The 69,873-nt window shown below is 44.9% G+C and overlaps 7 protein-coding genes across 10 annotated transcripts in view; 2 read left to right on the forward strand and 5 right to left on the reverse strand.

The window, feature by feature from the left end:
* The first annotated feature begins 1,982 nt into the window (after positions 1-1,982).
* Positions 1,983-5,103, forward strand: LOC123482308. 2 transcript variants are annotated; one of them, XM_045209609.1, is made up of 7 exons: positions 1,985-2,071; positions 2,404-2,462; positions 2,550-2,662; positions 2,860-2,911; positions 3,109-3,312; positions 3,500-4,165; positions 4,362-5,103. In XM_045209609.1, exons 3-7 carry the CDS (start codon positions 2,553-2,555, stop codon positions 4,971-4,973), a joined length of 1,644 nt encoding a protein of 547 aa, XP_045065544.1. In that variant the 5' UTR covers positions 1,985-2,071; positions 2,404-2,462; positions 2,550-2,552; the 3' UTR covers positions 4,974-5,103. The 2 variants fall into 2 exon arrangements, with proteins under 2 accessions (XP_045065545.1, XP_045065544.1); XM_045209610.1 differs by lacking the exon at positions 2,404-2,462 and having other exon boundaries at positions 1,983-2,071.
* Positions 5,104-7,844: 2,741 nt separating this feature from the next.
* Positions 7,845-9,541, reverse strand: LOC121532584 (ribonuclease inhibitor-like; the record flags this gene model as incomplete). Its single annotated transcript, XM_045209287.1, has 4 exons — positions 9,135-9,541; positions 8,516-8,773; positions 8,016-8,189; positions 7,845-7,935 (listed from the first exon to the last, which is right to left on the reverse strand). Coding segments are annotated over exons 1-4 (930 nt in total), but the record flags the coding sequence as incomplete, so codon positions are not given.
* An 8,878-nt stretch (positions 9,542-18,419) lies between these two features.
* On the reverse strand, positions 18,420-19,873 carry LOC123482309 (stonustoxin subunit beta-like). Its single transcript, XM_045209611.1, has 4 exons — positions 19,841-19,873; positions 19,493-19,666; positions 19,290-19,336; positions 18,420-19,162 (listed from the first exon to the last, which is right to left on the reverse strand). The coding sequence occupies exon 4, from the start codon at positions 19,134-19,136 to the stop codon at positions 18,612-18,614; it is 525 nt and encodes a 174-aa protein (XP_045065546.1). The 5' UTR covers positions 19,137-19,162; positions 19,290-19,336; positions 19,493-19,666; positions 19,841-19,873; the 3' UTR covers positions 18,420-18,611.
* A 4,150-nt stretch (positions 19,874-24,023) lies between these two features.
* LOC121566607 (ribonuclease inhibitor-like) lies at positions 24,024-25,683 on the reverse strand. The gene is made up of 5 exons (XM_045209612.1): positions 25,631-25,683; positions 25,268-25,522; positions 24,914-25,087; positions 24,292-24,436; positions 24,024-24,149 (listed from the first exon to the last, which is right to left on the reverse strand). The coding sequence occupies exons 2-5, from the start codon at positions 25,336-25,338 to the stop codon at positions 24,135-24,137; spliced, it is 405 nt and encodes a 134-aa protein (XP_045065547.1). The 5' UTR covers positions 25,339-25,522; positions 25,631-25,683; the 3' UTR covers positions 24,024-24,134.
* Positions 25,684-30,210: 4,527 nt separating this feature from the next.
* On the reverse strand, positions 30,211-52,089 carry LOC121546622. Its single transcript, XM_045209288.1, has 7 exons — positions 51,817-52,089; positions 32,718-32,776; positions 32,518-32,630; positions 32,269-32,320; positions 31,679-31,876; positions 30,784-31,491; positions 30,211-30,586 (listed from the first exon to the last, which is right to left on the reverse strand). Exons 3-7 carry the CDS (start codon positions 32,625-32,627, stop codon positions 30,263-30,265), a joined length of 1,392 nt encoding a protein of 463 aa, XP_045065223.1. The 5' UTR covers positions 32,628-32,630; positions 32,718-32,776; positions 51,817-52,089; the 3' UTR covers positions 30,211-30,262.
* Positions 42,289-51,335, reverse strand: LOC121561987. The gene is made up of 8 exons (XM_045209289.1): positions 51,226-51,335; positions 50,977-51,028; positions 50,573-50,779; positions 44,553-44,864; positions 44,178-44,365; positions 43,587-44,085; positions 42,809-43,390; positions 42,289-42,612 (listed from the first exon to the last, which is right to left on the reverse strand). The coding sequence occupies exons 1-8, from the start codon at positions 51,333-51,335 to the stop codon at positions 42,289-42,291; spliced, it is 2,274 nt and encodes a 757-aa protein (XP_045065224.1).
* A 13,688-nt stretch (positions 52,090-65,777) lies between the features above and the next one.
* Positions 65,778-69,873, forward strand: part of LOC121546306 (NACHT, LRR and PYD domains-containing protein 3-like) — an 8,460-nt gene continuing 4,364 nt past the window's right edge. Inside the window, exons 1-4 of one of the 3 annotated variants that reach the window (XM_041857501.2) lie at positions 65,779-65,840; positions 67,211-67,439; positions 68,442-68,765; positions 69,219-69,873. The exon at positions 69,219-69,873 is cut by the window's right edge and continues 1,266 nt beyond it. In XM_041857501.2, coding sequence (XP_041713435.2) covers positions 68,468-68,765; positions 69,219-69,873 — 953 coding nt within the window. In that variant the 5' untranslated portion in view covers positions 65,779-65,840; positions 67,211-67,439; positions 68,442-68,467. Of the gene's footprint in view, positions 65,841-67,210; positions 67,440-68,441; positions 68,766-69,218 lie in introns of all 3 variants that reach the window. The other 2 variants (XM_041857503.2, XM_041857502.2) reach the window with 2 other exon arrangements.

Raw genomic sequence — 69,873 nt, forward strand, 5'->3', positions numbered from 1 at the left:
AAAAGTATTTTCTTCGGCTCTGGCTCCAGTTGGCGTTTCTTTGTAGGTGGCGAAACGCCAAAGAAGCTGCTTAATGTCTGTTGCTTTTTGGACATCCCTGACAGTAGTTGACAAGCAACATGTCATGTGTAAGGTTAGATGAGAAGATCGGTCAAGTACGCAAAGGCGCGTAGTAACACAAGTGGCATTACGCATTCCTGATTTTTGTCGCGCTTGCGTACCTGCGTACCAGTTATGTGCACCCCTGCATATGAAATCTGACGTGCTTAAATCCAATGGGTTATTTCCTAGCATCGATACAATCGATTTATTACATTTTAAAACGATGTTAGATCAATATATGTTGTCCAAAAGGCCAACTCGCCGAGCACAGATCGATGTAGTTGGATCATAGAAATATAAATCGATACATCGATGTAGTAGATGGATCGTTACAACCCTAGTAACAACACATCTGCCATGCTGATCCTCAACACGGGGGCCCCTCAGGGGTGCGTGCACAGTCCCCTCCTGTACTCCCTGTTCACCCATGACTGCATGGCCAGGCATGACTCCAACACCATCATTAAGTTTGCAGACAACACAACAGCGGTAGGCCTGATCACCAACAACGATGAGACAGCCTATTGGGAGGAGGTCAGAGACCTGGCCGTATGGTCAAGACAAAGTGGTCAAGACAAAGGAGATGATTGTGGACTACAGGAAAAAGAAGAGGACAGAGCACGCCCCCATTCTCATCGACGGGGCTGTAGTGGAGCAGGTTGAGAGCTTCAAGTTCCTTAGTGTCCACATCACCAAGAAACGATCATGGTCCAAACACACCAAGACAGTCGTGAAGAGGGCACAACAAAGCCTATTCCCCCTCAGGAGACTGAATAGATTTGTTCTACAGCTGCACCATCGAGAGCATCCTGACTGGTTGCATCACTGCCTGATATGGCAACTGCTCGGCCTCCGACCGCAAGGCACTACAGAGGGTAGTGCGTACGGCCCAGTACATCACTGGGGCCAAGCTTCCCTGCCATCCAGGACCTTTATACCAGGCGATGTCAGAGGAAGGCCCTAAAAATTGTCAAAGACTTCAGCCACCCTAGTCATAGACTGCTCTCTCTGCTACCGCATGGCAAGCGGTACCGGAGTGCCAAGTCTAGGTCCAAAAGGCTTCTTAATAGCTTCTACCCCTAGCCATAAGACTCCTGAACAGCTAATCAAATGGCTACCTGAACTATTTGCATTGTCCCCCTCTTTTACGCTGCTGCTACTCTCTGTTTATTATCTATGCATAGTCACTTTAATGTACATATTACCTCAATTACCTCGACTAACCTGTGCCAACACATTGACTCAGTACAGGTATCCCTTGTATTTAGCCTCGCTCCTGTTATTTTACTGCTGCTCTTTCATTCTTTTATTTATTGTTATTTTTTACTTAACACTTATTTTTTGTTAAAACTGCGTTGTTGGTTAAGGGCTTGTAAGTAAGCATTTCACTGTAATGTCTACACCTGTTGTATTCCGCGCATGTGACAAATACAATTTGATTTTATTTTATTTTGTTGATATCTAGGCATAGTGTAAATTGTATTGATTGATTCTGTAATTTCTTTCATATAGCCACCTTTAAATTGCCTATTGTCTTCAACTTTGAAGAGATGTATTAACCAACACATTTGAATACTGTATTGCATGTTTTATGTATTTTTCTTTCAATGCCAATAAACCATCATAAAATACGTTTTTTTTCCCGTGACATCGCGTAAAAATGTTATAGGATGTGTATTCATTAGGGAGAAATAGGATTTGCCCGGGGCAAATGATACAACAGGACAAATAAATGTGCTCAGAAATTACGCACTCTGTCCGCAGTAAGGAACTCGTCACCATAGAAATCGAATCTAGATTATAATTCTATACGCGTCACAATGCCCAATAACATACATTCTAATTCCTAATTCTGTGTGTATCACTCAGAGGTTAAGTTATTCACAATCACAACCAACCTACAGTATATCTATAGCAAACGCGCATTCTTCATTCAAGTCAATCAATATTTTTTATTGTTCTCAGTAAGGTAAGTAGGTCTTCCCATAATGAGAATAACCGATATTGCACGCTTTCGACATTTGAGAAAAATAACGTTACTTGGATCATATCGAATCTATTAGATATACAACCAATTTATCGACAATCTAAGATGACTTGCTTCCTCATCATAATTAAGATCTCATTAATCTCATCTGCATTTTCATTGTTTATATTGCATGGTCTTGTTCTATGTAAGGTATAATGTATATTCTTCCCATTTAGATAACTTTTTCCAGCATGAATTAATAAAAGATATATGTACTGCTGTAGACATCTGGTGTTGGGTACTGTGCTCAGTAACCCTCGCTCTTTCTGCAGGGTTTTGGCCAACAACAATTAATAATCAATAAGGCCTCATCACTCTCCATGTAGGAGCAGTAAGTTTTTGCCATGAACCAATTCATATCACTCTCTGATTGCCACATTCTAACTGGTTTAGTCACTAATTGAAGACTCTATTGCAGAAAATGCTCAAGAGGCAATTCTGTATGCTGAAAGCCCAGGGAAGGCTCCCACTGGACCTACCTCTGAGACCAATGAAGGACTGGCTCCTGGCAGGGAAAAGAGTCTTCCTGGAGTAAGTGCAGTGTTCTCAGACTATTTTTAAATACGAAGTACGAAACTTTATACTTCATTTAGGTAACTTGAGTTTATCACATCAGTACACAAGGCCAAATAATAACCTGAATGTATCAAAATATATTAGATGATAGCAATAGTTTGATAGATAGTGTAGACAGACACAGTCTGATACATTTCCATATTCACATGAAGGCGTGAGGCAGAGACATGGAAGAGATGGAGGAAGGTCTCTGTAGCTGAATTGGTGAGGACTATGTAGAGCAAACAGTACACCCACTGTAAAGCACTTCAAATATCAGCAAGCTCATTTTTGTACCCAGAGAAAAACAATAGCTATCAGTTCAAATTCATAATTTTCCCCATCATTTCAATGATGGACCAGTGTCCAGTCTCACCTGGTACATCAACAGTCTTTTAATGACATATTATGTTGTTACATAGACTTGGGATGCAAAGAGGGGCCTGGAATTACAGGAAACAGAGACAGAGAGAGTTATCCTGCTCAGTGGCCAGAGAGTTCAGGATGAATTAAGGATACCAAATGTCATCGTGGACACTGCTACCGACGGAGACATCCAGCTTCTGAAAGAGGAGCGTTTGAAGTTAATCCGAAAATTCTATGATATGATTGCAGAACTACCAAAGGTAAGGAACAAGAAGCCTGTTTCGTAAGTGTCTTTCCAAGTTGGGTGTATCAGAGTTGTCTCAAACTGGACAATATTACAAATGAGCTTCTATACATTTTGACTTTAGATGTCTGTGGTATGTTTTGTGAAAAAGGACAGATATTGTTTTGTTCTTACTCTTTCATTGCTCTGCATTGTCTATTTAGTCCTATTTCGGATCCACTGAGAGCCTTCCTGAGATGTGTGGCAGAGGTCCTGAGGTGTGTAGTAGAGTGCCTGAGGTGTGCAGCAGAGGTCCTGAGGTGAGAAGCGGAGGTCCTGAGGTGAGGTGCAGAGGTCCTGAGGTGTGCAGCATACGTTCACAGGTGTGCAGCACAGGTCCTGAGGTGTGCAGTGGAGTGCCTGAGGTGTCAAATGCAGTGGGAGAGGTGTCAAGTGACACAAAGAAGACAGAGGCTACTGGAGCCCTTCGGAACACTGGAAATGGCCTGAGAAAGGTGGTGCAGCTATCCACTGAGAGCCGTCCTGAGGTGTGCAGCAGTCCTGAGGTGTGCATCGGAGTGCCTGAGGTGTTCAGTGGAGGTCCCGAGGTATGCAGTGGAGTGCCTGACATGTGCAGTGGAGTGCCTGAAGTGTTCAATGGAGGTCCTGAGGTGTGCAGGGGAAGTCCTGAGGTGTTCAGTGAGGTGCCTGAGGCACCAAACGCAGTGGAAGAGGTGTCCAGTGACAAAAAGAAGACAGCGGCTGCTGAAAACCTTCTGGACACTGAAAATGTCCTTAGCAATGTTGTGAACCCCAAAGGGTGGCTGAAGGAGGGCTGGGAAGATCAGCTGCACCAAGACTTCACTAATATGATTGCAAAACTCCCAAAGGTAATGAACAAGAAGCCTGTTTTGTAAATGAAAGGTCTAGCATCTTTGAAAGTTGGGTGTATCAGGGTTGTCTCAATCTGGACAATATTATAAATTAGCTACTATAATCTTAGACTTTGGATGTCTGTGGTATGTTTTTTGAAAAACGACAGATGTGTTGTTCTTGCTCTTTCATTACGCTGCATTGTCTGTTTAGTCCTATTTCGGATCCACCGAGAGCCTTCCTGAGGTGTGCAGCAGAGGTCCTGAGGCCTCAAATGCAGTGGAAGAGGTGTGCAGTGACACAAAGAAGACAGAGTCTACTGGAAACCATCTGAAAACGGGAAATGGCCTAAGCAAGGTGTTGAAGCTATCCACTGAGAACCGTCCTGAGGTGTACAGCAGTCCTGAGGTGTGCATCGGAGTGCCTGAGGTGTTCAGTGGCGGTCCCGAGGTATGCAGTGGAGTGCCTGACATGTGCAGTGGAGTGCCTGAAGTGTTCAATGGAGGTCCTGTGGTGTGCAGGGGAAGTCCTGAGGTGTTCAGTGAGGTGCCTGAGGCACCAAACGCAGTGGAAGAAGTGTCCAGTGACAAAAAGAAGACAGCGGCTGCTGAAAACCTTCTGAACACTGGAAATGGCCTCAGCAAGGTGATGCAGCTATCTACTGAGAGCTGTCCTGAGGTGAGCAGCGGAGTGACCGAGGCGTTGAACTCAGTGGCAAAGGTGTCCAGCGAAACAAAGAAGCGGAAGAAAAATGGCGTTCTGCGATTCTTCCGACGTGTGTTGACGTTCTTCACATGCACCATCAGCCTCCCCAAAGAGGAGTGACTCAAGCACAAACACACACACACACAACTCTGGGCCACACTCTGCATCTGAATTTCTCCACCATCTCCACCTTTCCTTTGAACTGCCTAGTTTTAATAATAAAAATAAAGGGGATCTGAACCCCAACAAAAAAACTGGTTTCATTAGTGTTTTTCATATAACTTGAAATTCATAATGCTTGAAATAACATTTTTATTAATTAATTATCCAGACTATTAAGCTGTTTGAGAAGTACTTATCAAGTACTTATTAATCACAGTATTACTGCATTACACACTAGTAAATATGTACGAAATCATTTGAGACACTTTGCATATTAATGTAAGTTTGTGGTTGAATGGCTCTACTGTGGGATATGTTCCTGATCAAAACCAAATCAAACTTTATTTTCAGAGCACATTTCTTACAGATTATGCATTTCAAAGTGCTTAGCAAATAAAATAAAAGGTTAGAAAGACACAAATAGGTTTTATAAATGAGACAAATTAAAATAGTAAAACAATAACAGTGGACATGAGAGACTAATGCATTAAAATAAATGAAAATAAATAAGATATATACAATAGATAGTATGACTAAGCAGAAGCATGGCTAAAAAGGTATGTCTTAAGCTCTTCAAACTGTCTACAGTTTCTGAGGCCCTCAGATCCTCCGGCAGGCTGTTCCAAAGGCCAGGACCATAGTGGCTGAAGGCAGCCTCACCAAACATTTTGGTTCTCACCTTTGGAACAACTAAAAGAGGATCTGAGTGACCGACCGGGCACATACAGTATCTTAAAAGCATGTCAGACATGTATTCAGGTGCAGGGCCACGTAGTACTTTAAAAATCCCATACAGCTATTTTAAAATAAATTATAAAACTACAGGCAACATTTACATTTACATCTACGTCATTTAGCAGACACTCTTATCCAGAGCGATTTACAAATTGGTGCATTCAACTTGGGATAGCAAGTGGGACAACCACTTTTTATTTTTATTTTTATGGGGTGGGTGGGGGGGGTAGAATGATTACTTTTATACTATTCCAGGTTGTTATGATGAGTTTCTCAGGTATCAAAGAATCAAGGATGCAAGGATATTCTTAGACATTCTGTGGAGATTTCATACCAAGCATTTATAGAATCACGAGCTTGTGGGTTCATCTAACAAACGGACATGGCTTTGCCCTTCGTCAGTTGAACTAACTAGACAAAGAAGACCCTATATCTTATATAGCCTTTTGGTTCTCATTCCTTTCACATACATTTGGCAAGTCTCCATGGGCACTCCCTGTCTTTGATGTTCATCACTTTTTACCCCAAGTCAGTATACTAAACATCACTCATGCTATCCTAAACATCACTAATCTACCTTGACATAATGGAATGAAGACTTTATGGCCCCAAACCTCTCATTTCTTAACTCTTCCTCTGTCCTCACAACACTATGGCATGACATCATTATACCATAAAGGTCATACATATTACCACGAGGTCATACATATTGTAGATACTATTGTTTTCGTTGATAATAACCCCAATATCAAACCATCCTGTGGCCTCCACCTGCCAGTAGAAACGTCCAGTAGATAAACCCTTGGTACAATGCACAGACAGGGATCTTGTACAAATTGATGGATCAATCCATTTATTTGATTCTTCCCCTCTGGTAGCTTCGTTTCCTATGCTAACACCGTCCCCACTGTTAGCATTGTTAGCTTCGTTTCCTATGCTAGCACCATCCCCACTGTTAGCATTGTTAGCTTCGTTTCCTATGCTAGCACTACTTTGACTGTTAGCATTGTCCTCTCTCCACAACACTGTCCTCCTATCCTCAGACAGCCTCAGGTCAATGTGTGCAGAATCTGGGTCCAGGGTGAGCTCACTGGAATCTGTAGAAAACACACATGCACAATGAGGAGCCAGGGAAATAAGAAAGTTAAATGTTTTTCTGTTTAGCTGACGGTACTTTCTCATTGTTTTAAAGGAAATGTCAAACTGAAGAAACCCTGTATATCATATTACACATCAGTCAGACTCACATTTCCTCAGGCCTGGTTTGATCCTGCACTCTCCACACAAGTCCACACTGTATTGTTTTAATAGAAATAGTTCATGTCAAGAAATAATCATAATATGCAGAGGAATATTAAAGGAATATTAAAGTAACTAAATAGTGTACACATAACATATTACACTAACTTGAGTTTATCCAGTCTACAGTGTGGATCCTCCAGTCTAGCAGAGAGCAGCTTCACTCCAGAGTCTCCTGGGTGATTGTAGCTCAGGTCCAGTTCTCTCAGGTGGGAGGGGTTTGACCTCAGAGCTGAATCCAGAGAAGCACAGCCTTCCTCTGTGACCAGACAACCAGACAGCCTGCAGAGAACAGTTGGAATGAGTTAGGGTGCCATACTCAATTCAAAAGGGTTTGATTACATCAATATGTGAGCCTCTCACCCCAAAACCTGCAAGGCACAGCGAGGGTCCCCCAGTGCAGCAGAGAGTCGCTCCTCTCCTGAATCCCCCAAGTCGTTGTCTCTCAGGTCCAGCTCTATCAGGGTTGAGTTTGAACACAGGACAGAGGACAGGGACTCACAGGATAACTCTGATAGATTACACTGCCTCAGTCTAAGAGATGAATGAGAGAGATAGCAGGAGAAACAGAGAGAGAGAGAGAGAGAGAGAGAGATTGAAATTTGAATTTGGTTTTATCCAAATACCTGTGCACAGAAATATAGAATGTTAAATAAAACTGTATGTATGTATACCACACTTTACATTTTTTTTTTTTTTTTTTTACAGCATCATCATTTCTCACCCCTGTTTCTGTATCTGACAGTGTGGATCCTCCAGTCCAGCAGAGAGCAGCTTCAGTCCCATGTTGCCCAGGGTGTTGCAGCTCAGATGCAGTTCCTCCAACTGGGAGGCTGCTAGAGCAGGGGACAAACTTCCACAGGAAGTTACCTCACAACGGACAAGTCTGGCGTGAGAGAATATGGAATTAAAAGGGGCTGTATGGATTGACACGATTCGAAACACTTGTTGTCGTAAATATCGCACCTCAGTATCTTCAGTTCACAGTGTGGACTCATAAGCCCAGTGGAGATCCCCTCCACCCCGGTGTCTGTCAGTTTGTTGTCGCTGAGGTCCAGCTCTCTCAGATGGCTGTTCTCTGACGCCAGAGCTGAAGCCACAATTTCACCGCAGCTCTCGTCGAGCCAACACCCAGGAAACCTATGGATTACAACAAAGTGGATCATCCTTCTACACTTTGTGGACTTACATGCTTTAGTCTCTTACGGAGTGTAATCGTAGTAAACAAGTTTACAGAAGAGTCTTTTAAATTGACTTCAAACAGCTAAACACTTGGCTGACTTCCCCTGTTCCGTCCCCTAACATCCCTTAGGTGCCGTTGTTGCATTGCTAGTTGCCAGCAGAAGAAGAAGCTGTAGATCCATTCATGTCACAAACGGCTTCCGTTTCTATTTTTCTTCCACTTTACTAAGAAGCTTTTTCTTGGTTTGCTCTTTTTTTTGTTTTGTTTACTAATAATTGCTCACCTTAGTGTGTGCAGCTGACTGTAAGATTGATTCAGTGCAGCAGTTAGCACCTCCAGCTCAGTTGTTGAAAACCCTTGGATATGACTGATGTCTAGTGACTCTAGTCTGTTGTTGGGACTTGCCAGCGCGTCTAAGAAGGGCTTCTGGTTCTCCAGCTGGCTGTAGATTATGCTGAGTTCTCTCAGGTGTGAGCCAGGCATTTGGATAGCTGATGCCAAAATTTCAGCGCAGTCGTCTGTGAAATAGCAGGCTACTAGCCTTAAGAGGGGAAAACAAAGGGCTTATAAAGGACATAAAAAATAGTGTAAATTATACTAATAGTCGTAAGTGACTACGGGAATCTACCAATCTTAGGAAAGTAAATGGAGGCAGGTAGCTTAGTGGGTAAGAGCGTTGTGCCAGTAACCGAAAGGTCGCTGGTTCTATTCCCCGAGCCGACTAGGTAAAAAATCTATCTGTACCCTTAAGCAAGGCACTTAACCCTAATTGCTCCTGTAAGTCGCTCTGGATAAGAGCATCTGCTAAATGACGTAAATGTAAATTCACTATCATCTGAACTTACATAGCCTTCCTGCAGTATCTAACTATTGGGAGGAGTCTGCTACGGCCCTGACTTGACGTGTTGTATTTTCTCGTGTCAAATTCATCCAGCACCTCCTCTGACATCAACAGCATGTACACCAGCGCCGAGCACTGAGCAGGTGTCAGCTCAATCTTGCAGAGACTTTGGGAGGTCAGGAACTTTAGAATTTCATTCACCAGGGAGTTGTCCTTCAGCTCAATCAAACAGTAGAGGAGATTGATACACCTCTCTGAGGAAACAAACCATTCAGTCGATAACTTGACCTTGATGTATTGGATGGTATTCTGGATACTCTCTTTGTCTCCCTCTGTCTGGAGCTGTAGGCATTTCAAGAGGATCTGATTGGACTCCAGTGAGATGCCCAGAAGGAAGCGGAGGAAGAGGTCCAGGTGGCCGTTCTTGTTGTGGGAACGCTTTATCCACTGCACACCTGTGTAAGTCATGCAATGTATCCAGCTTTCCGAAATATAGTGAAACCCATGGTGAAATCCATGGCAAACCATTGGCATGACAATGGGAAACATAGAGTGCTGCGAAGAACTCCTGAATGCTGAGATGCACAAAGCTATACAACTTCACTCTAAACATTGGGTCCTCCTCTCTGAAGATCTCTGTGCACATCCCTGAGCCCAAAAAGGCTTCATTGATATCAATATCACACTCTCTCAAATCTTCTTCAGAAAACACCAGATTGCTCTTCAACAGGTTATGGGAGGCTAGTTTTCCAAGTTTCAAAATGATCTGTACGTCAGACTCTGACAGTTTCCGAAGGTCTGTTTCATTTTTCCCATGCTTCTTGTTCTCCAGGTTTGTCAGAGTGAGTAGGAAACAAATGTACATCTCAGTCAGAGTTTTAGGGACTTCTTCAGAACAGGATCCTCTCAACATGTTCCCAAGAACCATGGCAGTAATCCAACAGAAGACCGGAATGTGGCACATGATGAAGAGACTCTCGATGTCTTTATGTGTGAGATGATTTTGCTGGACAGGTTCTCATCATCACTGAATCTCTTCTTGAAGTATTCTTCTTTCAGTGGGTCGTTGAATCCCCGAACTTCTGTTACACGGTCAAAACAGTCGGAGGGTATCTTATCAACTGCTGCTGGTCGGGAGGTTGTCCAGAGGAGAGCAGAAGGAAGCAGATTCCCCTTGATGAGGTTTGTCAGCAGCACATCCACTGATGTTGTCTTGGTTACATTAGACAACCTCTTGTTGTTATGGAAATCCAGTGGAAGTTGGCTTTCATCCAGACCATCCAAGATGAGCACGACTTTGCAGTCGACCACCTTCTTTGTGTCTTCCATATCTGAAAGTTCAGGGTGGAAGTCACTCAGCAGCTCCAACAGACTGTACTGGTCGTCTTTGTTTCGATTCAAATCCCTGAATGGAAGGGTGAAGACGAAATCTACATCCTAATTGGCTCGTCCTTCTGCCCAGTCAAGGATGAACTTCTGCACCGAGACTGATTTTCCGATGCCAGCGATACCCTTCGTCAGCAGAGTTCTGACGGATGCCTCTTGTTGGAATATGGATTTGAAGACGTCATTGCAGTTGATTGCATGGTCTTGAAATGCTTTGGTCCGAGCCGTATCGTCCATCTTCCAAACCTCGTGCTCTTTGTTCTCCCCTTCACTCTCTGTGATGTAGAGCTCTGGGTAGATCTTGTTGAGCAACGTTGGATCTCCACGTTTTGCAATGCCCTCAAAGATGTTCCCAGACTTCTTCCTCATTGAGGTTGTTTTTCACTCCTCACAGGCCTACTTGTAATTACTTCTAATCAGGAGAACAGTAGAGATATTGAGTAGTTTGTTAGTCCGAGTTTGCCGTTCTAGTGTCTGTAATATGTTACTTTTCACACAAAGTTAGTTTGCTATAGTTCTAATCAGAGTTTGATTATTTGTTACATTGTATTTTTTTCTCCATTTGGTCTGGTCGTGTTCACATTGCCAAATGTCAAACGAATGAAATTGCCTAAACGAAACCATGTGTTCTTCATGCAGGTTGACTCATCATGGGTTGTTTGGTACAGTACTTAACCTACACCCAATGTAGACGGTGCTAAATAGCCTAATAATGAGAAGATTTGCAAGGTCAATTCATGATGTTTGCATATTCACTTTAAATAGGATAAAGTTTACGTCACTGCTGTGTTTTAAATGGCGCAAAACGCAGACGAAAATTCAACTATAATGGGGATTCACATTCTGTCTTATTTTAGTAGAGCTGTATCTGTTCATCTCAAATAAGTACAGAGGTTTGGTTCACTGAAAATCATTTTTGAGAATGTGCACATTTCTGTGTGACTCACCAGTAGCTGGATGACTTGTCTCTGGAGAGAGACAGGAAACAGTCAAGCTCTTAATAAAAAATTAAAAAATACCCTCTATTATCTTCGTAAATATCTTTATGATCTTCGGTCGTAAAATAATAAACGGAGAAATAAAGTTTCTCACCAGCGCCATGTGAACTCATAGTGATATTAATGTTAACTGGATCCCTCACCATTGCAGCCAACAAGCTGGGGTGCATCGACATTAGAACATGAAGAGTTGGGTTGACAACATTAATGGAGGCTCAAATAATTGAAAGTTTTCCTTGTCTGATGAAAGTGTTCTTTGTCTCTGATTAAATGTTCACTTCCCTCATGACCTCATTTGTAGGCAGGTTTTAATGTCTATGCTTTCTTGCAACACCTGCCAATGCCAACTCATAAATTGTAGTGTCGCAATATCAAAGGTAAAATGCGATAATATAGCCTTGGCACCCCCTTTTAAGTTTAATAATTAATTTTGAGTTACTAAAGGCTTAGCAACACCAGTCAATATACAAGCCATAGACTGTTCACTCTGCTACCGTCCGGCAAACTGTAGCGGAGCATCGGCTCTATGAGCCTGTCCGACAGCTTCTACCCCCAAGCCAGAAGACTGCTAAATAGCCAGAAGACTGCTAAATAGTTAATTAAATGGTTACCCACTGACCCTATCTTGCATTGACTCTATGCACACTCACTATATACAGTGGGGAGAACAAGTATTTGATACACTGCCGATTTTGCAGGTTTTCCTACTTACAAAGCATGTAGAGGTCTGTAATGTTTATCATAGGTACACTTCAACTGTGAGAGACGGAATCTAAAACAAAAATCTTAGAAAATCACATTGTATGATTTTTAAGTAATTAATTTGCATTTTATTGCATGACATAAGTATTTGATCACCTACCAACCAGTAAGAATTCCGGCTCTCACAGACCTGTTAGTTTTTCTTTAAGAAGCCCTCCTGTTCTCCACTCATTACCTGTATTAACTGCACCTGTTTGAACTCAATACCTGTATAAAAGACACCTGTCCACACACTCAATCAAACAGACTCCAACCACTCCACAATGGCCAAGACCAGAGAGCTGTGTAAGGACATCAGGGATAAAATTGTAGACCTGAACAAGGCTGGGATGGGCTACAGGACAATAGGCAAGCAGCTTGGTGAGAAGGCAACAACTGTTGGCACAATTATTAGAAAATGGAAGAAGTTCAAAATGACGGTCAATCTCCCTCGGTCTGGGGCTCCATGCAAGATCTCACCTCGTGGGGCATCAATGATCATGAGGAAGGTGAGGGATCAGCCCAGAACTACACGGCAGGACCTGGTCAATGACCTGAAGAGAGCTGGGACCATAGTCTCAAAGAAAACCATTAGTAACACACTACGCCGTCATGGATTAATATCCTGCAGCGCACGCAAGGTTCCCCTGCTCAAGCCAGCGCATGTCCAGGCCCGTCTGAAGTTTGCCAATGACCATCTGGATGATCAAGAGGAGGAATGGGATAAGGTCATGTGGTCTGATGAGACAAAAATAGAGCTTTTTGGTCTAAACTCCACTCGCCGTGTTTGGAGGAAGAAGAAGGATGAGTACAACCCCAAGAACACCATCCCAACCGTGAAGCATGGAGGTGGAAACATCATTCTTTGGGGATGCTTTTCTGCAAAGGGGACAGGACAACTGCACCGTATTGAGGGGAGGATGGATGGGGCCATGTATCGCGAGATCTTGGCCAACAACCTCCTTCCCTCAGTAAGAGCATTGAAGATGGATCGTGGCTGGGTCTTCCAGCATGACAACGACCCGAAACACACAGCCAGGGCAACTAAGGAGTGGCTCCGTAAGAAGCATCTAAAGGTCCTGGAGTGGCCTAGCCAGTCTCCAGACCTGAACCCAATAGAAAATCTTTGGAGGGAGCTGAAAGTCCGTATTGCCCAGCGACAGCCCCGAAACCTGAAGGATCTGGAGAAGGTCTGTATGGAGGAGTGGGCCAAAATCCCTGCTGCAGTGTGTGCAAACCTGGTCAAGACCTACAGGAAACGTATGATCTCTGTAATTGCAAACAAAGGTTTCTGTACCAAATATTAAGTTCTGCTTTTCTGATGTATCAAATACTTATGTCATGCAATAAAATGCAAATGAATTACTTAAAAATCATACAATGTGATTTTCTGGATTTTTGTTTTAGATTCCGTCTCTCACAGTTGAAGTGTACCTATGATAAAAATTACAGACCTCTACATGCTTTGTAAGTAGGAAAACCTGCAAAATCGGCAGTGTATCAAATACTTGTTCTCCCCACTGTATACACACTATATACACACTCACTAGACTATATATACACACACTTGACTATATATACACACACTTGACTATATATACATACTATATATACACACTATATACACATATATACACACTCACTAGACTATATATACACACTATATACAGTGGGGGAAAAAGTATTTAGTCAGCCACCAATTGTGCAAGTTCTCCCACTTAAAAAGATGAGAGGGGCCTGTAATTTTCATCATAGGTACACGTCAACTATGACAGACAAATGGAGAATTTTTTTCTCCAGAAAATCACATTGTAGGATTTTTAATGAATTTATTTGCAAATTATGGTGGAAAATAAGTATTTGGTCAATAACAAACGTTTCTCAATACTTTGTTATATACATACTCACTAGACTATATACACACTGACTAGACTATATACACACTATATACACACTCACTTGACTATATGCACACTATATACACACACACTTGACTATATATACACACTATATACACACTATATACACACTCACTAGACTATATATACATACTATATATACACACTATATACACACTGACTGGACTATACTGTGTATGCAGACTATATACACACTCACTCACACACTACACTGACACTCACACAAAACCCACACACATTCACATAAACCAGAGGAGGATAGGGGAGGAGGAGGAGGAGGAGGAGGGAAGGGGAGGAGGAAAGAGGAGGAGGAGGATAGGGGAATAGGAGGAGGATAGGGGAATAGGAGGAGGAGGATAGGGGAGGAGGATAGGGGGAGGAGGAGGAGGAGGAGGAGGGAAGGGGAGGAGGAAAGAGGAGGAGGAGGATAGGGGAATAGGAGGAGGAGGATAGGGGAGGAAGAGGAGGATAGGGTAGGAGGAGGAGGAGGAAAACACTCCAGGCCATTCTTGAACGTCATCAACTAGATGCTAGATAGAAAGTATAATGGAGCTTTATATTTTATATATATATTATATAGATTTTATATTTTCAAATAAATGCCCTTTTTTCCGTCCCTCAACTTGATTTTGATGAGACAAATCGAACAACTTTTATTTTTATCTGAGACAAAGTTTGCCCACCCCTGCTCTAAAGTATCATCCACCCCTCCTCCCTCGCTCTTCCCTCTATCACTCTCCCTTTCTCCCCCTCCTCCCTCCCACACTCTTCCCTCTATCACTCTCCCTTTCTCCCCCTCCTCCCTCCCACACTCTTCCCTCTATCACTCTCCCTTTCTCCCCCTCCCCCTCCCTCGCTCTTCCCTCTATCACTCTCCCTTTCTCCCCCTCCTCCCTCCCACGCTCTTCCCTCTATCACTCTCCCTTTCTCCCCCTCCTCCCTCCCACGCTCTTTCCTCTATCACTCTCCCTTTCTCCCCCTCCCCCCTCTATCTCTCTCCCTTTCTCCCCCCTCCTCCCTCCCACGCTCTTTCCTCTATCACTCTCCCTTTCTCCCCCTCCTCCCACGCTCTTCCCTCTATCACTCTCCCTTTCTCCCCCTCCTCCCTCCCACGCTCTTTCCTCTATCACTCTCCCTTTCTCCCCCTCCTCCCTCGCTCTTCCCTCTATCACTCTCCCTTTCTCCCCCTCCTCCCTCCCACGCTCTTTCCTCTATCACTCTCCCTTTCTCCCCCTCCTCCCTCCCACGCTCTTTCCTCTATCACTCTCCCTTTCTCCCCCTCCTCCCACACTCTTTCCTCTATCACTCTCCCTTTCTCCCCCTCCTCCCTCCCACGCTCTTCCCTCTATCACTCTCCCTTTCTCCCCCTCCTCCCTCCCACGCTCTTTCCTCTATCACTCTCCCTTTCTCCCCCCTCCCCCCTCTATCTCTCTCCCTTTCTCCCCCTCCTCCCTCCCACGCTCTTTCCTCTATCACTCTCCCTTTCTCCCCCTCCTCCCACGCTCTTCCCTCTATCAATCTCCCTTTCTCCCCCTCCTCCCTCCCACGCTCTTTCCTCTATCACTCTCCCTTTCTCCCCCTCCTCCCTCGCTCTTCCCTCTATCACTCTCCCTTTCTCCCCCTCCCCCCTCCCACGCTCTTCCCTCTATCACTCTCCCTTTCTCCCCCTCCTCCCTCGCTCTTCCCTCTATCACGCTCCCTTTCTCCCCCTCCTCCCTCCCACGCTCTTCCCTCTATCACTCTCCCTTTCTCCCCCTCCTCCCTCCCACGCTCTTCCCTCTATCAATCTCCCTTTCTCCCCCTCCTCCCTCCCTCGCGCTACCCTCTATCACTCTCCCTTTCTCCCCCTCCTCCCTCCCTCGCTCTTTCCTCTATCACTCTCCCTTTCTCCCCCTCCTCCCTCGCTCTCTCTCTTTCCTCTATCACTCTGTAGTATCACCCCCCCCCCTTTTACACAAATTAATCATTAAAAACATATTAATAATCAAACATGATAACTATAACAACAACAATAATACAATAATAAAAATATAAACAAACAACTTCCAAAGACAATTTCCACCCAAAGCTGAATGATGTGTGAATGGTAAATATTTATTACGTTTATTACATAACATTTTCTAATCAAAACATCATTGTCCTCTCTCTAAGTGAAGGTGTATTTGTGATGAGACAGGTGGATGTCATCTCTCTGAGTGAAGGTGTATTTGTGATGAGACAGGTGGATGCCACCTCCCGAGTGGCGCAGTGGTCTAAGGCACTGCATCGCAGTGCTAGCTGTGCCACTAGAGATCCTGGTTCAAATCCAGGCTCTGTCGTAGCAGGCCGCAACCGGGAGACCCATGGGGCGGCGCACAATTGGCCCAGCGTCGTCCAGGGTAGGGGAGGGAATGGCCGGCAGGGGATGTACAGTGGGGAAAAAAAGTATTTAGTCAGCCACCAATTGTGCAAGTTCTCCCACTTAAAAAGATGAGAGAGGCCTGTAATTTTCATCATAGGTACACGTCAACTATGGCAGACAAATTGAGGAAAAAAAATCCAGAAAATTACATTGTAGGATTTTTAATTAATTTATTTGCAAATTATGGTGGAAAATAAGTATTTGGTCACCTACAAACAAGCAAGATTTCTGGCTCTCACAGACCTGTAACTTCTTCTTTAAGAGGCTCCTCTGTCCTCCACTCGTTACCTGTATTAATGGCACCTGTTTGAACTTGTTATCAGTATAAAAGACACCTGTCCACAACCTCAAACAGTCACACTCCAAACTCCACTATGGCCAAGACCAAAGAGCTGTCAAAGGACACCAGAAACAAAATTGTAGACCTGCACCAGGCTGGGAAGACTGAATCTGCAATAGGTAAGCAGCTTGGTTTGAAGAAATCAACTGTGGGAGCAATTATTAGGAAATGGAAGACATACAAGACCACTGATAATCTCCCTCGATCTGGGGCACCACGCAAGATCTCACCCCGTGGGGTCAAAATGATCACAACAACGGTGAGCAAAAATCCCAGAACCACACGGGGGGACCTAGTGAATGACCTGCAGAGAGCTGGGACCAAAGTAACAAAGCCTACCATCAGTAACACACTACGCCACCAGGGACCCAAATCCTGCAGTGCCAGACGTGTCCCCCCTGCTTAAGCCAGTACATGTCCAGGCCCATCTGAAGTTTGCTAGAGTGCATTTGGATGATCCAGAAGAGGATTGGGAGAATGTCATATGGTCAGATGAAACTTTTTGGTAAAAACTCAACTCGTCGTGTTTGGAGGACAAAGAATGCTGAGTTGCATCCAAAGAACACCATACCTACTGTGAAGCATGGGGGGTGGAAACATAATGCTTTGGGGCTGTTTTTTCTGCAAAGGGATCAGGACGACTGATCCGTGTAAAGGAAAGAATGAATGGGGCCATGTATCGTGAGATTTTGAGTGAAAACCTCCTTCCATCAGCAAGGGCATTGAAGATTAAATGTGGCTGGGTCTTTCAGCATGACAAGGATCCCAAACACACAGCCCGGGCAACGAAGGAGTGGCTTCGTAAGAACCATTTCAAGGTCCTGGAGTGGCCTAGCCAGTCTCCAGATCTCAACCCCATATAAAATCTTTGGAGGGAGTTGAAAGTCCGTGTTGCCCAGCGACAGCCCCAAAACATCACTGCTCTAGAGGAGATCTGCATGGAGGAATGGGCCAAAATACCAGCAACAGTGTGTGAAAACCCTGTGAAGACTTACAGAAAACGTTTGACCTGTGTCATTGCCAACAAAGGGTATATAACAAAGTATTGAGAAACTTTTGTTATTGACCAAATACTTATTTTCTACCATAATTTGCAAATAAATTCATTAAAAATCCTACAATGTGATTTTCTGGAATTTTTTTCTCAATATGTCTGTCATAGTTGACGTGTACCTATGATGAAAATTACAGGCCTCTCTCGTCTTTTTAAGTGGGAGAACTTGCACAATTGGTGGCTGACTAAATACTTTTTTTCCCCACTGTAGCTCAGTTGGTAGAGCATGGCGTTTGCAACGCCAGGGTTGTGGGTTCGATAAAATAATGTATGTGCTAACTGTAAGTCGCTCTGGATAAGAGCGTCTGCTAAATGACTAAAATGTAAATGTCATCTCTCTGAGTGAAGGTGTATTTGTGATGAGACAGGTGGATGTCATCTCTCTGAGTGAAGGTGTATTTGTGATGAGACAGGTTGATGTCATCACTCTGAGTGATGATGTGTTTGATGAGACAGGTGGATGTCATCTTCATCACTTGATATAAGACAGAGACACAACAACATGACTCTCAGTTCCATACAAAACTTTATTTACATCATCAATGTATGTAATGTGTGACTATACCATTTCGATTTCCCACCTGGGTATCAATAAAGTTCAATTAAAATCTCCCCCCAAAAAACAGACTAAATCTATTTACAGAAATAAAATTAATTAAAAATGTGTCTGTCAGTTACTCTGGTGATGGCTGCTTTCATTCACAGAGTTTGGATTTTAACTGAGCCAAATATCTCCATCTCATCACACATGATTTTGAACTGAGGGTAAAGGGGCTCAGTGAACGTGGTGTGGAATGTGTACAGGTGGGTCAGTGTACCAGAGGAGACGCTGTAAAAGGACAGAGTGCCAGCCGGAAAGTCCAGATACACTCCTATACACTTTGGGTCCGGCCTGGGTACTGGCACAACTGAGATCCTGATATTATGAATAAATGTGTACTGTTCATTGCAGCAGAAAAGCCTCAAAGACCTCTTGTTCTCAGTAACCGATCTGGATGTATATGTCACCCCAATGTCAACCCAGCCAGTCCATTCAACCTGCCAGTAGAAACGACCATCAGACAGGGGCTCCCTGCAGCGTACTTTGGCCCACTTATCCAACTTTTCTGTCCGATCTGAGTCATCTGAATCCGAGAAATCAAAATAAGGATATCGGTTAACCTGTGTTCTCCTCACCACCCTCGTGTTGTCCTCGGACAGAGTCAGGTCAAAATCTGCTGACATACAGTTCAGCTTGAGCTGGCAGGCATCTGTAGCAAGACAAGGCAGAAATAAACAGAAACACATGTGTTTTATGTTATTTTCACAATTTGCTTATAAAAGTTTAGGTGCTTAAAAAGCCAGCTTTCTTTTCATAAATGTAGTTTGATGACTCACATTTCCTCAGGCCTGGTTTGATTCTGGACTCTCCACCATGGTCCAAACTGTGGGACAAAGAAAGAGTCATGTAGGGCCTATTGAACCTGATTACAGTGGAGATTGCCTTGATGATTTCACTATATAAACTAGAGTCTTGAAAGCCCATTGAGCAATGAGGTGTTAACAGAAGCAAAAGTCAAATCAACTACATTTCCTTTTACCTGAGTTTCTCCAGTCTACAGTGTGGATCCTCCAGTCTAGCAGAGAGCAGCTTCACTCCGGAGTCTCCTGGGTGATTGAAGCTCAGGTCCAGTTCGTTCAGGTGGGAGGGATTTGACTCCAGAGCAGAGGCAAGAAACGTACAGCCTTTCTCTGTGACTAGACAACCAGAAAGCCTACAGAGAGAAGAGACAGCATAAAACAATGAACAACTGCTAGAGTATATATTTTTTAAGTTAAAACGTTTAAATTCCATTTAAGTGCAGTGCAGTTCACTAGTTCAATCATTCCTATTTGACTGTTTTCTGAAGTTTACAGTATGCTTTCACAATATCAAATGTGTAATCTACCTAAGAGTCTGTAAGGCACAGTTGGGGTTCCTCAGTCCAATCAATCAATCAATTTTATTTTATATAGCCCTTCTTACATCAGCTAATATCTCGAAGTGCTGTACAGAAACCCAGCCTAAAACCCCAAACAGCTAGTAATGCAGGTGTAGAAGCACGGTGGCTAGGAAAAACTCCCTAGAAAGGCGAAAACCTAGGAAGAAACCTAGAGAGGAACCAGGCTATGAGGGGTGGCCAGTCCTCTTCTGGCTGTGCCGGGTGGAGATTATAACAGAACCATGCCAAGATGTTCAAAAATGTTCATAAGTGACAAGCATGGTCAAATAATAATCAGGAATAAATCTCAGTTGGCGTTTCATAGTCCCGACGTATGGTCCTAGGGCTCAGGTCTCTCAGTTGGCTTTTCATAGCCGATCATTAAGAGTTGAAAACAGCAGGTCTGGGACAGGTAGGGGTTTCGTAACCGCAGGCAGAACAGTTGAAACTGGAATAGCAGCAAGGCCAGGCGGACTGGGGACAGCAAGGTGTCATCATGCCCGGTAGTCCTGACGTATGGTCCTAGGGCTCAGGTTCTCAGAGAGAAAGAGAGAACGAGAGAATTAGAGAGAGCATACTTAAATTCACACAGGACACTGGATAAGACAGGAGAAGTACTCCAGGTATAACCAACTAACCCCAGCCCCCCGACACATAAACTACTGCAGCATAAATACTGGAGGCTGAGACAGGAGCGGTCCGGAGACACTGTGGCCCCATCCGAAGAAACCCCGGACAGGGCCAAACAGGAAGGATATAACCCCACCCACTCTGCCAAAGCACAGCCCCCGCACCACTAGAGGGATATCCTCAACCACCAACTTACAATCCTGAGACAAGGCCGAGTATAGCCCACAGAGGTCTCCACCACAGCACAAACCAAGGGGGGGCGCCAACCCAGACAGGAAGATCACGTCAGTAACTCAACCCACTCAAGTGACGCACCCCTCCCAGGGACGGCATGAAAGATCACCAGCAAGCCAGTGACTCAGCCCCTGCAACAGGGTTAGAGGCAGAGAACCCCAGTGGAGAGGGGAACCGGCCTGGCAGAGACAGCAAGGGCTGTTCGTTGCTCCAAAGCCTTTCCGTTCACCTTCACACTCCTGGGCCAGACTACACTCAATCATATGACCTACTGAAGAGATAAGTCTTCAGTAAAGACTTAAAGGTTGAGACCGAGTCTGCGTCTCTCACATGGGTAGGCAGACTGTTCCATAAAAATGGAGATCTATAGGAGAAAGCCCTGCCTCCCGCTGTTTGCTTAGAAATTCTAGGGACAATTAGGAGGCCTGCGTCTTGTGACCGTAGCGTACGTATTGGTATGTACGGCAGGACCAACTCGGAAAGATAGGTAGGAGCAAGCCCATGTAACGCTTTATAGGTTAACAGTAAAACCTTGAAATCAGCCCTTGCCTTAACAGGAAGCCAGTGTAGGGAAGCTAGCACTGGAGTAATATGATCAAATTTCTTGGTTCTAGTCAGGATTCTAGCAGCCGTATTTAGCACTAACTGAAGTTTATTTAGTGCTTTATCCGGGTAGCCGGAAAATAGAGCATTGCAGTAGTCTAACCTAGAAGTAACAAATGCATGGATTAATTTTTCTGCATCATTTTTGGACAGAAAATTTCTGATTTTTGCAATGTTACGTAGATGGAAAAAAGCTATCCTTGAAACAGTCTTGATATGTTCGTCAAAAGAGAGATCAGGGTCAAGAGTAACGCCGAGGTCCTTCACAGTTTTATTTGAGACGACTTTACAACCATCAAGATGAATTGTCAGATTTAACAGAAGATCTCTTTGTTTCTTGGGACCTAGAACAAGCATCTCTGTTTTGTCAGAGTTTAAAAGTAAAAAGTTTTCAGCCATCCACTTCCTTATGTCTGAAACACAGGCTTCTAGCGAGGGCAATTTTGGGGCTTCACCATGTTTCATTGAAATGTACAGCTGTGTGTCATCCGCATAGCAGTGAAAGTTAACATTATGTTTTCGAATAACATCCCCAAGAGGTAAAATATATAGTGAAAACAATAGTGGTCCTAAAACGGAACCTTGAGGAACACCGAAATGTACAGTTGATTTGTCGGAGGACAGACCATTCACAGAGACAAACTGATATCTTTCCGACAGGTAAGATCTAAACCAGGCCAGAACTTGTCCGTGTAGACCAATTTGGGTTTCCAGTCTCTCCAAAAGAATGTGGTGATCGATGGTGTCAAAGGCAGCACTAAGGTCTAGTAGCACGAGGACAGATGCAGAGCCTCGGTCTGACGCCATTAAAAGGTCATTTACCACCTTCACAAGTGCAGTCTCAGTGCTATGATGGGGTCTAAAACCAGACTGAAGCATTTCGTATACATTGTTTGTCTTCAGGAAGGCAGTGAGTTGCTGCGCAACAGCTTTTTCTAAAATTTTTGAGAGGAATGGAAGATTCGATATAGGCCGATAGTTTTTTATATTTTCCGGGTCAAGGTTTGGCTTTTTCAGGAGAGGCTTTATCACTGCCACTTTTAGTGAGTTTGGTACACATCCGGTGGATAGAGAGCTGTTTATTATGTTCAACATAGGAGGGCCAAGCACAGGAAGCAGCTCCTTCAGCAGTTTAGTAGGAATAGGATCCAGTATGCAGCTTGAAGGTTTAGAGGCCATGATTATTTTCATCATTGTGTCAAGAGATATAGTACTAAAACACTTAAGTGTCTCTCCCGATCCCAGGCCCTCGCAGAGCTGTGCAGATCCAGGACAGCTAAGCCCTGGAGGAATACACAGATTCAAAGAGGAGTCCGTAATTTGCTTTCTAATGGTCATGATCTTTTCCTCAAAGAAGTTCATGAATTTATTACTGCTGAAGTGAAAGCCATCCTCTCTTGGGGAATGCTGCTTTTTAGTTAGCTTTGCAACAGTATCAAAAAGAAATTTTGGATTATTCTTATTTTCCTCGATTAAGTTGGAAAAGTAGGATGATCGAGCAGCAGTGAGGGCTCTTCGGTACTGCACGGTACTGTCTTTCCAAGCTAGTCGGAAGACTTCCAGTTTGGTGTGGCGCCATTTCCGTTCCAATTTCCTGGAAGCTTGCTTCAAAGCTCGGGTATTTTCTGTATACCAGGGAGCTAGTTTCTTATGACAAATGTTTTTCGTTTTTAGGGGTGCAACTGCATCTAGGGTATTGCGCAAGGTTAAATTGAGTTCCTCAGTTAAGTGGTTAACTGATTTTTGTCCTCTGACGTCCTTGGGTAGGCAGAAGGAGTCTGGAAGGGCATCAAGGAATTTTTGTGTTGTCTGAGAATTTATAGCACGACTTTTGATGCTCCTTGGTTGGGGTCTGAGCAGATTATTTGTTGCGATTGCAAACGTAATAAAATGGTGGTCCGATAGTCCAGGATTTTGTGGAAAAACATTAAGATCTACAACATTTATTCCATGGGACAAAACTAGGTCCAGAGTATGACTGTGGCAGTGAGTAGGTCCAGAGACATGTTGGACAAAACCCACTGAGTCGATGATGGCTCCGAAAGACTTTTGGAGTGGGTCTGTGGACTTCTCCATGTGAATATTAAAATCACCAAAAATTAGAATATGATCTGCTATGACTACAAGGTCTGATAGGAATTCAGGAAACTCAGAGAGGAACGCTGTATATGGCCCAGGAGGCCTGTAAACAGTAGCTATAAAAAGTGATTGAGTAGGCTGCATAGATTTCATGACTAGAAGCTCAAAAGATGAAAACGCCATATTTTTTTTTTTTTATTGAAATTTGCTATCGTAAATGTTAGCAACACCTCCGCCTTTGCGGGATGCACGGGGAATATGGTCACTAGTGTAACCAGGAGGTGAGGCCTCATTTAACACAGCAAATTCATCAGGCTTAAGCCATGTTTCAGTCAGGCCAATCACATCAAGATTATGATCAGTGATTAGTTCATTGACTATGACTGCCTTTGAAGTGAGGGATCTAACATTAAGTAACCCTATTTTGAGATGTGAGGTATCACGATCTCTTTCAATAATGGCAGGAATGGAGGAGGTCTTTATCCTAATAAGATTGCTAGGGTGAACACCGCCATGTTTAGTTTTGCCCAACCTAGGTCGAGGCACAGACACAGTCTCAATGGGTTTGGCTGAGCTGACTACACTGACTATGCTATTGGCAGAGAGGAGCCTCATTCCAGAGTACCACAGGCTGTTGTCTCTCAGGTCCAGCTCTCTCAGTACTGAGTATGACCACAGGACAGGAGCCAGGGAGACACAGGAACGTCTGGAGAGATTACACTCCCTTAGCCTTGGGAGGGAAAAAGGGAGAGAATTTAACGTTATGTTCTCTTGGTGTTTCCATTGTTACGGTATAGTTTTAACAATGCGGTAATAAAAGGTTTCTTCTACTGTAACATGTGGAAGATTAAACATAACGGTTTATTTCTCACCCCAGAGTCTGTATCTGACAGTGTGGATCCATCAGTCCAGCAGACAGCAGCTTTACTCCAGAGTCGCCCAGTTTGTTGCAGCCCAGACGTAGCTCCTCGAGCTGACAGACTGCTATAGCAGAGGACAAACTTCCACAGGACTCCTCTGTAACCCCACAACCAGTCAGTCTGTCCAACATGAAAAAACATGTATTAAAAAAATGTAAAGGGGAGCTGTCATTAATCAAGAATAAATTAACCTATAGGGCCAGTTTCAAGATACATTAAGCCAAATCCTGGACTAATATAATATGCCATTTAGCAGACGCTTTTATCCAAAGCGACTTAGTCACGCATGCATACATTTTATTTTTTGTGTATGGGTGGTCCCGGGGATCGAACCCACTACCTTAGCGTTACAAGCGCCATGCTCTACCAGCTGAGCTACAGAGGACCACAGAGACTAAGAAGCTAGCTAACAATCAATGGTAAGTGATAGGGGCATGTGTGCAATGTTTTTACATAAATTAACAAATCACCTAATGTCAAACCACATATGGAGTTGATTTGACAATTTTGAAAAGTGCAGGCATTTCCCTTCTATTGATCCTGACCTTCCCCTTTAAACATGTTCATTACTCACCTCAGTATCTTCAGGTTACAGTGTGGACTCATAAGACCACTGGAGATCTGCTTCACCCCTGTGTCTGTCAGTTTGTTGTAGCTGAGATCCAGCTCTGTCAGACATGAGACAGCTGAATGGAGAGCCGAGGCAACGGTTTCACAAATGTCATCTTTGAGATCACAACTGGTGAGTCTGTGTGAAACAACCCAATTTTTTTTTTGAATTGTTCAAACTTGCCAACATGCATACCACCATCATTTAAAGTTGTTTATCATTATATGTATTGCTTGTTTTCTTTGCCAGAGTAGATTTTGAAGGTTACTGACTGTTGAAAAGTGTTCTGCTGTGTGTTGTTCCAGGCATAGCACTCACCTCAACACAAGTGGCTGGCTGTGAGCACCCATCAGCACAGCCTTTAGAAGCTCTGGTCCCGATCTTCCCATGTTGATATGGCTAAGGTTAAGTGAATCCAGTCGGCAGTTGGGACTCCTCAGTCCAACAGAGAGGGACTTCAGGTCCAACAGGGCGTTGCCGCTGAGGTCCAGCTCTCTCAGCTGGGAGTCGGGCAGCTGTAGTGCAGATGCCACCGTTTCACAGCAACTCGTTGTAAGGCGGCAGTCCGCTAGTCTACAGAGGAGAGACGTTTATTATGGGAGATGTGGATGTAGTATAGGACTAATTAAATGGCTGTAAGACATACAGTGACATACTGTACACATCAACACTTCAACTCACATAGCCTTTCGGCAGCATCGAACAGCAGGGACCAGCCTCTTACGCCCCTCATCTGACGTTGTACTCTCTCACGTCCAGTTTGTCCAACACTTCCAATGCAAGGGCCGCGACGGGTAACGGTGCTTCGAGGGTGACTGTTGTCGATGTGTGCAGAGGGTCCCTGATTCGAATCCAGTAAGGGATTGAAAGCAAATCTTTTACATTGATGCTATTGACGTGAATTACTGGTTTCATTGATAACATTATAGGAAAGATGTTGTCCTACCAATCCATGTCAGATAGGATAACATAGTAATTAAAATTGCATATCGGTGAATGGATGTTTTATTGGTTTTGACTATAACTTTAAATTAATTTCTCATCTGTTGAGGTACTGTTATGAGGAAAATTAGCGGTAGAGTATGATAGATATTGTAGAGGGTTTAAAAAGTAAGTAATTTAATTGGTTGATGAGACAGGTTGACTTGATGTTGAATGGGATTGTTTAATAGAAGTAATTATTTCTATTTAGGAGAATGAGAATATGTTATTAAGTAGTATTGCTTTGTGGAGACGATTTACTAATGAAGAACATGTCTAGATAGTTGAATAAGGAACGATATTTCATAATTGATCATTTTTTTATGACATTATATAGTTTGTTTAAACAGCCGTGTGTTATGCAAATGGTTCATTACTTCAGATAACGATAATCTGTTTATGGTACGTTGAATGATGGGAGATAGTTGTTGTTGTTGGCATGATGGATTAAGTAGACATCTTTTTATGGGTTTTGGATTATGAAACAATAGGTTTATATTTTAATAACATCAATGCAACAGTTTGCAATGATTAAATTACTAAAAAGGGGTTATAGGTTTATAGTGGAAGGTGTACTTAACTTAATAAAACGTGTTATTATCTAGTGTCTTCTAAGTGGTAGTTTTTTTTCCTGGATTGATGGAAGTCTCCTATAATATTATGTTAGGGGTAAAGTCGGACACAACGTATCAATTTTTTTTTATCGATGCTGGGGATAAGATATCTAGTCTTACTTAAGAGGAGTACTGCTAAATGGCATATTATATATTATTATATTATTATATATATTATATATTATATTATATATAATATTATATTATTATATTATATACATAATGTATTGGATAATGAAATTTGACATTTAGAGGGAAGTTAGGAACATTAAAAGGGGTAGCTGATATTTCCTATGTTGTTGATACAGTAAATGATAACGGTTTGTTTGATGTGGGATCACAAGGAGCAGATGTAGGGGTTCAATAATCATGCTGAGATTTAAAGAGGATATGATCTGAAGGGTGATCAATTCAACAGAATCATTGTAAACTCAGAGTAATTTTGAGTGGTTTTAATTTTGTGAAAGGTTTTATATAATATTTTTATTTGAGTAGTTATGAGGAGTGAGATTGATACAAATGATTATTGATGAGATAGGACTGTGGATGTATGTATCATGTTTTGTGTGTAATTACTATCTTTGGATTGTTGATTATATGTTAACAACATGTATACTTTCTATTCCAGGAGAAAGGGCATTTCTTTATCTCATTGGAATATTGCCCAGAGCTAGGGTGGAACTAGTTAGTAAAATTAAGTAGTCTTGTTTTTAGGTTGTAATAGGGAGCTACCAAATTAAATAAAGCCTGGCCATGTTTGTTTTATTTGTTTTCCAAATGGGTTTTTCAAATAAACACACAACTCACCTAGGATGATGTTATAAAAGGTTGTTATTTTTATTTAAGGGGATTTCAACAGGTCAAAGGTGATACGTCTTAAAGGAGCACACACAATGACTTTTTATTTTTATTTTTGACTGAGTTTTGGGTATACATGATTTCTTATGAGAATAAATGTCATGAGGATTTTATGTAAACTTGGGGTACATAACATTTATTAGATGTTTTGAATGTTGGTAATGATTAGTATACTATCAATTCGTTGAATGATTTCAATGACCTCTGAACTCTGTTCTGACGTGCTGGTGTGATCTGATCATCCACACTAGTAATCCGAGAAACAAGGGCTGAGAAATGTAAGATAGTTCATTTTACTGAGTTGAGGGTAATTTATTATAACTGATTGTGGTTTATAATTTGATTTTAATATATATGATTTGGGCTAGATAATAACAAGGGAGAGAGAGAGCTATCCTGAATGAGGGATAACTGTTGATAGTTATGTATACTAATCTTGGATTACTTTACGGGATAGAAGTAAATGGAGGTATTATCAAAGGTTGTCTTTTTAATTTCATTTTTTTAGGGTTTAATTAACAATGTTGGTGTTTTGTTTTCGAAAGCATGAATCACGTTGTGACTCATGTGTTCAAAAAAGGGGGTAGTATTGATGGTATGAGGATTTCTTGGTATATTTGCATATTGTATTAAGAATTTGAGCAGTAGAAAGTCATGTGTTATGGGTTAGATTAAATGTTTTAGAGGAAAATGTATTTGTGGTATAAGGCAGAATTTAGAGGAGGCCTTTCTATGACATTAGTGACTATAACAAGATGCAAGAATGTGCACTTCCTAATCTAAAAGGCTTATCAGGAAGGATAAGAAGAAAGGTTGAAGTAGCATGCTGTGTCTCAACTAACAATGTTATCCAGACTTTCTTTAGAAAAGGTGATGGCTTCTCTGACAGACCTACCGGGAGAATCTGGACATTTTCTGCAACTTGGAGACTATGTGGTGGTAAAGGATTAATGAAGTCATTGATGGACAACACCCAAGTGGGAAGTTTAGTAATAGGTGTTAATGGCTACCTTGATGGAGGGGCAAGTAAGAAAGAGAGATTCCTAGATCTATATGTAACATTGTAGGACTTTTCTAACACAAAGGAGGTATGGATAGAGGGGAGATTGAACAGGTATCATGTCAACCAATGATACAGAAGGCTACGATGAAATTGACGATTAGAGATGAGGATACTGTTGATGACAATTATCAGGTGATAGAGGACGACGTTTGAGGAATGACAATGATGAGATGTGGGTTATGGCTGAGTACCTGAGTGGAGGAACAGAGTTATATACCTCCAATAATTTCAAGATTTTTCAGATTTTTCAGGAATCAACTGACTGTCATTCCATTCGGTTATATGTATTTAAAGGGTTTATATAATGGAAATTGGGATGTATATTAGGAATTGGTATTAGGAATAATTGTTAAAACATAATAATTTGTCATATGGTGAATGTTTATAGGGATTTATTGGTTTAGAAATGAAATTAATTAAACTGTTGTGTTTTTGTCTTCTAGTGAGGTAAATACAGATGGTATCTTAATGCATAATAAGGGATAATTTGGCATAGAATGGTGTGAACCTATAAATAAGTAAAAGTAAGAAGACTGAAGTTATTTCTATTTTTGATATATTCATTTGCATATATTGTAATATCCATGTAATTTACAAAGTGTCACGGATCTTTGTATTTGTGGGGATGATGTCATGATGGTCACAATTTATTTCTATGTATGTTTTTTTTGATTGCATGTCTCAGAAATAGGGGTTATATCGCATAATGACTGAGAATTTATCCTTGATTCTTTGATACCTGAGAAACTCATCATAACAACCTGGAATAGTATAAAAGTAATCCTTCTACCCCCCCCCCCCACCCACCCCATAAAAATAAAAATAAAACGTGGTTGTCCCACTTGCTATCCTAAGTTGAATGCACCAATTTGTAAATCGCTCTGGATAAGAGTGTCTGCTAAATGACGTAAATTTAAATGTAAATGTTGCCTGTAGTTTTATAATTTATTTTAAAATAGCTGTATGGGATTTTTAAAGTACTACGTGGCCCTGCACCTGAATACATGTCTGACATGCTTTTAATATACTGTATGTGCCCGGTCGGTCCCTCAGATCCTCTTTTAGTTGTTCCAAAGGTGAGAACCAAAACGTTTGGTGAGGCTGCCTTCAGCCACTATGGTCCTGGCCTTTGGAACAGCCTGCCGGAGGATCTGAGGGCCTCAGAAACTGTAGACAGTTTGAAGAGCTTAAGACATACCTTTTTAGCCATGCTTCTGCTTAGTCATACTATCTATTGTATATATCTTATTTCTTTTCATTTCTTTTAATGCATTAGTCTCTCATGTCCACTGTTATTGTTTAACTATTTTAATTTGTCTAATTTATAAAACCTATTTGTGTCTTTCTAACCTTTTATTTTATTTGCTAAGCACTTTGAAATGCATAGTCTGTAAGAAATGTGCTCTGAAAATAAAGTTTGATTTGGTGTTGATCAGGAACATATCCCACAGTAGAGCCATTCAACCACAAACTTACATTAATATGCAAAGTGTCTCAAATGATTTCGTACATATTTACTAGTGTGTAATGCAGTAATACTGTGATTAATAAGTACTTAATAAGTACTTCTCAAACAGCTTAATAGTCTGGATAATTAATTAATAAAAATGTTATTTCAAGCATTATGAATTTCAAGTTATATGAAAAACACTAATGAAACCAGTTTTTTTGTTGGGGTTCAGATCCCCTTTATTTTTATTATTAAAAATAGGCAGTTCAAAGGAAAGGTGGCGATGGTGGAGAAATTCAGATGCAGAGTGTGGCCCAGAGTTGTGTGTGTGTGTGTTTGTGCTTGAGTCACTCCTCTTTGGGGAGGCTCATGGTGCATGTGAAGAACTTCCACACACGTCGGAAGAATCGCAGAACGCCATTTTTCTTCCGCTTCTTTGTTTCGCTGGACACCTTTGCCACTGAGTTTAACGCCTCGGTCACTCCGCTGCTCACCTCAGGACAGCTCTCAGTAGATAGCTGCATCACCTTGCTGAGGCCATTTCCAGTGTTCAGAAGGTTTTCAGCAGCCGCTGTCTTCTTTTTGTCACTGGACACCTCTTCCACTGCGTTTGGTGCCTCAGGCACCTCACTGAACACCTCAGGAAGGCTCTCGGTGGATCTGAAATAGGACTAAACAGACAATGCAGCGTAATGAAAGAGCAAGAACAACACATCTGTCATTTTTTCAAAAAACATACCACAGACCTCCAAAGTCTAAGATTATAGTAGCTAATTTATAATATTGTCCAGATTGAGACAACCCTGATACACCCAACTTTCAAAGATGCTTGACCTTTCATTTACAAAACAGGCTTCTTGTTCATTACCTTTGGGAGTTTTGCAATCATATTAGTGAAGTCTCGGTGCAGCTGATCTTCCCAGCCCTCCTTCAGCCACCCTTTGGGGTTCACCACCTTGCTAAGGACATTTTCAGTTTCCAGAAGGTTTTCAGCAGCCGCTGTCTTCTTTTTGTCACTGGACACTTCTTCCACTGCGTTTGGTGCCTCAGGCACCTCACTGAACACCTCAGGACCTCCATTGAACACTTCAGGCACTCCACTGCACATGTCAGGCACTCCACTGCATACCTCGGGACCTCCACTGAACACCTCAGGCACTCTGATGCACACCTCAGGACTGCTGCACACCTCAGGACGGCTCTCATTGGATAGCTGCACCACCTTTCTCAGGCCATTTCCAGAGTTCCGAAGGGCTCCAGTAGCCTCTGTCTTCTTTGTGTCACTTGACACCTCTCCCACTGCATTTGACACCCCAGGCACTCCACTGCACACCTCAGGACCTGTGCTGCACACCTGTGAACTTATGCTGCACACCTCAGGACCTCTGCTGCTCACCTCAGGACCTCTGCACCTCACCTCAGGACCTCCGCTTCTCACCTCAGGCACGCTTCTGCACACTTCAGGACCTCTTCTGCACACCTCAGGACCTCTGCTGCACACCTCAGGCACTCTGCTACACACCTCAGGACCTCTGCCACACATCTCAGGAAGGCTCTCAGTGGATTCGAAATAGGACTAAATAGACAATGCAGAGCAATGAAAGAGTAAGAACAAAACAATATCTGTCCTTTTTCACAAAACATACCACAGACATCTAAAGTCAAAATGTATAGAAGCTCATTTGTAATATTGTCCAGTTTGAGACAACTCTGATACACCCAACTTGGAAAGACACTTACGAAACAGGCTTCTTGTTCCTTACCTTTGGTAGTTCCGCAATCATATCATAGAATTTTCGGGTTAACTTCCAACGCTCCTCTTTCAGAAGCTGGATGTCTCCGTCGGTAGCAGTGTCCACGATGACATTTGGTATCCTTAATTCATCCTGAACTCTCTGGCCACTGAGCAGGATAACTCTCTCTGTTTCCTGTAATTCCAGGCCCCTCTTTGCATCCCAAGTCTATGTAACAACATTTACATTTACATTTTACATTTATGTCATTTAGCAGACGCTCTTATCCAGAGCGACTTACAGGAGCAATTAGGGTTAAGTGCCTTGCTTAAGGGCACATCGACAGATTTTTCACCTAGTCGGCTCGGGGATTAGAACCAGCGACCTTTCGGTTACTGGCACAACGCTCTTACCCACTAAGCTACCTGCCGCCCCATAATATGTCATTAAAAGACTGTTGATGTACCAGGTGAGACTGGACACTGGTCCATCATTGAAATGATGGGGAAAATTATGAATTTGAACTGATAGCTATTGTTTTTCTCTGGGTACAAAAATGAGCTTGTTGATATTTGAAGTGCTTTACAGTGGGTGTACTGTTTGCTCTACATAGTCCTCACCAATTCAGCTACAGAGACCTTCCTCCATCTCTTCCATGTCTCTGCCTCACGCCTTCATGTGAATATGGAAATGTATCAGACTGTGTCTGTCTACACTATCTATCAAACTATTGCTATCATCTAATATATTTTGATACATTCAGGTTATTATTTGGCCTTGTGTACTGATGTGATAAACTCAAGTTACCTAAATGAAATATAAAGTTTCGTACTTCGTATTTGAAAATAGTCTGAGAACACTGCACTTACTCCAGGAAGACTCTTTTCCCTGCCAGGAGCCAGTCCTTCATTGGTCTCAGAGGGAGGTCCAGTGGGAGCCTTCCCTGGGCTTTCAGCATACAGAATTGCCTCTTGAGCATTTTCTGCAATAGAGTCTTCAATTAGTGACTTAACCAGTTAGAATGTGGCAATCAGAGAGTGATATGAATTGGTTCATGGCAAAAACTAACTGCTCCTCCATGGAGAGTGATGAGGCCTTATTGATTATTAATTGTTGTTGGCCAAAACCCTGCAGAAAGAGCGAGGGTTACTGAGCACAGTACCCAACACCAGATGTCTACAGCAGTACATCTATCTTTTATTAATTCATGCTGGAAAAAGTTATCTAAATGGGAAGAATATACATTATACCTTACATAGAACAAGACCATGCAATATAAACAATGAAAATGCAGATGAGATTAATGAGATCTTAATTATGATGAGGAAGCAAGTCATCTTAGATTGTCGATAAATTGGTTGTATATCTAATAGATTCGATATGATCCAAGTAACGTTATTTTTCTCAAATGTCGAAAGCGTGCAATATCGGTCATTCTCATTATGGGAAGACCTACTTACCTTACTGAGAACAATAAACAATATTGATTGACTTGAATGAAGAATGCGCGTTTGCTATAGATATACTGTAGGTTGGTTGTGATTGTGAATAACTTAACCTCTGAGTGATACACACAGAATTAGGAATTAGAATGTATGTTATTGGGCATTGTGACGCGTATAGAATTATAATCTAGATTCGATTTCTATGGTGACGAGTTCCTTACTGCGGACAGAGTGCGTAATTTCTGAGCACATTTATTTGTCCTGTTGTATCATTTGCCCCGGGCAAATCCTATTTCTCCCTAATGAATACACATCCTATAACATTTTTACGCGATGTCACGGGGAAAAAACTTATTTTATGATGGTTTATTGGCATTGAAAGAAAAATACATAAAACATGCAATACAGTATTCAAATGTGTTGGTTAATACATCTCTTCAAAGTTGAAGACAATAGGCAATTTAAAGGTGGCTATATGAAAGAAATTACAGAATCAATCAATACAATTTACACTATGCCTAGATACAGGGGCGGCCTGTTCAATAGGGCGATATGGGCGACGCACTGCCAAACGGGAAAAGGAAGGGATTTTTTTTCTAATCAATTATATCACGGCAACAGTAGTTATCAGTGTTGTAATCTATACGTCTGATCTGCCACAGTGCCACACTGCCACTAAATGTCGAATCAGGCTAAAGTCGTGCTTCAAATGGCCCCCCCTTTTGGGGGCGATTTCAGTCAGGTTGAAAATCGCCCAGAAGTCTGTCATAGACTCCCATGTAAAATCTATTTTTTTCAAATTTCAGAGCCTTCAATACAATCTCAATGGGTGTCTGTGGGCTTGCACTTACGCTTTCGTCATACGTTACGTAACCATGAACGTAACTGAGAAAAGAGTGGATTGTTTGAAAGAAGTTCCCTTTTTGTCGGCGAACAAATGAAGATAAATTGGCAACGAAACAATTAGGACCTCCCAGACCAAATTTAATAATTCAACAGGTTTCTACTAAAGGCGGAAAGTCCTACACCCGAGGATTTTCCAAAAAATTGGTACGAACGAAAAAAGACATTGCCACTCACTCAACTGGATGACGAGGGATACAGGCTAGCTGTCCGCCGCCACAACGATGAGGTTAGTGTTGATAATCACAAGTTTACTGGAGAACTAACTGAGACCAAGTAGAGACTTTGGACAGGGTGGATATGGTGTAATAAAGGCAGTTTATTCAGAGGTAAATATATCTGGAATCGCGTTCACGGACCCGTTCGTCAAACTCTTAGGGAGCTATAAATTAAGCCCCATTACTTACCATATCAGATAAGAGAAATTGCTGCAGCTACATATATTTTACATCCTGGCCCTACATAGTTCACTATTTGCATCACTTACCAAAATATTACATGTGGTCATATATGCTTGGAAAGTGGAGATGCCATAGAACGTCAAAAAAGTAAACATTGCTGGAGACACATTGCCGTTTTGGAGAAGACATCGCGTTTGCTAGCGAAGAGATTTGTTGTGGCAAATGAACTTAGGCTGGGAATTGCCAGGAACCTCACGATAAGATATATGCATCAGCATTGCGAGTCTCATGATTCTATACGTATTGCGATTCGATACTGTGATTTTATTGCGCACCATATGTCTGTTGCAGAGGGATCAGAAAGCCATGAGAACGAGTTTTGATCAGTCATGGAAATAAAAGTGCTGAAAACAAATTGGCTCCCAATGTGAAAAGATTGAGCACAAGCTATGAAGGAACAATAATGGTGTTTTGGTGCAGGTACAGCCAACTAGCGCTAAAATATTGCGATATTGTCAATACAGTATATCGTAAAGTATCACTATGTAACTCGATTTCTTTCACCCCAATCCCTCAAATTAACGGTAAATAACTGAATTGTTTGCCCCACATTTAGCTAAGATGATTAGCTAGCCAGCTAAAATGTTTTATTTAGTTAGCAGTCGCATCTACAATAGTTTACTGTCAATAACATGTCTCCAAAAATGATGTGGTGTCTCCAATTGTGTTGACATTTTACAATTGCAATGCGCATCCATGAATATCCACTTTCTGTAGCTCAGCTGGTAGAGCATGGTGCTTGTAACGCCAAGGTAGTGGGTTCGATCCCCGGGACCACCCATACACAAAAATGTATGCACGCATGACTGTAAGTCGCTTTGGATAAAAGCGTCTGCTAAATGGCATATTATTATTATTATTATTATTATTATCTGAAGAGAGCCCCGAAACATTGTGTGCAGACATTTTATGCAATAAATGAAGTAGGTTCAATCTAGTAGTTCTGATCTTCTGATTGGTCCTGATGAGTTGGGCGAGGTCACCTCCAGGCTACTGTCACTGTTGCATTGGCTCTGAGTCGGGTTCTCTGTCTTCAAATGTTCAGCCTAAGAGAGGGGATTTGTGTGTGTGTGTGTGTGTGTGTGTGTGTTTAACAGTGATGATGTGTGTGTGTGTGTGTGTTTAACAGTGATGATGTGTGTGTGTGTGTTTGTGTGTGTGTGTGTCCTCAGAGCAAGAACTCGTGAGTTGGAAGAACTGAGAAGCCTATGGCGTGGGTGTTGTCCTTGGCCACCTGCTGACAAGGCTGACAAGATAGGACCCTTTTGTCCATTGTTATTGGATAGGAACAGAACTTATAACCAGCTCCTGACCTAAATAGATCTTAGCACAACATTTTACTCAACATATCATATTCCATATTCACTATAACAAATATATTTACTACGACATTAGCAAGAACCGCCACATCCTCAGCCGGCTAATCCAGTGTGTGAAGTTTTGCGGAGTGTTTGAGTTAGCTTTGCGAGGCAAAGATGAAACTGAGGGCTCCACCAACCCTGGTAAGCCAACACTTTTGAGATCAGTCAATAAATGCTTCTGGTATTGACTTATATGCTGCCCCTGTCTTCATGTTGTTGCTGGACATATCTTTTTTTAAATGTGTGTAGGTCACCTAAATCATCAGAAAAATTGCCCCTCCTGAGAATTTTTTCAGGAGCCGCCACTGCCTAGATATCAACAAAATAAAATAAAATCAAATTGTATTTGTCACATGCGCGGAATACAACAGGTGTAGACATTACAGTGAAATGCTTACTTACAAGCCCTTAACCAACAACGCAGTTTTAACAAAAAATAAGTGTTAAGTAAAAAATAATAATAAATAAAATAATGAAAGAGCAGCAGTAAAATAACAGGAGCGAGGCTAAATACAGGGGATACCTGTACTGAGTCAATGTGTTGGCACAGGTTAGTCGAGGTAATTGAGGTAATATGTACATTAAAGTGACTATGCATAGATAATAAACAGAGAGTAGCAGCAGCGTAAAAGAGGGGGACAATGCAAATAGTTCAGGTAGCCATTTGATTAGCTGTTCAGGAGTCTTATGGCTAGGGGTAGAAGCTATTAAGAAGCCTTTTGGACCTAGACTTGGCACTCCGGTACCGCATGCCATGCGGTAGCAGAGAGAGCAGTCTATGACTAGGGTGGCTGAAGTCTTTGACAATTTTTAGGGCCTTCCTCTGACATCGCCTGGTATAAAGGTCCTGGATGGCAGGAAGCTTGGCCCCAGTGATGTACTGGGCCGTACGCACTACCCTCTGTAGTGCCTTGCGGTCGGAGGCCGAGCAGTTGCCATATCAGGCAGTGATGCAACCAGTCAGGATGCTCTCGATGGTGCAGCTGTAGAACAAATCTATGTTGTGCCCTCTTCACGACTGTCTTGGTGTGTTTGGACCATGATCGTTTCTTGGTGATGTGGACACTAAGGAACTTGAAGCTCTCAACCTGCTCCACTACAGCCCCGTCGATGAGAATGGGGGCGTGCTCTGTCCTCTTCTTTTTCCTGTAGTCCACAATCATCTCCTTTGTCTTGACCACTTTGTCTTGACCATACGGCCAGGTCTCTGACCTCCTCCCAATATGCTGTCTCATCGTTGTCAGTGATCAGGCCTACCGCTGTTGTGTCGTCTGCAAACTTAATGATGGTGTTGGAGTCATGCCTGGCCATGCAGTCATGGGTGAACAGGGAGTACAGGAGGAGACTGTGCACGCACCCCTGAGGGGCCCCCGTGTTGAGGATCAGCATGGAAGATGTGTTATTACTAGGGGTGTAACGATCCATCTACTACATTGATGTATCGATTTATATTTCTATGATCCAACTACATCGATCTGTGCTCGGCGAGTTGGCCTTTTGGACAACATATATCGATCTAACATAGTTTTAAAATGTAATAAATAGATTGTATCGATACTAGGAAATAACCCATTGGATTTAAGCACGTCAGATGTTATATGCAGGGGTGCACATAACTGGTACGCAGGTACGCAAGCGCGACAAAAATCAGGAATGCGTAATGCCACTTGTGTTACTACGCGCCTTTGCGTACTTGACCGATCTTCTCATCTAACCTTACACATGACATGTTGCTTGTCAACTACTGTCAGGGATGTCCAAAAAGCAACAGACATTAAGCAGCTTCGTTGGCGTTTCGCCACCTACAAAGAAACGCCAACTGGAGCCAGAGCCGAAGAAAATACTTTTTTCGGAAAAGTGGCTCCAAGATGTGCAGTGGCTTGAAGCTAACGATGAGCGCACTGAAATGTGGTGCAAGATTTGCCACTCAAATCCACATCTAGCAGACAAAACAGGTGCATTTTATAAAGGCTCAAAGAATTTCAACCATCCTTTATTTGACAAACATGAAAAGAGCAAGGAGCACACGAATGTAGCGCAAGCCATTGCTAAACAAGCTAGCCGAGAATAAATGTCCAGTCGCCCACTTGCCAGATGGCGAGACAAGCTGAATGAAGAACAGCGGCAAGCTCTGTTTAATATTTTTCTCCTCGCCTTCCATAAAGCTAAACACGCACGTCCCATGTCTTCCTATTCTGAGGATGTTCCTTTACTGAAGCGGCTAGAAGTAAATGTCGGAGGTGCATATCATTCACGTGAAGAGGGCACACGGATCATGCAGAGCATCGCTCACACCATCAGCGGGGAGTTACGAGCCAAGTTGCAGTCTGCTGAATTTTTGTGGGCTGCTTTTTGATGGATCTGAGGACATCACAAAAACTGAGCAGGAAATCGTTTACAGTGTGTCTGTGTCCAGCAACGGAGAGTTTACTTCGGACTTTATTGGACTGATTGAATTGGGTGCTGACCGAACCGCACAGGCCATAACAGACGGACTTGTGAGACTTTTCCAGGACACAGGCTTGGATGACTGGACAACAAAGTTGGTCGCTGTGTGCACAGACTGCTGCTGTCAACGTGGGTATCTACAACGGCGTTGTGCCAAAACTCCGGCAACTTGCTGCGGTTGGAGACTCCCTTTTGCACATTCTGTGCACCGCACACACACTGGAGAATTGCGCGAAATCAGCTGATCGCATCATACCTTACTGTGAGACATTTAATCGCTCTGTGGTCAAGCTGCTGCAGTTTTATTTACAAAAAGGTGGAGCAAAAAAAACTGCTGCACTGAATAAGCTATGTGAAGAAAATGGGATCTCCTTTGTGAAACTGGGTAAGTTTCATAATATCAGACGGTCTGCATGGAGGCATGAAACACTGTTAAAAATATCAAGACTATTGCCAGCCATTAAAATGCAACTGGTTACGAGTGATAACAGTGACTTGCAGCATATCTGCACAGAGCGTTTTCAGTGCTTTCTGTCAAACATGCTTGACATTTGCAACATTTTGAACACCACATCCATTAGGTTTCAGAAGGAAAAGCTGACCATTGGAGAATGTAAGGATGAACTCATGGTGGCCATTGGACAGTTCACACTTCTGCTTGATGGTGAAAGCCATAGGGCACACACTGTTTCCAATGCTGATGCTGACAGAGACAATACTCAGGGGGTTAATTGAAGAGTTTGAAATCAGATATGACTCCCTCAAGTCATGTGATCATTTCTTAGTATTTGATCCTTCAACATGGCCTCAGGAAATGCAAGACCTCCACAGTTTTGGAAACACAACAGTTTGCAGCATTCTCAAGAAATATGAGGCCACCTTGCAACTTGACAAAGATACCACTGTGACAGAATGGATGCGCTTAAAGCAGGCAGGAAAACGCCTGGGAGCCTCTTCTGTGTATGACTTGGTCCAAATAGTAAGTACAAGTAACCCAGATGCTTATTCCAACATCAACAAGGTGGTTAAGCTGTCTCTTACACTGCCTTTAAGCAGTGCAGCTTGTGAGAGGGGATTCTCACATCTCAACATTATAAAAACCAAGTACAGATCTTGTCTGTCACATGCTCGTCTCTCAGCACTGATGCACATTCACCTGTCAAAGCAGACCACAGAGACATTTGACCCAAAGCCTGCTGTTGACCTGTGGATGGAGACAGCTAATCGGAGGCTCAACCAAGGACAGGGAGGTGCATCTGCAGCATCTTCATCATCTACCATGCAGGAAGCTGAAGCAGAGGACAGTGGTGGTGGCACTGAGGAGGACAGTGGTGGCAGCACTGAGGAGGACAGTGATGGCAGCACTGAGGAGGACAGTGGTGGTGGCACTGAGGAGGACAGTGGTGGCAGCACTGAGGAGGACAGTGATGGCAGCACTGAGGAGGACAGTGGTGGCGGCACTGAGGAGGACAGTGAAGAAGACTGCACTTATTAAGACCACGCTACATATATGGTGAGTACCAAACACCATCTGCTGGTACTCACCTGAGTAACTCACTGAAAAAGTTATGTGCACCCCTGTTTATATGGATGTTTTTTCTTAGCACTTTTAATGATAAAGGCTTTAAACATTACTCGATTCAGTCTGCCTGTCCGTGACGTCATCGCGCCAGCAGCAGCGCAAAGGCGCCAAGAAAACAAAACATAGCATGGCGGACGACAGAGGAGAAGCCGACGAGCGAGAAATTATCAAGCCACCATTGCGGTCCTTACAAGAAACAGGAATCTAGGAAACTTCACCTGCACTGTCCAATATCCAGGTATTTATTTCAGTCACACTGGTTGAATTTTTGGCTAAAAGGTTACTGAATCGATTTCAAGTCACTGAATCGTTTCGGATTGTATCGTTCTAAATGAACCAATATCGTCCTTGAATCGTATCGACAACCACGAATCGTGATACAAATCGAATCGTTGTTAAAACAAATCGTTACACCCCTAGTTGTTACCTAACCTTACCACCTGGTGGTGGCCCGTCAGGAAGTCCAGGATCCAGTTGTAGAGAGGTAAGGACCCTGGGAGGTGTTTAGTCCCAGGGTCCTTAGCTTAGTGATGAGCTTTGAGGGCACTATGGTGTTGAACGCTGAGCTGTAGTCAATGAATAGCATTCTCACGTAGGTGTTCCTTTTGTCCAGGTGGGAAAGGGCAGTGTGGAGTGCAATAGAGATTGCAACATCTGTGGATCTCTTGGGGTGGTATGCAAATTAGAGTAGGTCTAGGGTTTCTGGGATAATGGTGTTGATGTGAGCCATGACCAGCCATGACCTTCAGGCTCTGATCAGACCCTACACCCAAACGAGGGCACTACATTCATCCACCTCTGGCCTGCTAGCCCCCCTACCTCTACGGAAGCACAGTTCCCGCTCAGCCCAGTCAAAGCTATTCGCTGCTCTGGCACCCCAATGGTGGAAGAAGCTCCCCCACGACGCCAGGACAGCGGAGTCACTGACCACCTTCCGGGGACACTTGAAACCCTACCTCTTTAAGGAATACCTGTGATATGATGTTTTTATGGTATAATGATGTCATGCCATAGTGTTGTGAGGACAGAGGAAGAGTTAAGAGATGAGTGGTTTGGGGCCATGAAGTCTACATTCCATTATGTCAAGGTAGATTAGTGATGTTTAGGATAGCATGAGTGATGTTTAGTATACTGACTTGGGGTAAAAAGTGATGAACATCAAAGACAGGGAGTGCCCATGGAGACTTGCCAAATGTATGTGAAAGGAATGAGAACCAAAAGGCTATATAAGATAGAGGGTCTTCTTTGTCTAGTTAGTTCAACTGACGAAGGGCAAAGCCATGTCCGTTTGTTAGATGAACCCACGAGCTCGTGATTCAATAAATACTTGGTATGAAATCTCCACAGAATGTCTAAGAATATCCTTGCATCCTTGATTCTTTGATACCTGAGAAACTCATCATAACAACCTGGAATAGTATAAAAGTAATCCTTCTACCCCCACCCCACCCCATAAAAATAAAAATAAAAAGTGGTTGTCCCACTCGCTATCCTAAGTTGAATGCACCAATTTGTAAATCGCTCTGGATAAGAGCGTCTGCTAAATGACGTAAATGTAAATGTAAATGTTGCCTGTAGTTTTATAATTTATTTTAAAATAGCTGTATTGATTTTTAAAGTGCTACGTGGCCCTGCACCTGAATACATGTCTGACATGCTTTTAACATACTGTATGTGCCCGGTCGGTCCCTCAGATCCTCTTTTAGTTGTTCCAAAGGTGAGAACCAAAACGTTTGGTGAGGCTGCCTTCAGCCACTATGGTCCTGGCCTTTGGAACAGCCTGCCGGAGGATCTGAGGGCCTCAGAAACTGTAGACAGTTTGAAGAGCTTAAGACATACCTTTTTAGCCATGCTTCTGCTTAGTCATACTATCTATTGTATATATCTTATTTATTTTCATTTATTTTAATGCATTAGTCTCTCATGTCCACTGTTATTGTTTTACTATTTTAATTTGTCTCATTTATAAAACCTATTTGTGTCTTTCTAACCTTTTATTTTATTTGCCAAGCACTTTGAAATGCATAATCTGTAAGAAATGTGCTCTGAAAATAAAGTTTGATTTGGTGTTGATCAGGAAAATGTCCCACAGTAGAGCCATTCAACCACAAACTTACATTAATATGCAAAGTGTCTCAAATGATTTCGTACATATTTACTAGTGTGTAATGCAGTAATACTGTGATTAATAAGTACTTAATAAGTACTTCTCAAACAGCTTAATAGTCTGGATAATTAATTAGTAAAAATGTTATTTGAAGCATTATGAATTTCAAGTTATATGAAAAACACTAATGAAAACAGTTTTTTTGTTGGGGTTCAGATCCCCTTTATTTTTATTATTAAAAATAGGCAGTTCAAAGGAAAGGTGGAGATGGTGGAGAAATTCAGATGCAGAGTGTGGCCCAGAGTTGTGTGTGTGTGTGTGTTTGTGCTTGAGTCACTCCTCTTTGGGGAGGCTGATGGTGCATGTGAAGAACTTCCACACACGTCGGAAGAATCGCAGAACGCCATTTTTCTTCCGCTTCTTTATTTCGCTGGACACCTTTGCCACTGAGTTCAACGCCTCGGTCACTCCGCTGCTCACCTCAGGACAGCTCTCAGTAGATAGCTGCATCACCTTGCTGAGGCCATTTCCAGTGTTCAGAAGGTCTCCAGTTGTCTCCGTCTTCTTTGTGTCAATGCACACCTCTTCCACTGCGTTCAACACCTCAGGCACTCCTATGCTCACCTCAGGAAGCCTCTCGGTGGATCCGAAATAGGGCTAAACAGACAATGCAGCGTAAGGAAAGAGCAAAAACAACACATCTGTCGTTTTTCAAAAAACATACCACAGACATCCAAAGTCAAAGATTATAGTAGCTAATTTATAATATTGTCCAGTTTGAGACAACCCTGACACACCCAATTTACAAAGATGCTTGACCTTTCATTTACAAAAAAGGCTTCTTGTTCATTACCTTTGGGAGTTTTACAATCGTATTATTGAAGTCTCTGGACAGCTGATCTTCCCAGTCCTCCTTCAGCCACCCTTTGGGGTTCACCACCTTGCTAAGGACATTTTCAGTGTCCAGAAGGTTTTCAGCAGCCGCTGTCTTCTTTTTGTCACTGGACACCTCTTCCACTGCGTTTGGTGCCTCAGACACCTCACTGAACACCTCAGGACTTCCCCTGCACACCTCAGGACCTCCATTGAACACTTCAGGCACTCCACTGCACATGTTAGGCACTCCACTGCATACCTCGGGACCTCCACTGAACACTTCAGGCACTCCACTGCACATGTCAGGCACTCCACTGCATACCTCGGGACCTCCACTGAACACCTCAGTCACTCTGATGCACACCTCAGGACTGCTGCACACCTCAGGACGGTTCTCAGTGGATAGCTGCACAACCTTGCATAGGCCATTTCCCGTTTTCAGAAGGTTTACAGTAGCCTCTGTCTTCTTTGTGTCACTGCACACCTCTTCCACTGCGTTTGAGGCCTCAGGACCTCTGCTGCACACCTCAGGAAGGCTCTCGGTGGATCCGAAATAGGACTAAACAGACAATGCAGCGTAATGAAAGAGCAAGAACAACACATCTGTCGCTTTTCAAAAAACATACGACAGACATCCAAAGTCAAAGATTATAGTAGCTAATTTAAAATATTGTCCAGATTGAGACAACCCTGATACACCCAATTTACAAAGATGCTTGACCTTTCATTTACAAAACAGGCTTCTTGTTCATTACCTTTGGGAGTTTTGTAATCATATTATTGAAGTCTCGGTGCAGCTGATCTTCCCAGCCCTCCTTCAGCCACCCTTTGGGGTTCACCACCTTGCTAAGGACATTTTCAGTGTCCAGAAGGTTTTCAGCAGCCGCTGTCTTATTTTTGTCGCTGGACACCTCTTCCACTGCGTTTGGTGCCTCAGGCACCTCACTGAACACCTCAGGACTTCCCCTGCACACCTCAGGACCTCCATTGAACACTTCAGGCACTCCACTGCACATGTCAGGCACTCCACTGCATACCTCGGGACCTCCACTGAACACTTCAGGCACTCTGATGCACACCCCAGGACTGCTGCACACCTCAGGACGGCTCTCATTGGATAGCTGCACCACCTTTCTCAGGCCATTTCCAGTGTTCAGAAGGGCTCCAGTAGCCTCTGTCTTCTTTGTGTCACTTGACACCTCTCCCACTGCATTTGACAGCTCAGACACTCCACTGCACACCTCAGGACCTGTGCTGCACACATGTGAACTTATGCTGCACACCTCAGGACCTCTGCTGCTCACCTCAGGACCTCTGCTGCTCACCTCAGGACCTCTGCTTCTCACCTCAGGACCTCTGCACCTCTGCACCTCACCTCAGGACCTCTGCACCTCACCTCAGGAACTCTTCTGCACACTTCAGGACCTCTTCTGCACACCTCAGGACCTCTGCTGCACACCTCAGGCACTCTGCTACACACCTCAGGAACGCTGCCACACATCTCAGGAAGGCTCTCAGTGGATCCGAAATAGGACTAAATAGACAATGCAGAGCAATGAAAGAGTAAGAACAAAACAATATCTGTCCTTTTTCACAAAACATACCACAGACATCTAAAGTCAAAATGTATAGAAGCTAATTTGTAATATTGTCCAGTTTGAGACAACTCTGATACACCCAACTTGGAAAGACACTTACGAAACAGGCTTCTTGTTCCTTACCTTTGGTAGTTCCGCAATCATATCATAGAATTTTCGGGTTAGCTGATCTTTACAACCCTCCTTCAGCCACACTTTGGGCTTCACCACCTTGCTGAGGACCTTTCCATCTCCAGCAGCCTCTTTCTCCACACCGACCAGGGCCAGCGGTTCAGCCTGGACATCCACCACATTGTTATTCGGAGACTCCACTGAAGCCTCCTCGTTGGTGTTGTCAATGTCAGCAGCCCCAGCGACACTGGCCGGGCACTTGGTCTTTGGTCTTTTCTCTTCAATTAGAGTTTCCTTTGAAGAGGTCTCAGAATGTCCATAAAGCTGTAACGATCCCGGCAGTCTGAGTCGGGTCCTGTCTGTGGACTAGTTTTTCTGCTCGTGATCTCCAGTTTCCCGAGGGTTCTGGAACGCTCCGGGGAGCTCTCTTGATTTCCGCACCTGCATCCCATCAGCAATCTGCACACCTGGTCCTGATCATCACCCTTCTTAGGCTCTGGCCTAACATCCATTCCCTGCCGGATCGTTAGCCATGAACAGTAGGTTTACCAGAGTATCAGTCTTAGAGCTTCTAGCGTTAGTTTTGTTGTTTTGCACCTTGTTGGTTTGTTGTTTACTTACCTCCGTTTTGTTCCATCTGCAGTCACTCGTCCGGAACCTTCATCCAACCTCTGCCTGGTGGTCGGCGGCTGCCGAGCCATGATTGGATCAACCACTGCACCCCCAACAACTAATCAACGCCGCCCGCTCTGTTCCCTGGATTATTCAGCATCACTCTTGAATTTGTAAATAAACACTCACCTTCGTTTCAACTTACCTTGTCCTGGTCTGCTTCTGGGTTCTGGCTTTGTAACTCGTGACAGAACGATCCGGCCAGTAATGAACCCAGCGGACCTGGACTCTGTTCGCCATGCCATTACCCATCAGGAGAAGATGTTGGGCCATCATAGCACGGAGCTACAGGAGATCGCGTTGGCAGTTCGGAACCTTTCTACCGGTCTGACGGAGGTCCAGAACCAGCGCAAGTTTCCGGTGGAGGATCCACTACCGGTTTCACCCATCTCGCCTGCCGCGTCTGGAGCGGTGTCCTTCCGTGAGCCCAAGGTTCCGACGCCGGATAAATATGAGGGGAGCTGGGAAGATGCCGTTCTTTCCTTATGCAGTGTGGGTTAGTGTTCGATCTACAGCCCTACTCTTATGCCACAGACAAGGCTAGGATAGCCTTTGTGATTGAGTTGCTGCGTGGTCGAGCGCTGGAGTGGGCTTCAGCCGTTTGGGAACGACAAGACCCCTGCATGGCTTCATACCAGGGGTTCACGGCCGAGATGAGGAAGCTTTTCGACCATTCCGTCCGAGGGAGGGGACGCAGCTAGGCGCCTGTTTTCGCTTCACCAAGGAACTCGTAGCGTGGCCGACTTCGTGATCGAGTTCAAGACGTTGGCTGTGGAGAGTGGGTGGAATGAGGAGTCTCTGCAAGCGGCCTTTTACCAGGGTCTGTCGGAGCAGCTCAAGGATGAGTTGATCTCCTATCCGGAGCCTAGTGACCTGGACAGCTTGGTAGCCTTGTCTATTCGGGTGGATAATCGAGTCCGAGAGCGAAGGAGGGAGAAGCAATGGGGTCCGTCCAATCGATCAGCTTCTCAGGTTCCAGTCGGGTCGGGGATTGGACCAGAATACGTCGATCATCGTCCACCACACAGGATTAGTGGAGAGGTCCTGTCTCCCGATTCGGAACCAATGCAAGTAGGGCGGCACGGGTTAACCAAGGAGGAACGCCAACTCAGACGTAGGACTAACTGTTGCCTCTACTGTGGTGGTTCGGGACATTACCTCGCCACCTGTTCCCGGCGGTCGTCAAACTGCGCGGCTCGCTAAAGTTGGGAGGACTTTTAGCGAGCCAGTTTCGACCTCTCAATACCTCTGTCAGACCCCGTTTCCGGCTACCCTTGTGAACAGGAATCAGAGCTTAGCGATTAACGCTTTTATCGATTCAGGTGCCGATGGAAGCTTTCTTGATGCCGAGTTGGTGGAACAGCTGGGGCTTTCCAAGGAGCAATTGCCGGAAGCCATTGAAGCGACCACTCTGAACGGCAGTAGTCTGGCACGTATCACGATGAGGACTGAACCGGTTAAGATGCTGTTGTCGGGGAATCATTCGGAGATGATTTCATTCTTCATTCTGCCGTCTTCCCATGTTCCTCTGGTCCTTGGATACCCCTGGCTGAAGGAACACAATCCCACGTTCGATTGGGTGACGGGCAAGGTACGAGTTGGAGCCTTGATTGTCATGCTAACTGTCTCAAGACTGCCTGTCCCCATTCGGTTCCCAGTCAGGTGATTGAGGCTAAACCCCCAGATTTGTCCCTGGTTCCCGAGACATATCACGATTTGGGGGAAGTGTTCAGTAAGCAGAAGGCTCTGTCACTCCCTCCCCACCGACCATATGATTGTGCCATCAACCTGTTCCCTGGAGCTGTCTACCCCAAGGGAAGGTTATACAGTATCTCCCGCCCTGAACGTGAGGCTTTGGAGACCTACATCAAGGAGTCCCTAGCTGCTGGTCTCGTTCGTCCCTCGTCATCACCCCTGGGGGCAGGATTCTTCTTTGTGGGTAAGAAGGATGGCTCTCTTCGACCGTGTATTGATTATCGGGGGTTGAATGACATCACGGTCAAGAACAAGTATCCCCTGCCCTTGATGAGTTCTGCCTTCGACTCCTTACAGGGTGCTACGGTGTTCACCAAGCTAGACCTACGCAATGCGTATCACATGGTCCGGATCAGAGAGGGAGACGAGTGGTTGACGGGTTTCAATACACCGATGGGTCACTTCGAGTATCAGGTGATGCCGTTTGGATTGACCAATGCTCCAGCGGTATTCCAGAGTATGGTGAACGACGTCCTGAGAGATATGATCGGTCTCTTTGTGTTTGTTTATCTGGATGACATTCTGATCTTCTCGAAGGAACCTTCCGACCACGTCCAGCATGTCCGGCAGGTTCTGCAGCGATTGTTGGAGAATCGCCTGTTCGTGAAGGCCGAGAAGTGCGAGTTTCACGCCCACACGACATCCTTTCTCGGGTACATCATCTCCAGGGGAGAGATTAGGATGGACCAGGAGAAGGTTAGAGCGGTTCTGGAATGGGCCCAGCCCGGTGCGAGATTGCAGCTCCAGAGATTTTTGGGGTTTGCGAATTTCTACCGCAGATTCATCCGGGATTACAGCCGTGTGGCCGCTCCGTTAACTGCCTTGACTTCCAGTATCAGGAGCTTCAAGTGGAATCCGGAGGCGGATCGAGCGTTTCTGGATTTGAAGAGGCGATTCACCAACGCACCGATTCTCTCTCAACCGGACACGGCCCGTCAGTTCGTCGTTGAAGTGGACGCGTCTGATGTGGGAGTTGGCGCCATCCTGTCGCAGCGATGCTCCACGGACAGTAAACTCCATCCCTGCGCCTACTACTCTCGTCGCCTTTCGCCTGCGGAGAGGAATTACGATGTGGGTAACCGGGAGCTTCTCGCGGTGAAACTTGCCTTGGAGGAGTGGCGCCACTGGTTGGAGGGGGCGGAGCAACCGTTTATTGTCTGGACTGACCACAAGAATCTTGCTTACGTGCAATCGGCTAGACGTCTCAACTCCCGTCAGGCCAGGTGGTCGTTGTTTTTCGGACTATTCAATTTTTTCCCTGACGTTCCGACCTGGATCTAAGAACGGCAAGGCGGACGCCTTGTCTCGGATGTTCTCCAAGACGGAGGAGAGTGGGTCCAAGACCGAGACAATTCTCCCCCGGAACTGCGTCGTGGGAGCTGTTAGGTGGAAGATTGAGGAGGAGGTGATGGCGGCCCTTCGGACGCAGCCCGGTCCCAGTAACGGTCCACCCGGTGGGTTGTTTGTGCCTGAGTCGGTTCGTCCTGCGGTCCTCAAATGGTCCCACGCCAGCAAGATGGCTTGTCACCCTGGCGTGGCTCGGACGATGGCGTTTCTTCGCAGACGTTTTTGGTGGCCTGCCATGGCCGAGGATACTCGGGGTTATGTTGCTGCCTGTCCAGTGTGTGCGCAGAATAAGAGTACCAATCGGCCCAGCTCTGGACTACTTCACCCCCTTCCTGTTCCCCGGCGACCATGGTCGCATCTGGCCCCTGGACTTTGTCACTGGGTTGCCCGCTTCTGAGGGGAACACGGTCGTTCTGACTATCGTGGACAGATTCAGCAAGTTCGCCCACTTTGTGCCAATTGCCAAGCTTCCCTCTGCCTCGGAGACGTCCGAGATCCTGGTTAGGGAGGTTTTCAGGGTCCACGGTTTGCCCAGTGATATCGTTTCCGACCGTGGCCCTCAGTTTACCTCTGCTGTCTGGAAGTCCTTCTGTTTGGCCATTGGAGCTACAGTCAGTCTCACATCTGGTTTTCACCCCCAATCTAATGGTCAGGCGGAGAGAGCCAACCAGAAGATGGAATCCACGCTACGCTGCCTGGCCTCTTCCAACCCCACCTCCTGGGTCTCTCAGTTGCCTTGGGTTGAGTATGCCCACAATACTCTCCCTACATCTGCCACTGGGATGTCTCCCTTCCAGTGCCTGTATGGCTACCAACCTCCCTTGTTCCCTTCTCAGGAGAAGGAGCTCTCAGTGCCTTCTGTTCAGGCCCATATTCGTCGTTGCCACCGGACCTGGCATCGGGCCAGAAAGGCACTCCTTAGAGTTTCGGACCGGTATCAGCTCCAGGCGAATCGTCGCCGGATCCCCGCTCCCACCTATACCATCGGAGATAGGGTCTGGTTGGCCACACGGGATCTTCCTTTACGGACTGAGTCTAGGAAGTTGTTACCGAAGTTCATTGGTCCGTTTGTGGTGGAGAAGGTGATCAATCCGGTGGCAGTTCGACTCAAACTCCCGAGGACGCTCAGAGTCCATCCCACCTTTCATGTCTCCTGCCTCAAGCCTGTTTTCCTCAGTCCTCTGTTGCCTCCTCCGCCTCCTCCTCCTCCTCCTCGGATGATCGGAGGTGGTCCTGCCTACACGGTGCGACGCATCATGGATTCCAGACGGCGGGGCCGGGGTTTCCAGTATCTCGTGGACTGGGAGGGGTATGGTCCTGAAGAGAGGAGTTGGATTCCGCGGCGACAGATCCTAGATGCTGACCTCATCCGTGACTTCTACCGCCTCCATCCTGGCGCTCCGGGGAGTCCGCCCGGTGGCGTTCGTCGGAGGGGGGTACTGTAACGATCCCGGCAGTCTGAGTCGGGTCCTGTCTGTGGACTAGTTTTTCTGCTCGTGATCTCCAGTTTCCCGAGGGTTCTGGAACGCTCCGGGGAGCTCTCTTGATTTCCGCACCTGCATCCCATCAGCAATCTGCACACCTGGTCCTGATCATCACCCTTCTTAGGCTCTGGCCTAACATCCATTCCCTGCCGGATCGTTAGCCATGAACAGTAGGTTTACCAGAGTATCAGTCTTAGAGCTTCTAGCGTTAGTTTTGTTGTTTTGCACCTTGTTGGTTTGTTGTTTACTTACCTCCGTTTTGTTCCATCTGCAGTCACTCGTCCGGAACCTTCATCCAACCTCTGCCTGGTGGTCGGCGGCTGCCGAGCCATGATTGGATCAACCACTGCACCCCCAACAACTAATCAACGCCGCCCGCTCTGTTCCCTGGATTATTCAGCATCACTCTTGAATTTGTAAATAAACACTCACCTTCGTTTCAACTTACCTTGTCCTGGTCTGCTTCTGGGTTCTGGCTTTGTAACTCGTGACAAAAGCTCAGAGAGCTGTAAATGGACAGAGACATACATAACTATCTGTATAGCACTTTGTGACATCTGCTGATGTAAAAAGGGCTTTATAAATAAATGTGATTGATTGATATCCTATAGCTGTTTCACAAATAAAACAAACCAAAGACATCCAACGTTGATAGTAACTCCTATGTAATATTGACCAACTTTTACCACCATATTATACACAGAAACGACAAAGATGCTTGACATGTTATTCAAAGAAACAATATTGGCATTGTAGATGGCTCTTATGTCTTACCTCAGTGGCCAGGCATGTCTCATCCTTTAGGTGCAAGAAGTTCAACTTCCAACGCTCCTCTTTCAGAAGCTGGATGTCTCTGTCGGGCGCAGTGTCCACGATGACATTTGGTATCCTTAATTCATCCTGAACTCTCTGGCCACTGAGCAGGATAACTATCTCTGTCTCTGTTTCCTGTAATTCCAGGCCCCTCTTTGCATCCCAAGTCTATGTAACAACATAATATGTTATTAAAAGACCGTTGATGTACCAGGTGAGACTGGACACTGGTCCATCATTGAAATGATGGGGGAAATTATGAATTTGAACTGATAGCTATTGTTTTTCTCTGGGTACAAAAATGAGCTTGCTGATATTTGAAGTGCTTTACAGTGGGTGTACTGTTTGCTCTACATAGTCCTCACCAATTCAGCTACAGAGACCTTCCTCCATCTCTTCCATGTCTCTGCCTCACGCCTTCATGTGAATATGGAAATGTATCAGACTGTGTCTGTCTACACTATCTATCAAACTATTGCTATCATCTAATATATTTTGATACATTCAGGTTATTATTTGGCCTTGTGTACTGATGTGATAAACTCAAGTTACCTAAATGAAGTATAAAGTTTCATACTTCGTATTTAAAAATAGTCTGAGAACACTGCACTTACTCCAGGAAGACTCTTTTCCCTGCCAGGAGCCAGTCCTTCATTGGTCTCAGAGGGAGGTCCAGTGGGAGCCTTCCCTGGGCTTTCAGCATACAGAATTGCCTCTTGAGCATTTTCTGCAATAGAGTCTTCAATTAGTGACTAAACCAGTTAGAATGTGGCAATCAGAGAGTGATATGAATTGGTTCATGGCAAAAACGAACTGCTCCTCCATGGAGAGTGATGAGGCGTTATTGATTATACATTTTTGTTGGCCATAGCCCTGCAGAAAGAGCGAGGGTTACTGAGCACAGTACCCAACACCAGATGTCTACAGCAGTACATCTATCTTTTATTAATTCATGCTGGAAAAAGTTATCTAAATGGGAAGAATATACATTATACCTTACATAGAACAAGACCATGCAATATAAACAATGAAAATGCAGATGAGATTAATGAGATCTTAATTATGATGAGGAAGCAAGTCATCTTAGATTGTCGATAAATTGGTTGTATATCTAATAGATTCGATATGATCCAAGTAACGTTATTTTTCTCAAATGTCGAATGCGTGCAATATCGGTCATTCTCATTATGGGAAGACCTACTTACCTTACTGAGAACAATAAAAAATATTGATTGACTTGAATGAAGAATGCGCGTTTGCTATAGATGAAGTTGCATATTCAGGAGAAGGCACCACTACCACTAATTGCATTGGGGTGTTTCTGGACTGGCCGGCCGGCACGCTGTCCTTTTACAGCGTCTCCTCTGACGCTATGACACACCTGCACACGTACAATGACTTGTTCACTGGACCCCTTTACCCTGCATTCAATATTCACACTGAAGAGGAGCAGGAGGGGTCCATCAGATTGTTGTAACGTTCATTTAGGGCCATGTCAAGGTTTAGAAGAAATGACTGTGATTATATCTTCTACTAATTTACATTTACATTTTAGTCATTTAGCAGACGCTCTTATCCAGAGCGACTTACAGGAGCAATTAGGGTTAAGTGCCTTGCTCAAGGGCACATCGACAGATTTTTCACCTAGTCGGCTCGGGGATTAGAACCAGCGACCTTTCGGTTACTGGCACAATGCTCTTAACCACTAAGCTACCTGCCGCCCCAATGACATTGTGTAGGTTTAGGGGGACCTCTGGTTTTCTACTGAAGGGGTTTGGCTGCTGTTGTAACCTGACTTCATTGTCCTTCGGCTGTATCTTAGTGTTTCATGAATGACAGATGAAGATCCATTGGTAGCATGGTCATTTATATTTATTATGGATTCCCCATAGGCAGCAGCTACTCTTCCTGGGGTCCAGCAAAATAAAGGCAGTTATACATTTTAAAAACATGACAACAAACTTTACAATGCATTCATAACAGATTTCACAACATATTAAGTGTGTGCCCTCAGGCCTCTACTCTACTACCACATATCTAGAACACAAAATCCATGTGTACATGTGTGTATAGTGCGTACGTTATCATGATGTCACGGTTCTCTAAGACCGAACCCAGAAGCAGACCAGGACAAGGTGAGTTGAACGAATGAGAGTGTTTATTTACAGGGAAAAGATGCAGAGTAGTCCAGTAGACGGAGCGGGTGGCGGAGATGAGTAGGTGGTGGTGAAGTAGCAGATGAACTGATGGCACGGCAGGGGTTGGGTGAAGGTTCCGGGAGAATGATGTTTATGGCTAACGATCCGGCAGGGAATGGATGTTAGGCCAGAGCCTAAGAAGGGTGATGATCAGGACCAGGTGTGCAGATTGCTGATGGGATGCAGGTGCGGAAATCAAGAGAGCTCCCCGGAGCGTTCCAGAACCCTCGGGAAACTGGAGATCACGAACATAAAAACTAGTCCACAGACAGGACCCGACTCAGACTGCCGGGATCGTTACAGTACCCCCCTCCGACGAACGCCACCGGGCGGACTCCCGGAGCGCCAGGATGGAGGCGGTAGAAGTCACTGATGAGGTCAGCATCTAGGACCTGTCGCCGCGGAATCCAACTCCTCTCTTCAGGACCATACCCCTCCCAGTCCACGAGATACTGGAAACCCCGGCCCCGCCGTCTGGAATCCATGATGCGACGCACCGTGTAGGCAGGACCACCTCCGATCATCCGAGGAGGAGGAGGAGGAGGCGGAGGAGGCAACAGAGGACTGAGGAAAACAGGCTTGAGGCAGGAGACATGAAAGGTGGGATGGACTCTGAGCGTCCTCGGGAGTTTGAGTCGAACTGCCACCGGATTGATCACCTTCTCCACCACAAACGGACCAATGAACTTCGGTAACAACTTCCTAGACTCAGTCCGTAAAGGAAGATCCCGTGTGGCCAACCAGACCCTATCTCCGATGGTGTAGGTGGGAGCGGGGATCCGGCGACGATTCGCCTGGAGCTGATACCGGTCCGAAACTCTAAGGAGTGCTTTTCTGGCCCGATGCCAGGTCCGGTGGCAACGACGAATATGGACCTGAACAGAAGGCACTGAGAGCTCCTTCTCCTGAGAAGGGAACAAGGGAGGTTGGTAGCCATACAGGCACTGGAAGGGAGACATCCCAGTGGCAGATGTAGGGAGAGTATTGTGGGCATACTCAACCCAAGGCAACTGAGAGACCCAGGAGGTGGGGTTGGAAGAGGCCAGGCAGCGTAGCGTGGATTCCATCTTTTGGTTGGCTCTCTCCGCCTGACCATTAGATTGGGGGTGAAAACCAGATGTGAGACTGACTGTAGCTCCAATGGCCAAACAGAAGGACTTCCAGACAGCAGAGGTAAACTGAGGGCCACGGTCGGAAACGATATCACTGGGCAACCCGTGGACCCTGAAAACCTCCCTAACCAGGATCTCGGACGTCTCCGAGGCAGAGGGAAGCTTGGCAATTGGCACAAAGTGGGCGAACTTGCTGAATCTGTCCACGATAGTCAGAACGACCGTGTTCCCCTCAGAAGCGGGCAACCCAGTGACAAAGTCCAGGGCCAGATGCGACCATGGTCGCGGGGAATAGGAAGGGGGTGAAGTAGTCCAGAGCTGGGCCGATTGGTACTCTTATTCTGCGCACACACTGGACAGGCAGCAACATAACCCCGAGTATCCTCGGCCATGGCAGGCCACCAAAAACGTCTGCGAAGAAACGCCATCGTCCGAGCCACGCCAGGGTGACAAGCCATCTTGCTGGCGTGGGACCATTTGAGGACCGCAGGACGAACCGACTCAGGCACAAACAACCGACCGGGTGGACCGTTACGGGACCGGGCTGCGTCCGAAGAGCCGCCATCACCTCCTCCTCAATCTTCCACCTAACAGCTCCCACGACGCAGTTCCGGGGGAGAATTGTCTCGGTCTTGGACCCACTCTCCTCCGTCTTGGAGAACATCCGAGACAAGGCGTCCGCCTTGCCGTTCTTAGATCCAGGTCGGAACGTCAGGGAAAAATTGAATCGTCCGAAAAACAACGACCACCTGGCCTGACGGGAGTTGAGACGTCTAGCCGATTGCACGTAAGCAAGATTCTTGTGGTCAGTCCAGACAATAAACGGCTGCTCCGCCCCCCTCCAACCAGTGGCGCCACTCCTCCAAGGCAAGTTTCACCGCGAGAAGCTCCCGGTTACCCACATCGTAATTCCTCTCCGCAGGCGAAAGGCGACGAGTAGTAGGCGCAGGGATGGAGTTTACTGTCCGTGGAGCATCGCTGCGACAGGATGGCGCCAACTCCCACATCGGACGCGTCCACTTCAACGACGAACTGACGGTCCGTGTCCGGTTGAGAGAGAATCGGTGCGTTGGTGAATCGCCTCTTCAAATCCAGAAACGCTCGATCCGCCTCCGGATTCCACTTGAAGCTCCTGATACTGGAAGTCAAGGCCGTTAACGGAGCGGCCACACGGCTGTAATCCCGGATGAATCTGCGGTAGAAATTCGCAAACCCCAAAAATCTCTGGAGCTGCAATCTCGTACCGGGCTGGGCCCATTCCAGAACCGCTCTAACCTTCTCCTGGTCCATCCTAATCTCTCCCCTGGAGATGATGTACCCGAGAAAGGATGTCGTGTGGGCGTGAAACTCGCACTTCTCGGCCTTCACGAACAGGCGATTCTCCAACAATCGCTGCAGAACCTGCCGGACATGCTGGACGTGGTCGGAAGGTTCCTTCGAGAAGATCAGAATGTCATCCAGGTAAACAAACACAAAGAGACCGATCATATCTCTCAGGACGTCGTTCACCATACTCTGGAATACCGCTGGAGCATTGGTCAGTCCAAACGGCATCACCTGATACTCGAAGTGACCCATCGGTGTATTGAAACCCGTCAACCACTCGTCTCCCTCTCTGATCCGGACCATGTGATACGCATTGCGTAGGTCTAGCTTGGTGAACACCGTAGCACCCTGTAAGGAGTCGAAGGCAGAACTCATCAAGGGCAGGGGATACTTGTTCTTGACCGTGATGTCATTCAACCCCCGATAATCAATACACGGTCGAAGAGAGCCATCCTTCTTACCCACAAAGAAGAATCCTGCCCCCAGGGGTGATGACGAGGGACGAACGAGACCAGCAGCTAGGGACTCCTTGATGTAGGTCTCCAAAGCCTCACGTTCAGGGCGGGAGATACTGTATAACCTTCCCTTGGGGTAGACAGCTCCAGGGAACAGGTTGATGGCACAATCATATGGTCGGTGGGGAGGGAGTGACAGAGCCTTCTGCTTACTGAACACTTCCCCCAAATCGTGATATGTCTCGGGAACCAGGGACAAATCTGGGGGGTTTAGCCTCAATCACCTGACTGGGAACCGAATGGGGACAGGCAGTCTTGAGACAGTTAGCATGACAATCAAGGCTCCAACTCGTTACCTTGCCCGTCACCCAATCGAACGTGGGATTGTGTTCCTTCAGCCAGGGGTATCCAAGGACTAGAGGAACATGGGAAGACGGCAGAATGAAGAATGAAATCATCTCCGAATGATTCCCCGACAACAGCATCTTAACCGGTTCAGTCCTCATCGTGATACGTGCCAGACTACTGCCGTTCAGAGTGGTCGCTTCAATGGCTTCCGGCAATTGCTCCTTGGAAAGCCCCAGCTGTTCCACCAACTCGGCATCAAGAAAGCTTCCACCGGCACCTGAATCGACAAAAGCGTTAATCGCTAAGCTCTGATTCCTGTTCACAAGGGTAGCCGGGAAACGGGGTCTGACAGAGGTACTGAGAGGTTGAAACTGGCTCGCTAAAAGTCCTCCCAACTTTAGCGAGCCGGGCAGTTTGACGACCGCCGGGAACAAGTGGAGATGTAATGTCCCGAGCTACCACAGTAGAGGCAACAGTTGGTCTTACGTCTATGTTGACGCTCCTCCTTGGTTAACCCGTGCCGCCCCACTTGCATGGGTTCAGAATCGGGAGAGAGAACCTCTCCAATAATCCTTTGTGGTGGAGAATGATCGACGTGTTCTGGTCCACCACCCGACCCGACTGGGAACTGAGAAGCTGATCGATTGGACGGACCCCATTGCTTCTCCCTCCTTCGCTCTCGGACTCGATTATCCACCCGAATAGACAAGGCTACCAAGCTGTCCAGGTCACTAGGCTCCGGATAGGAGATCAACTCATCCTTGAGCTGCTCCGACAGACCCTGGTAAAAGGCCGCTTGCAGAGACTCCTCATTCCACCCACTCTCCACAGCCAACGTCTTGAACTCGATCACGAAGTCGGCCACGCTGCGAAGTTCCTTGGCGAAGCGAAAACAGGCGCCTAGCTGCGTCCCTCCCTCGGACGGAATGGTCGAAGAGCTTCCTCATCTCGGCCGTGAACCCCTGGTATGACGCCATGCAGGGATCCTGTCGTTCCCAAACGGCTGAAGCCCACTCCAGCGCTCGACCACGCAGCAACTCAATCACAAAGGCTATCCTAGCCTTGTCTGTGGCATAAGAGTAGGGCTGTAGATCGAACACTAATCCACACTGCATAAGGAAGGAACGGCATCTTCCCAGCTCCCCCTCATATTTATCCGGCGTCGGAACCTTGGGCTCACGGAAGGACACAGCTCCAGAAGCGGCAGGCGAGATGGGGGAAACCGGTAGTGGATCCTCCACCGGAGACTTGCGTTGGTTCTGGACCTCCGTCAGACCGGTAGAAAGGTTCCGAACTGACAACGCGATCTCCTGTAGTACCGTGCTATGATGGCCCAACATCTTCTCCTGATGGGTAATGGCATGGCGAACAGAGTCCAGGTCCGCTGGGTTCATTAATGGCCGGATCGTTCTGTCACGGTTCTCTAAGACCGAACCCAGAAGCAGACCAGGACAAGGTGAGTTGAACGAATGAGAGTGTTTATTTACAGGGAAAAGATGCAGAGTAGTCCAGTAGACGGAGCGGGTGGCGGAGATGAGTAGGTGGTGGTGAAGTAGCAGATGAACTGATGGCACGGCAGGGGTTGGGTGAAGGTTCCGGGAGAATGATGTTTATGGCTAACGATCCGGCAGGGAATGGATGTTAGGCCAGAGCCTAAGAAGGGTGATGATCAGGACCAGGTGTGCAGATTGCTGATGGGATGCAGGTGCGGAAATCAAGAGAGCTCCCCGGAGCGTTCCAGAACCCTCGGGAAACTGGAGATCACGAACATAAAAACTAGTCCACAGACAGGACCCGACTCAGACTGCCGGGATCGTTACACATGAGTTTGTGTGCATGTGTCTATGTTTGTGTTGCTTCACAGTCCCCGCTGTTCCATAAGGTGTATTTTTTATCCGTTTTTTAAATCTAATTTGACTGCTGGCATGAGTTACTTGATGTGGAATAGAGTTCCATGTAGTCATGGCTCTATATAGTACTGTGCTCCTCCCATAGTCTGTTCTGGACTTGGGGACTGTGAAGAGACCTCTGGTGGCATGTCTTGTGGGGTATGCATGGGTGTCCGATGCCATGTCAATACCTCTCACAAATACAAGTAGTGATGAAGTCAATCTCTCCTCCACTTTGAGCCAGGAGAGATTGACATGCATTTTATTAATGTTAGCTCTCTGTGTACATCCAGGGCCAGCCGTGCTGCCCTGTTCTGAGCCAATTGCAATTTTCCTAAGTGCCTCTTTGTGGCACCTGACCGCATGACTGAACAGTAGTCCAGGTGCGACAAAACTAGGGCCTGTAGGACCTGCCTTGTTGATAGTGCTGTTAAGAAGGTAGAGCAGCGCTTAATTATGGACATAGTTCTCCCCATCTTAGCTACTGTTGTATCAATATGCTTTGACCATGACAGTTTACAATCCAGGGTTACTCCAAGCAGTTTAGTCTCCTCAACTTGCTCAATTTCCACATAATTCCTTACAATATTTAGTTGAGGTTTAGGGTTTAGTGAATGATTTGTCCCAAATACAATGCTTTTAGTTTTTGAAATATTTAGGACTAACTTATTCCTTGCCACCCATTCTGAAACTAACTGCAGCTCTTTGTTAAGTGTTGCTGTCATTTCAGTCGCTGTGGTAGCTGACGTGTATAGTGTTGAGTCATTCGCATACACAGACACACTGGCTTTACTAAAGATTGAAAAAAGTAAGGGGCCTAGACAGCTGCCCTGGGGAATTCCTGATTCTACCTGGATTATGTTGAAGAGGCTTCCATTAAAGAACACCCTCTGTGTTCTGTTAGACAGGTAACTCTTCATCCACAATATAACAGGGGGTGTAAAGCCATAACACATACGTTTTTCCAGCAGCAGACTATGATCGATAACGTCAAAGGCCGCACTGAAGTCTAACAAAACAGCCCCCACAATCTTTTTATCATCAATTTCAGTCATTTGTGTAAGTGCTGTGTTTGTTGAATGTCCTTCCCTATAAGCGTGCTGAAAGTCTGTTGTCAATTTGTTTACTGTAAAATAGCATTTTATCTGGTCAATTACAATTTTTTCCAAAAGTTTACTAAGAGCTGGGAACAGGCTGATTGGTCGGCTATTTGAGCCAGTTAAGGGGGCTTTACTATTCTCAGGTAGGGGTATAAATGTTGCTTCCCTCCAGGCCTGAGGGCACACACTTTCTAGTAGGCTTAAATTGAAGATATGGCAAATAGGAGCGGCAATATCGACCTCTATTATCCTCAGTAATTTTCCATCCAAGTTGTCAGACCCCGGTGGCTTGTCATTGTTGATAGACAATAATACTTTTCCACACTTACTTTACGGATTTCAAAATTACAATGCTTGTCTTTCATAATTTGGTCAGATATACTTGGATGTATAGTGTCAGCGTTTGTTGTTGGCATGTCATGCCTAAGTTTGCTAATAATTAAAGTAGTTGGCAATATCAGTGGGTTTTGTGATGAATGAGCCATTGATTCAATGAAGGGAGCGGAGTTTGCCTTTTTGCCCAAAATGTCATTTAAGGTGCTCCAAAGCTTTTTACTATAATTCAATGTCATTTATCTTTGTTTCATAGTGTAGTTTCTTCTTTTTATTCAGTTCAGTCACATGATTTCTCAATTTGCAGTATGTTTGCCAATCGGTTGTACAGCCAGACCTATTTGCCATATCTTTTGCCTCATCCCTCTAAATTATACAATTTTTCAATTCCTCATCAATCCACGGGGATTTAACAGTTTTTACAGTCATTTTCTTAATGGGTGCATTCTTATTAGTAACTGGGATAAGCAATTTCAAAAATGTGTCAAGTGCAGTGTCTGTTTGCTCCTCAGTACACACCAGGAACCAACAAATATTATTTACATCAGCAACATAGGAATCACTACAAAACTTATTGTATGACCTCTTACACACTATATTAGGCCCAGCCTTTGGAACTTTGGTTTTCCTAGATATGGCTACTATATTGTGATCACTACATCCGATGGATTTTGGATACTGCTTTCAAACAAATGTCTGCAGGATTAGTAAAGATGTGATCAATACATGTTGATGATTTCAGTTCCTGTACTGTTTGTAACTACCCTGGTAGGTTGATTGATAACCTGAACCAGGTTGCAGGCACTAGTTTACAGTTTGAAGCTTTCTCTTGAGTGGGCAGCCTGATGAAAGCCAGTCAATATTTAAATCACCCAGAAAGTATACCTCTCTATTGATTTCACATACATTATCAAGCATTTCATACATGTTATCCAGATACTGACTGTTAGCATTTGGTGGTCTATAGCAGATACTGACTGTTAGCATTTGGTGGTCTAGGCAGGTGAACCTGTAGCCATATTACTTCAACAGTATTTAACATGAGATCCTCTCTAAGCTTTACAGGAATGTGGTTCTGAATATAGACAGCAACACCGCCCCGTTAGCATTTCTGTATTTTCTGTAAATGTAATAACCCTGTGTTGCTAACACTGTATCATCAAAGGTATTATCTAAGTGAGTTTCAGAGATTGTCAGAATATGAATGTCATCTGTTACTAGCAAATTATTGATTTCATGAACCTTGTTTCTTAAGCTACATATGTTAACTTGGGCTATTTTTAACACTTTTCTGGGATGCTTCATTCTTTTTCTTGCTTTACTGGGAAGCTTAGCAGAGGTAGACATATTCTGGTTATTTTTATTAGTGCAGGGTGAGCTGCACACAGTGGACTTCCTACTAGGGCACACCACCTCAGTGGCAACAGTATTACTCTGGTTCATAGGCATATGAGTACTGCATACAATAGCTGTAGGATCAGCAGAGGCATTCCGGGCAGTAAGAGGGACATAAATTAGGTTATTTACATTGTGTCTTCCAATGTCCCTAGGATAATGTACATTTGCTGAAGCATTATGACAACTCAGCGACACAATGGTAGGGATTAAATGAGCTGGACTTGGGTCATTGATAAGTCATTGTCTCAACGCAGTCTTATAATGCTGTGAAATGATCCAGGAACCCAAATGATTTGGATGGATCCCATCCTCCTTATAATACAAGCTTTGTTTCCAGAAGGTATCAAAATGGTCAATAAATGATTCATGTAGGTACTGAACTGTCTGTCTGGTCTGTCTATTTAGGCGTAACGTCTCATCAATGCACAGTTAACGTTGATATATATCCATGACAACATGATGTGATAATTGCCCCTATAGCGTATCATAACTTGCTATAAGAATTCATTAGAGCTCCATGCATTCCTAACAGCTCCATGCATTCCTAACAGCTCCATGCATTCCTAACAGCTCCATGCATTCCTAACAGCTCCATGCATTCCTAACAGCTCCATGCATTCATAACAGCTCTATGCATTCCTAACAGCTCCATGCATTCATTACAGCTCCATTCGTCCATAACAGCTCCATGCATTCATAACAGCTCTATGCATTCATAACAGCTACATGCAAATGTTATACATATGTACAGAATGGTGTAATAAATAATTGGTCATTTAGCAGACGCTCTTATCCAGAGCGACTTACAGGAGCAATTAGGGTTAAGTGCCTTGCTCAAGGGCACATCGACAGATTTTTCACCTAGTCGGCTCGGGGATTAGAACCAGCGACCTTTCGGTTACTGGCACAACGCTCTTAACCACTAAGCTACCTGCTGCCCTGAATTTAGTTTTTATTTAGTTGAACCTGCCAGACACCCGGATCCTTCTGTTCTGGTGTGTAGTCACTAGGAACCTAACAAAACCAAAACAGAGCCAATCGGAACAGGGAGGGAACTATCTGAATTCGTCTAATAGATACTCCTATTTTCATAGCCAATTCTTATTATTTTTTTGATGAAAAAAGGTTTGTCAGACTAATGAATACACCCCTTTTCTCTGAGCGGGAGGGGCGGGGAGTGGTGAGCTGATAAAGAGAGAGACAGAAAAGGAAACGGAAGTGAGACCTCAATGAACTAAGTAGAACGGACCCGGCTGCTATCATTGGTGTCTATGGGAGAGCCACCCCCTTCAGTAGATCGGACCCGGCTGCTATCATTGGTGTCTATGGGAGAGCCACCCCCTTCAGTAGACCGGACCCGGCTGCTATCATTGGTGTCTATGGGAGAGCCACCCCCTTCAGTAGAACGGACCCAGCTGCTATCATTGGTGTCTATGGGAGAGCCACCCCCTTCAGTAGAACGGACCCAGCTGTTATCATTGGTGTCTATGGGAGAGCCACCCCCTTCAGTAGACCGGACCCGGCTGCTATCATTGGTGTCTATGGGAGAGCCACCCCCTTCAGTAGACCGGACCCGGCTGCTATCATTGGTGTCTATGGGAGAGCCACCCCCTTCAGTAGACCGGACCCGGCTGCTATCATTGGTGTCTATGGGAGAGCCACCCCCTTAAGTAGATCGGACCCGGCTGCTATCATTGGTGTCTATGGGAGAGCCACCCCCTTCAGTAGAACGGACCCGGCTGCTATCATTGGTGTCTATGGGAGAGCCACCCCCTTCAGTAGACCGGACCCGGCTGCTATCATTGGTGTCTATGGGAGAGCCACCCCCTTCAGTAGATCGGACCCGGCTGCTATCATTGGTGTCTATGGGAGGGCCAAACCCCTTCAGTAGACCGGACCCGGCTGCTATCATTGGTGTCTATGGGAGAGCCACCCCCTTCAGTAGAACGGACCCAGCTGCTATCATTGGTGTCTATGGGAGAGCCACCCCCTTCAGTAGAACGGACCCAGCTGCTATCATTGGTGTCTATGGGAGAGCCACCCCCTTCAGTAGACCGGACCCGGCTGCTATCATTGGTGTCTATGGGAGAGCCAAACCCCTTCAGTAGACCGGACCCGGCTGCTATCATTGGTGTCTATGGGAGAGCCACCCCCTTCAGTAGACCGGACCCGGCTGCTATCATTGGTGTCTATGGGAGAGCCACCCCCTTCAGTAGACCGGACCCGGCTGCTATCATTGGTGTCTATGGGAGAGCCACCCCCTTCAGTAGACCGGACCCGGCTGCTATCATTGGTGTCTATGGTAGAGCCAAACCCCTTCAGTAGACCGGACCCGGCTGCTATCATTGGTGTCTATGGGAGAGCCACCCCCTTCAGTAGACCGGACCCGGCTGCTATCATTGGTGTCTATGGTAGAGCCAAACCCCTTCAGTAGACCGGACCCGGCTGCTATCATTGGTGTCTATGGGAGAGCCAAACCCCTTCAGTAGACCGGACCCGGCTGCTATCATTGGTGTCTATGGTAGAGCCAAACCCCCTTCAGTAGACCGGACCGGCTGCTATCATTGGTGTCTATGGGAGAGCCAAACCCCTTCAGTAGACCGGACCCGGCTGCTATCATTGGTGTCTATGGTAGAGCCACCCCCTTCAGTAGACCGGACCCGGCTGCTATCATTGGTGTCTATGGGAGAGCCACTCCCTTCAGTAGACTGTGGGATTATTTAAGATACTGTTCGAAGAGGTAGGGTTTCAGGTGCTTTCGAAAGAGTGACAGGGACTCTGCTGTCCTAGCTTCAGAGGGAAGCTGGTTCCACCATTGGGGTGTCAGGACAGAGAAGAGCTTGGACTGGGCTGAGCGGGAGCTGCCCTCCCGTAGGCCAAGAGACCAGAGGTGGCAGAACAGAGTTCTTGGGTTGGTGTGTAGGGTTTGAGCAGAGCCTGAAGGTAGGGAGGGGCAGTTCCTCTTGTTGCTCCGTAGGCAACTCCTGAGTGGCGCAGTGGTCTAAGGCACTGCATCGCAGTGCTAACTGTGCCACTAGAGATCCTGGTTCGAATCCAGGCTCTGTCGCAGCCGGCCGCGACCGGGAGACTCATGGGCGGCGCACAATTGGCCCAGCCTCGTCTAGGGTAGGGGAGGGAATGGCCGGCAGGGATGTAGCTCAGTTGATAGAGCATGGCGTTTGCAACGCCAGGGTTGTGGGTTCGATTCCCACGGGGGGCCAGTATAAAAAAAATATGTAATCACTAACTGTAAGTCGCTCTGGGTAAGAGCGTCTGCTAAATGACTAAAATGTAAATGTAAATGTAAGTACCATGGTCTTGTAGTGGATGAGAGCTTCGACTGGAAGCCAGTGGAGTGTGCGGAGGAGCAGGGTGACAGGAGAGAACTTGGGAAGGTTGAAAACCAGGCAGGCTGCTGCGTTCTGGATAAATTGGTTTGATGGCACAAGTGCCTGGATTAGTACATGGCCAAAAGAAGAAACAGGACTCAGTGTTGACCTGGAGTGAACTGAAGGGGGCGCTATCCAGTAAGAAACAGAAGAGAAGCATCATTCTTCCTACTCTGGACAAACTGTCAGTGGAGATCCTAAAGAGGGAGGTCCTTACTCCCAAGAAGAGGTTTTCATTGGCCGGGAAGAGGACGGAGTCACCCTCAATCAAGAGGCTGTCATTGGGTAACTCTAGGAAGGAGTCTGTGTCACTGAAGAGTCTCTCTCTGGGTAAGAGGAAGAGAAAGGTGAACTGAAGATATTCTCTCTGGGTTACATTGGAAAGGAATCACCTTCACCACCACCCAGAAATATATTCTCTCTGGTTAACATCAAGAAGGAATCACCTCCTCCACCAACCAAAAATACACTACATGGCCAAAAGTATGTGGACACCTGCTCGTCAAACATCTCATTCCAAAATCATGGGCATTAATATGGAATTGGTCCCCGTTTGCAGCTATAACAGCCTCCACTCTTCTGGGAAGGCTTTCCACTAGATGTTGGAACATTGCTGCTGGGACTTGCTTCCATTCAGCCACAAGAGCATTAGTGAGATCGGGCGCTGATGTTGGGCGATTAGGCCTGTCTCGCAGTCGGCGTTCCAATTCATCCCAAAGGTGTTCGAAGGGGGTTGAGTTCAGGGCTCTGTGCAGGCCAGTCAAGTTCTTCCACACCGATCTCTAAACACCATTTCTGTATGGACCTCGCTTTGTTCACGGGGGCATTGTCATGCTGAAACAGGAAAGGGCCTTCCCCAAACTGTTGCCACAAAGTTGGAAGCACAGAATGGTCTAGAATGTCATTGTATGCTATAGCGTTAAGATTTCCCTTCACTGGAACTAAGGAGCCTGAACCATGAAAAACAGCCCCAGACCATTATTCCTCCTCCACCACCACCACCCAAAAATATATTTCCCAACTTAACATCAAGAAGGAGTCAAATCCCAAAGATTATACCTGGCAAATGTTAATCCCTTAATTTAAACATGACCTAGGCCCTAGACAGACAGAGAGAGAGATAGATGGACAGACAGAGAGAGACAGACACACACACAGCTTTGTATTACATTTACATTATTTAGCAGACGCTCTTATCCAGAGCGACTTACAGTTAGTGATACATTATTATAATTATTATTATTTTTACTTTTTTTTTCATACTGGACCCCTGTGGGAATCGAACCCACAACCCTGGCGTTGCAAACGCCATGCTATACCAACTGAGCTACATCCCTGCCAGCCATTCCCTCCCCTACCCTGGACGACGCTGGGCCAATTGTGCACCGCCCCATGGGTCTCCCGGTCGTGGCCGGCTACGACAGAGCCTGGATTCGAACCAGGATCTCTAGTGGCACAGCTAGCACTGCAATGCAGTGCCTTAGACCACTGCGCCACTCGGGAGACAGCATTACAAGCTAAGACACGCCTCTCTGCCTATTTGTTTGAATTCATTTCTATCCAATCACCAAGCCTGTTAGAACAGAACCGTTGCCAGAGGTTATGAAACTTTGCGGTTAACAGGAAGTAGCCTACCCTACAACGCCCAGAGTAGACAGAACAACAAGACAACTTACATGCGGTAAGTGTCGTCTTTTTAGGGATTCAAAGCTCTATATAACCGTTATATAGATCTGTGTTACATCCTACCCAGTGTTGTACATTTGTCTTTTACCTTTTCTGTTTATGTGTTGAGTTTCAAAGAACTGTCTGCTTTGATACACGGTGTATCGCTCTTATCGTGGTCAGGTCGTTATTGTTAAAGAAAATGTGTAAACTGGGTAGTTCGAGCCCTGAATGCTGATTGGCTGAAAGCCATGGTATATGAGACCGTATACCACGGGTATGACAAAACACTTATTTTTACTGTTCTAATTATGTTGGTAACCATTTTACAATAGCAATAAGGCACCTCTGGGGTTTGTGGTATATCGGCCATATACCACACCCCCTCGGACCTTATTGCTTAAGTATACTCAATGACGTACCTGGTTAAATAAGAGCAAATAAAATACATTTACTACGGCATCGTTCTGTAAATCAACTAGTATCCTATGTATCCTACATTTATTCTACATGTTTTTTTAAATATTTATATATTGAATATCCCAATGATAAAGAGAGAGAAAAAGAAAAACAGACAGACTGATGGACAGAGAGAAACAGACTAACAGACAGACTGACTGACAGATAGACAGACGGACAGACAACAGACAGACTGACAGACAGACTGACAGACAGACTAACAGACTAACAGACAGAAAAATCAACTTTATTAATTAATTTATGCTTTAAATACAAAGTATATAAAACAGACAGACTGACAGACAGACTGACAGATAGACAGAAAAATCTACTTTATTAATTAATTTGTGCTTTAAATACAAAGTATATAAAACAGACAGACAGACAGAAAAATCAACATGTTAAAAAAAATATTTATATATTTTATTTTTGAATATCCCTACTATGAAGAGAGAGAGAAAGAAACATAGACAGACAGATGGATGGACAGAGAGACAGACCGACAGACAGACTGATAGAAAAATCAACTTTATTAATAAATTTGTGCTTTAAATACAAAGTATATAAAACAGACAGACAGACACAGTTTTGTATTATAAACTAAGACACGCCTCTCTGACTATTCCTTTGAATTAATTTCTATCCAGTCACCAAACCATGTCAGTACAGAGATGATGAAACTTTGCGGTTAACTGCAAAGTTCAGGAAGTTAACATTGCCAATTTAGCGACTTTGTCGCTATATTTAGCGAGTATTCAGAGCAGAAGATGTTCACCACTCCGCGTCCAGACTGCAAATGAATCGCGCATGCGAGAAGCCGCCGCTGGCTGATCCCGCCCTTATTTTTTTTGTGGTCCATTTAGATTGTTAATGTAGATTGTATACAAAAAGAATTATCTCTCACGAAGTTGTTCCTCTCTCCTACAGCGTCCATCACAATTACAAGCGCATGGCCAATGATGCAAATTGAGTGGTGACGTCATTTTGCGACTTCTAGTGACTTTTAGGACAGCCAATAGCTACTTTACTTACTGAGGAGTTGGCAACACTGAGGAAGTATCCTCCTCTACAACGCCCAGAACATGAAACAGACCAAAGAAAGTAGGAGGAAGAAAGAGCACCATTGTAGACGGCACAACAAGACAACTTACATGCGGTAAGTGTCGTCTTTTTAGGGATTCAAAGCTCTATATAACCGTTATATAGATATGTGTTACATCCTACCGAGTGTTGTGCATTTGTTTTTTACGTTTTCTGTTTATGTGTTGAGTTTTAAAGAATTGTCTGCTTTGCTGCACGGTGTCTCGCTCTTATCGTGGTCAGGTTGTTATTGTTAAAGAAAATGTATACTCAATGGCGTACCTGGTTAAATAAAATAAATATACTAGGGAATCTTTCTGTAAGTCAACTATGTATCCTTTATGATGACCATTCTAGCCTTCTGTGGCTATGGCATAGGACTACAATACTGATACCGAATTGAGACTGTACTGAGGGCAAAAGGGGGTACAACTCAATATTAGGAAGTTGTTCTGAGGGCAAAAGGGGGTGCAACTCAATATTAGGAAGGTGTTCTGAGGGCAAAAGGGGGTGCAACTCAATATTAGGAAGTTGTTCTGAGGGCAAAAGGGGGTGCAACTCAATATTAGGAAGTTGTTCTCAGGGCAAAAGGGGGTGCAACTCAATATTAGGAAGGTGTTCTGAGGGCAAAAGGGTTGTAACTCAACATTAGGAAGGTGTTCTGAGGGCAAAAGGGGGTGCAACTCAATATTAGGAAGGTGTTCTGAGGGCAAAGGGGTTGTAACTCAACATTAGGAAGGTGTTCTGAGGGCAAAAGGGGGTGCAACTCAATATTAGGAAGGTGTTCTGAGGGCAAAAGGGGTGTAACTCAATATTAGGAAGGTGTTCTGAGGGCAAAAGGGGGTGTAACTCAATATTAGGAAGGTGTTCTGAGGGCAAAAGGGTTGTAACTCAACATTAGGAAGGTGTTCTGAGGGCAAAAGGGGGTGCAACTCAATATTAGGAAGGTGTTCTGAGGGCAAAAGGGGTGTAACTCAATATTAGGAAGGTGTTATGAGGGCAAAAGGGGGTGTAACTCAATGTAAGGAAAGTGTTCAGTGTATATTGTCTGTTCTCTCTTTGCTTCTGGCTCTCTCAGGGGGAGGAGACTGACTGTCTGATATCATGGATCAGACTCCTCAGTCCCTCGTTCCAGCCCAGGACTCTGGTCCGCTGTCCTCCATGACGGCTCAACCTGCCCATCCACAGTCCTACATTACAGCTCAGCCTGCCCCTCCACAGTCCTCCATTACGGCTCAGCCTGCCCCACCACAGTCCTCCATTACGGCTCAGCCTGCCCCACCACAGTCCTCCATTACAGCTCAGGGTGGTTCTGTTGTTGTTGCACCCCAACTTGTTGGCTGCAATGTCGGAGGTTCAGTTTATCAAAACATCAGTGTTACTATGCCTTCACATGGTGCTGGTAAGACAATTCTTTATTGTTATTTTTGTTATAATAGAAAATAATGCAAAAAAACTAAACAAATTATTACAGAGATGTTGATTAGTTAATATGCAGTGTCCCTGTCAAATAATACAATACAATTAAGCATATATTTTGTGTTCTGATAGGGTACGACAGTTGAACTAAGCTCATGAGGTATTTGTAAGTTGTATTCTTCAAGAATCAATGGGTACACAGTATATAATTAATTTTAAAGTAAAAAAATTGATGTACCAGTTGTAGATTAACACACACACAGACTCATAAAAGTCTGAAAAAAAAAAATAAGGCATGCCCATGCAGGAAATCGGACTTTGAAACCAGTAACTGAAAGTATTGTGTTCGTTACGGTACTGAATACTGCAGATAAAAAAACGGAAGTAAAGATATTTTATGCATCCCACAACACTATCAATGTTCTTTCCTCATTAGATGAAGATCTGCAAAAAGTCAAGGGCAAACACAAGTCCAACATGAAGAAGAAGTTTGGGAGCATCTTTGAGGGGCTTGGAAAACGGGGAAACCCAACATTGCTGGACAATATTTACACCGAGCTCTACATCACAACTGGGGAGAGTGAAGGGGTTAATAAAGAGCATGAGGTATGGCAGATTGAAGATACGGCTCGGACCAAAGCATTTCAAGACCATGCAATCAACTGCAATGACATCTTTAAATCTTTAGACCCTAAGACAGAGGAACATAATGACAAATCCCAATCCAAACAAGCGGTACCCGTCAGAACTGTGCTGACAAAGGGAATCGCTGGCATTGGAAAAACGGTCTCAGTGCAGAAGTTCATCCTTGACTGGGCAGAAGGAATAGCCAATCGGGATGTAGATTTTGTCTTCGCACTTCCATTTAGGGACTTGAATTTCATCAAAGATGACTACAATCTCTTGGAACTCCTGAGTGACTTCCACCCTGAACTAACAGATATAAAGGATGCAAAGAAGTTTGCCGACTGTAAAGTCGTGTTCATCTTGGATGGTCTGGATGAAAGCCAACTTCCACTGGATTTCCATAACAACAAGAGGTTGTCTAATGTAACCAAGACAACATCAGTGGACGTGCTGCTGACAAACCT

The sequence above is a fragment of the Coregonus clupeaformis genome, chromosome 30, assembly GCF_020615455.1.
Source record: "Coregonus clupeaformis isolate EN_2021a chromosome 30, ASM2061545v1, whole genome shotgun sequence".
Lineage (NCBI taxonomy): Eukaryota > Metazoa > Chordata > Actinopteri > Salmoniformes > Salmonidae > Coregonus > Coregonus clupeaformis.

Bases quoted from the DNA above. Each gene is read 5' to 3' on its own strand.
- LOC123482308 (XM_045209610.1), top strand. From the start codon at position 2,553: ATGCTCAAGAGGCAATTCTGTATGCTGAAAGCCCAGGGAAGGCTCCCA. The intron at 2,912-3,108 runs GTGAGGACTATG...GTTGTTACATAG, and splicing joins AGGTCTCTGTAGCTGAATTG to ACTTGGGATGCAAAGAGGGG. The intron at 4,166-4,361 runs GTAATGAACAAG...TTGTCTGTTTAG, and splicing joins TGATTGCAAAACTCCCAAAG to TCCTATTTCGGATCCACCGA.
- LOC123482309 (XM_045209611.1), bottom strand. From the start codon at position 19,136: ATGTCAGCAGATTTTGACCTGACTCTGTCCGAGGACAACACGAGGGTG.
- LOC121566607 (XM_045209612.1), bottom strand. From the start codon at position 25,338: ATGGGAAGATCGGGACCAGAGCTTCTAAAGGCTGTGCTGATGGGTGCT. The intron at 25,088-25,267 runs GTGAGTGCTATG...TGTTTCACACAG, and splicing joins AGCCAGCCACTTGTGTTGAG to ACTCACCAGTTGTGATCTCA. The intron at 24,437-24,913 runs GTGAGTAATGAA...GTGGGGTTACAG, and splicing joins TGTAACCTGAAGATACTGAG to AGGAGTCCTGTGGAAGTTTG.
- LOC121546622 (XM_045209288.1), bottom strand. From the start codon at position 32,627: ATGCTCAAGAGGCAATTCTGTATGCTGAAAGCCCAGGGAAGGCTCCCA. The intron at 32,321-32,517 runs GTAAGTGCAGTG...ATTCACATGAAG, and splicing joins GGGAAAAGAGTCTTCCTGGA to GCGTGAGGCAGAGACATGGA. The intron at 31,492-31,678 runs GTAAGGAACAAG...TTGTCTATTTAG, and splicing joins TGATTGCGGAACTACCAAAG to TCCTATTTCGAATCCACTGA.
- LOC121561987 (XM_045209289.1), bottom strand. From the start codon at position 51,335: ATGCTCAAGAGGCAATTCTGTATGCTGAAAGCCCAGGGAAGGCTCCCA. The intron at 50,780-50,976 runs GTGAGGACTATG...GTTGTTACATAG, and splicing joins AGGTCTCTGTAGCTGAATTG to ACTTGGGATGCAAAGAGGGG. The intron at 44,366-44,552 runs GTAAGGAACAAG...TTGTCTATTTAG, and splicing joins TGATTGCGGAACTACCAAAG to TCCTATTTCGGATCCACTGA.